The 72,089-nt window shown below is 35.1% G+C and overlaps 2 protein-coding genes across 6 annotated transcripts; both read left to right on the forward strand.

Moving 5' to 3' along the window:
- Positions 1-32,648: 32,648 nt before the first annotated feature.
- LOC111877591 (transcriptional corepressor LEUNIG) lies at positions 32,649-39,820 on the forward strand. 4 transcript variants are annotated; one of them, XM_023874111.3, is made up of 18 exons: positions 32,652-32,914; positions 33,413-33,510; positions 33,672-33,781; positions 33,875-34,291; positions 34,397-34,485; positions 34,560-34,638; positions 34,717-34,792; positions 34,875-34,924; positions 35,147-35,449; positions 35,532-35,744; positions 36,557-36,805; positions 36,887-37,007; positions 37,269-37,378; positions 37,474-37,623; positions 37,977-38,132; positions 38,220-38,336; positions 39,345-39,551; positions 39,651-39,820. In XM_023874111.3, exons 1-18 carry the CDS (start codon positions 32,883-32,885, stop codon positions 39,792-39,794), a joined length of 2,721 nt encoding a protein of 906 aa, XP_023729879.1. In that variant the 5' UTR covers positions 32,652-32,882; the 3' UTR covers positions 39,795-39,820. The 4 variants fall into 4 exon arrangements, with proteins under 4 accessions (XP_023729876.1, XP_023729877.1, XP_023729878.1 ...); XM_023874108.3 differs by having other exon boundaries at positions 32,649-32,914; positions 35,144-35,449; positions 36,557-37,007; XM_023874109.3 differs by having other exon boundaries at positions 32,650-32,914; positions 36,557-37,007.
- Positions 39,821-42,589: 2,769 nt separating this feature from the next.
- On the forward strand, positions 42,590-44,724 carry LOC111877595 (uncharacterized). 2 transcript variants are annotated; one of them, XM_023874115.3, is made up of 10 exons: positions 42,590-42,689; positions 43,000-43,063; positions 43,187-43,285; positions 43,389-43,523; positions 43,621-43,700; positions 43,803-43,842; positions 43,940-44,047; positions 44,138-44,218; positions 44,308-44,430; positions 44,549-44,724. In XM_023874115.3, exons 2-10 carry the CDS (start codon positions 43,052-43,054, stop codon positions 44,597-44,599), a joined length of 729 nt encoding a protein of 242 aa, XP_023729883.1. In that variant the 5' UTR covers positions 42,590-42,689; positions 43,000-43,051; the 3' UTR covers positions 44,600-44,724. The 2 variants fall into 2 exon arrangements, with proteins under 2 accessions (XP_023729883.1, XP_023729884.1); XM_023874116.3 differs by lacking the exon at positions 42,590-42,689 and adding an exon at positions 42,713-42,841.
- Positions 44,725-72,089: the final 27,365 nt, after the last annotated feature.

Genomic DNA, 72,089 nt, shown 5'->3' on the forward strand with positions numbered 1-72,089 from the left:
TAACGCGGAAGTTAGCCGACTGTAGATATCATTGATGTTTAAGATGTAATAGGTTTGGGGAAATTGACCTTGTTGTAGGTCTTACATCATATTCGGAGTAGAAAAGTCTTTGACAGCATAAAGACTTAACTAAAAGTACTTACAGTACAAGGTAGTCACATAGAAAGTACTACACAGAACATAGACAGGAACACGGTTCTTTAAAACAAAGAAGGAAGTAAGGTATCTCTTACTGGCGACGGTCACCCCTATGGTGAACCCTTAGTTCGGCTAGTTGACGTTCCATATCAAGCAGGCATCTTTCGTACACCCTCTAGCATACTTGGAGCTCTATGACTTCGGCTCGGGTTACATCTAGTGCTTGCAGCAAGGTCTCATGGTTTCTCTCAGATCTCTCACTTGTGATCAAGGCGATTGGTGCGAATAGTATGCATTCTTGCATTGGCATTAACCACTTCGATAAGATGGAGAGTCGTCCTGCCCTGAATTTCATTTCGGGCAACTCTACGGATCAGGATTGGTAGAACTCTGTCTGCTGAGCTCCCTTCGCTTGAGTGGTCGAAGCTTCGGTCTCCTTTAAATGGCATAGGTTGATCTTGCTCTTCGCTCCATGTTTCCAAGCATTCTACCCAAGGAGGCGTCGGGCCATGAAAAGCAGGACGAGGGTTAGGATTTAGAAATGGAGCTACCGGGGGTAGGTTCTCAACCCCGGGTTCGGAGTTATCAACATCCGAAAGGTTTTCAGCATGGTGATCATTCAAAGGGATTGGATGATCATTCTCGGGTTCTTCTTCAAACCATCCAACATTGCCTTCGTTCGAAAGGTACGGGTTGCCGTGGGGATGGAGTCCAACCATGTTATCTATGCGAGAATTAGGGAAAGGAAATAATTATTAGACGAAATATCTAGATAATTATTAGAAAATCCTCATTAGTTACATCGCTATTTGTCAAGTGCATACCAGTCATATGTAATCAACACAGGATAGGATTTCGAAGAAGTGACCTTAACTCCAATTTCACAAGGAATAGGGGTAAAGCAAAAATTTCACCGATTCTAAGTCTATAACATCCTAGTTACATATAGCCTTAGTGTATCCACTGAGCAACTATCAACTTAGTAATGAAGATCCTTTTTAGTTCTCAAGTAAGTAATTATGGTAACCCAAAACACCCCTATGGTATTTTAGACTTAGGTTCTGTTATAATGTTCTCATTGTGGTAATGTTGGTAAATTTTTATAATTGTTGCCATATCACAACCATTCTTGGGCATATGCTAATCACTCCTCGGACCAGCATAGTTAATCAGGCTATGCCACTCCCAAGACTGACTATACATCCCCAAGCTTACTTGTGATATTCAACAATCGTAATACTTTAGTTCTTGTCGTTGTGACACCAATTTTAGTATGAATGCAGGCACGTATACTTACTTAAATATTTTATTATTTAGAAGTATAAACTCTAAGTTAGAGTATTTTTAATCCCATTGTATTTATAGTTAGTATATCTTTTATGGGTTGATATACTCAATTCACTATAAACAATGCTCTGATACCAATCTGTCACACCCCAAAACCGAGAATGGCGGAAACGTTCTGGGGCGGAGGACGTCATGTAATGTATCACAACAAACGTAAAGTAGTAAACAAGCAACAACATCGTCCATTGCATTAATAGTAATAGTTTAATACATGTGTGTTCTTTCATAGTAATAAGATATTACAACAAGTAATCAAAAATAAAAGACGAGTCTTGACTGCTCCGTCTTCGCAAAACGTGGTCATCGTACATGTCTACTGGTGACCTGAGAATATAAGTTATTTTGAAAGTGTAGGTCAGCATTTAAGCTGGTGAGTTCATAAGTATTTAATGCCATTGTTCGTATAAGTTTGATGATAACATTTGAAATTGTTCAATGTAATTGTTTGTATATGTTTTGAAAACTCTAGAAAATCCAATGTTTTCTACTAGTATAAAAAGTAGTCTTCTACCAAGACCCGAGTGTTTTGAAAGTAGCCTTCTACCAAGACCTGACCGTTTTGAAAGTAGTCTTCTACCAAGACCTGAATGTTTTAGAAGGTAGTCTTTTACCAAGACCTGAATGTTTTAGAAGTGCGCATCACTATAAATGTGACGGTTTTCCCTTGTTTAGCTATTATTATAAAAGTTATAGTCTACCTCGTCGTTTATGTGTATGAGTCACAATATAAAGGTAATAAGGTAAATAGTTTATCTATATCGAATATGTTTTTAATACTCCATGTGAGTCTTTTGTTTAAGTAAAAGTGGTTAAAAGGGTGTTTATCCCGAATTGTGAACATGCTAATAATATCCCATGGTATAGTTATTACCCCCTGAGCATGATTGAGTTAAATATATATTACTACGTACAAGGGTTGTTGTTTCCGTTGTTTGTAAGTTTCTCTTAACCATACTAGACGTGGTAATAATGTCGACATTTGTCACCCCAGACCTTCCGGTCTAACTGGAGCTTGCAGTTTAGGTGCGGGTCCGTCAAACCCGTATAGATCTATACACAAATTCGCGCTCTCCCTCCAGGAGACTCTGGTTACAGATGAGGACTTTCGTTTGGGCACTAACAAAGCCATCGTCTCACATGTTTGCTAACAACAAGTTCACGAGTAATATAATGAAATACCTTTTGGTATGAAAAGATTATCCTTGTTATGAAGAATGCATACTTGTAAATAAAACGTTGGTATAGACTCATGAATGAACTGACTCTTGTGTGATTCCTTATAGGAATAATGTTTTGTATCCCCTAAACTATTCCTATAATAGTTTACTGGAATGTAATTGATGAATGTCCAAGTAGGTTTATACACCCTTGCTACCCAAGAGTGTCGGAACTGAACTAACTGATGGAACTTTTATGTCTATATAGGTATACATGATCTATATAACTAATATTTAGACGACATTCGGACGAATAACTGATACCCTAAGGCCACATCCCAACGAGAACAGAAAAAGAAATAAGGCGAGCTAGCCGTTCTAAGTCTTTTAAACCTTTCTTATTTAACTATACATATATAGGCAAGCATTTAACAATAAGTATAAAAGAAGTTTTGTAAAACCTTTGAAAAGTTTAATAAATAAGAATTTGTGACTTGATGTCATTTTATAAAACGATTCGAAAACAGTTGACAAGACAGTTTAAGTGTAAGAAAACCTTTGTTTGATGCACAACTATAACAGATTCAAAAAGAAAACATACAGTTTGTAAGACAGTTTCTAAAAGTGATTTACCATGTAAAAAAAAACGTTTGAGAAAGCTATTTGAAGTACTCTGTTTGGTGAAACGGCTAAAAGTGTAGTAAGTCCAATTGTATGTTAGTTATAAATCACATGTGATTGATTACATAACCATAAATTATAACTAAGATTTATGTCTTTCACACGGGGATAACCGTGTGTTTACTTGTATTCCCCCCCCCCCCTAAAAGTGTATAAAAAGCATTTATAACGCATATGAAAGTGTAGATTATAGGGGTATGAACTCACCTGATAGATTGAAGAAGGTGAGACGAAAGTCGAGCAAAACTTCGACTGGTAAGAAGTCGATTTCTCAGAAATCTCGGGACTTCGGGACTTGCGTCGTGTGTTGGAGGTGTTATCGGGGCTTCGGGGTAGTTTAGAGGGGCTTAATAGGGTGTAGAAGTAGGGGAAATGATAGAAATGAACAACTAAAGTCGGCTACCCTCGATTCCTATTTATAGGGTGAATTTTGGGTCTCACGTCGTGAGTTTTGTCCCAAATCGTCATGGCATGCGTCACACGTCAAGTAGCTCTGGAAGGGTCATTCAAGGGGCTCACGTCGTGAGTTTTACAAAACCCACGTCGTGAGTTCTGACACAGAGTCGGGATTCGTGCCCGAACTTCATAAATTCATAACTTTTGCATCCGAGCTTCGTTTTTGACGTTCTTTATATGCACGCGTAGGTGAGATTATGCTCTACAACTCTCGTTTAGACTTCGTTGGATAATTTTGAATTTATTTTTAATATATTATTAATATATTATCTTTATATTATTTTTAGTAGGCCGGGACACGAAAACTCCGTCATAAATCCATAACTTCTTCATCCGACGTCCGTTTTCATCAGACTTTTTACCGTTGCGCTACTATTGTTGAGACCTTCGATTCTCATTTAGTTTGTGTTGGCTAAAAGTCTCTCGATCTCTATTTCGAGTTTTTAGCTGTCTACTGCTATATCCGGATCTTGCAAAAATCATAACTTCCTCAAACGAAGTCAGATTTGAACGTTCTTTTTACGTACGTTTACGGTTTAATGATGTCTACAACTTTCATTTAGATACCTAAGGGTAAAATTTATTGTATTGAAACTTCGCGTTTTACGTCTATCAGTGTTGCCGGTTTTGCCAAGAATCTTCGGTTGGTCATAACTTCTTCGTTATAACTCGGATTTTAGGGTTCTTTATATGTACGAAAACCTTGATACGATTCCTACTACTTTATTTAACCCAAATAAGACTTTAGGAAAGTTAAATTTTGACCTAAATTTGAATCGTGTTACATTTAATTGTCTCGAAATATCGGGTTGTCACACTTCACTTCCTCCACCTCCTCCAATAATTCTCCCTGAACCACGTGTTCGAAGACTTGAAAAGTTCAAAGTCACTCAAGCCCTATTAGCAAAAAGACACGAAGATGGAAAGTCTGTGTGTGCACACGTCTTAGAGATGAAGTCACACATTGACAGGTTGAGGATGTTGGGTGTCGATGTCTCAAGGAAGTTGGTTGTTGACTAGGTTCTTCATTCACTCCCTGAATCATATAGCGAGTTCATTAGAGAGTACTATATGATGGACGACGACGTGAACCTCATTGATCTTACCTATTTGTTTATTGCTGCTGAATCAGCAATGGTTTGGCGGACTGGTCAAGCAAATTTGTCTGTTAAATCAACGTCCCAACCTTCCATTGACACTGGCAACATTGGAAGTCCATAAAGGTTTTCTCTAGGCAAGAGAAAGGGTAAGTCTGAGATTGTCCAGTGTACCATTCCAAAAGAGTCCATTTGTTTCTAGTGCCAAGAGAATGGGCATTGAATGCGAAGCTGCAAGATTTACTTGAGAGATCGCAAAGATGGGAGAGTCAAGATGTATGACTCTGCTTCAGGTAAAAATCCACTATCTAACTCTATTAAGTTTTCTATTTTAAATTTTTAATATATGATGTGATAAGATTGCATTTTGATGTGTTGTGGAATCGAAGAAAAGAAAAGAAGCTTAAAGGAAGAAGTGAGTTGAGTCTGATCGCGAAGAAATGGATTTCGATCGCATGATTCGATGATTGGATTTTAGAGCTGCCATTTAGAGTTATGATAGATTGCTTAGGAATATGTAATAACATAGTTTTCATTTGAATTTGCATTGTAAGGACAAGTTTTCCACACCTTTTTTATAAATAAAATAAATTTTGAATTTTATCTTATTTATATATCCTTGCAATATCATTTGTGAAAATTGATGCTTGTGCGTTTCTATTATGAGCAATATTAAGTGGATGTGATTCTTAGTTATGTTATTTATGGTAGTGTTGTAATGTTTTAAGTAAGAAAAGATTCACATCGCCCAAGTTTCAATTGGACAGAAGCTTGGAATCATATGATTTGAGTCATGTGATGTATGGAAATCTTAGTACTTAGGAAATTAAGACTAATTCCTTATTCACATAGGTATGTGAGTCAAGTGAAAGACTAGGAGATCTGGTACGCAATGTTGTGCACTGGTCAAATCCACCACAAATAACAATAATATTATTCGTCATGATTTACTAAAAGTCTAGTAAATGTGGTTATGCTTACAAGATTAAGTGTAATTCTGAATCATTGAAAGGTTTCAATGAATGGCAGAACGAATAAGAAGAATAAATTGGGCAGAAAGATAAAAGTTTTTCCAATCTGAAAAGATGGGAGAGTACTTTAGTATCATGTTTTATGATTGTCTCATTGATTATGAAAACATATCACAATTGATCCTCTAAGTAAATTTTAATGCACTAGTATGGCTAAGAAGAGGAATCAGGAATTGTTGAAGTGGTTAAATCAAAAGGTGAATCATACTTCGTTCAAAATCAAGTCTTAGAATCATACTCCAAGATTGTGATATTGAATGACACATCTTCAGTAAGTTTAAAACACTCATAAAGTGTGGAGTAGAAAATGTTTTCTTATTCCTACACATTTGAAATTGGTAAGTTGTGATGTCTTGGATACGATAAAGACCGATTAAGACCAATTGTATGAAGTGATAAGAATCCGCACTAACTCTTGAGTATTTGTTTGTCAAGAAATGTTTCTTAACAAGAGAATCTTATATGTCAAGAGGTAAGTGGGAGTCTAAATGATCTTGAAAAGTTTCAAGAACTAATCAAGAGTAAACCTATTATTAAACACTAGCACAGGACTTGAGGTTTGTAACCTATCGTGTTGACATATTCCTGTTCATGTGCCATTCTAACTGAGTTGACTATGCATGTGAGTTCTATGAGTTCTCATTTGAATGCATAAATGCAAAAACACCATAATCATTGAAATTTCATTGATATGTATGGGTGAGTTGTTTAACTACTTGGAAGACATGGTAGGCCCTTGTGCTGCTAGATGGCAAGAAATAAATATTGAACAAGTTCAGTCCATATGAGTTTGGATTTGTCACAAACCTTGTTTTATGATTATGGTTATGACAAATTCACATGGATACGAACACATACACCATAAAATCTAAGTGTCATAAGGTTTCTCTCCTTCATGAAAATGATTGTGAGGAAACACTTTCACTAAGAGAGATTTAAGGAGATAGCAATTGTAATATTTGTGTTCTCAAATTCAATTATGATTACGGCATCTCTCTTCAGAGTTCGAATTGTGAGATTTGACAATTAGTTTGAGCATTTAAGACTTATTGTTATAAGTTCTAAAATGGTTTAGACACACATATGAGCTATATAAGGGAAGGTGTATGAGATTGAGAAGCTTGGATAAAGGTTTATCGAAGCATCTCGTATTAGAAATATGAACTTTGGCAAGAAAGTCAATAAGTATTGATTTATAGAAGTCCAGCTAATTTCTAAATACATGTCAAAGCTAGTGGGAGCATAAGTGTTATGTTGGTAAGGATATAATTATCATGTTAGTGGGAGCATGATTATTATGTTGCAAGTTAGCAATATTAATTATAGAAAACAAAAGTTTCAATTCGTAAAGTTGGAAAGGTTGAAAAGTTGTTTTGATATAATTAAGGGAGATGAACTTATACTTTATTTCAAATTTAAAAGCTTAGATCGAGAAATTTTAATCAAATTTATTCAAAATACATATATGAATGATATGTTGAAAAGATTCAACATAAGGGAATTCTATATATGACAATATTATAGCGAGAGACTGGTAAAAGTATCATGTCTTTATGTAAGACATTATTTATTGTATCCCATACACTTTGCATATAGGATCGATTGCATATGTTGTAATATTTGTTTGTTCTGATTTTCCAAATACCTAGGGCATTAAGAGGGAAAAAGGACCAGAACTGGATATGACTGAAATTAATTAAACAACTGTCAAGGACAATCTAAGGTTCGCCAAGGATTGGTCACTTGTGGACAGTTTGAAGTATAATGTTGGATGGAACATATTGACATTATTATGAATAGATTGGACTCTATTTAGAATGAGTTGTCATATGGCAAAATGTTTCCATAAATGGGAGTTGGATATCAGGAATCTATGTCTAGATTATAAACTTTTATGCAAGAAGGATGTTCAAAGGAATGTACTTTGAATGTGAGACTTCATATCTATTGAATTTCCTTGTAACAATCTCCAATAGAACACTTTGTAATATCATTTGCAAAGTCTTGGTGGCTTTGGTGTTGTGATATTACGAAAGGATCGTTGCATAAAATGTTAGAATCTAACATATTCTAACAGTGGCAAGAATTTGGTATTCTTACACTTATGATAAGGATTAGGAGTTGTGAAATGAGTATCGTTGGAAATATGTTCAATTAATCTATTTCACAAAGTAATCACCATAGGTAAACATAGTGTGCATGCATGGAGCATGGGACAACTGTTGTTATAATTCAAGTGATAAGTTGATTATCTGAAGCATTATACAATCAATAATGTGTAATCAACATGGTGACAAAATAATAGGTGTTTTATTTATACTCAAAAGTTTGGGGCCATATTAGGATCGATTATTCTTGTTTTTCACTTTGCATGATTTGACTTCCTGAATAATAAGATTATTCAAACCATCCACAGTCGATCATATTGTGGAAGTAGGTAATGAGGTAAGACTGTCATGAATTTGACTATAGATTGTCTAAAGTGTTTTAGACATAGCAAAAGTTTGTTGCAATGTTTATGAGTGCTCCTGAAATAAGATTTGAGTATTGGATTAAACCCACGCTCACTTGAATCACTTCATGGATTTTATCACGAGTGATTAGTGAGACGATAAAATCTTATATTCTTGAAGCCGAGACGTGTGAGTTGTAGTTTCCAAGTCGGTTGCATATTGATAATAGGTAAACGCACTAGTACCTTGGTGTTGTAAAACATATTATTGTGTGTAATTTGATGAGTAAATACAAGCGAGTCTTTGAGTCTAAGTTTATCCATTCCTTTTACCCTAAGAGGGATAAAAGCGATATCTGTGGGCCCCTCGATGATTTAGTGATGACACCCTAAGCGCTTGGCCAAGGCTGGACTAAGTTGATGTGTTCAATTGTAGTCTGTTGTCAGTCGTCATAAATCGGAAATCAGGAAACAACACATGAACAGAGAGTATGATTAAATCCATTTCTCTGTTCATACGATATCTAGAACGGAGGAATATATGATCCCTTATCTAAAGGACGCGTTACTGATAAGATCAGAGTTGACAGCGGCTTTTGAAAGCTACGATTGTTAATTTGGTTCTGAAGTCGTACTTGCAAAATAATTATCAGACTTATCCAAGTAGGAGACTGTTGGATTAGGTGTCTAAGCCCATAACTATTTTGGTATGTACTTGACCTGATTATGAGCATGGTCCTTTTGGGTTGCCTTCACCATAGCAACTGATAGGATGAATTAAGGAGAAAGAGGATTTATTATGATTTATTAATATATTATATGAATAATATATTAAAAGAGAAATCATTTTGTTTGATTAATATTGATCAAGAATTAAGTTATACTTAATTTTGTGGTCAAAAGAGATTAATTAAATTAAGGGGACTGATATTGTAATTATAAGATAGAGAGTCCATATAGAAATCGTCTAAGGGGCCTTCTGGAATGATCTTTAGTCTACTTAAGGACTAAGCAACTAGATTAGGGTTTCCAAGTTGATAATCCTAGAAGCCTAATTATAAAATGAACCCTCTAGGCCACCAAATTTGTCACTAACCTTTTAAGAGAGCTCTTGGACGAATTTTGTGCCTCCTCCTCCCTTTCCTAAGTCATCTTGTTGCTAGTGGTGTTTGTGACTCCATTATAGGTGCAACACTTGGGGCACTAAGCTTTCAGGAGTCAAGATCAAGGAGGATTGTGATTATTGTTGCTACATAACAATCAAGGTAAGATCTAAACCCTAATCATATGTTAATTTCGATTATAGTATGCTAGATCTAAGGTTTATGAGCTTTAGATGATTATTGCATGTACACTAGACAAACTAGATCCAAAGCTTTAGGGTTTGCATGTGCACCATAGGATTGATGTAATGATCAAAACCCATTAATTCCCTCTTGGTTAACCACATGACCCAAGAATTTGACTTCTCTAATCCAAAAAATCACATTTAGAGAACTTTGCATACAGCTTCTCCTTCTTTAGAACTTTTAATACTTCTCATGGATGCTTGCCATGCTCCTGCAGGCTTTTAGAGTAAATCAGAATGTCATCTATGAACATTATCATGGATTTATCGAGGAATGGTTTACAAATCCTGCTCATCAAATCCATGAATGTTGTTGGAGCATTGGTTAGTCCAAATGACATAACCAAGAACTCATAGTGTTCGTATCTCATTCTGATGTGGTTTTCTCAATATCTTACTCTCTCACCTTCAGCTGATGCTACCACGACGTGAGATTTATCTTTGAGAAATAGCTCAAACCCTGAAGCTGATCGAACATGTCATAAATCCTTGTCAATGGGTATTTGTTCTTTACCGTTGCCTTGTTCAGCTCTCTATAGTATATACACATCCTCGTGCTTCCATCATTCTTCTTCACGATTAACACCGGAGCTCCCCATGGTGATGAACTAGGTCTAATGAAACTGTTGTCCAACAATTCCTAAAGTTGCGTCATAAGCTCCTTCATCTCTGTCTGTGCTAATCGGTATGGTGCTTTCGCTATTGGTGTTGATCCTGGCAACAAGTCTATTTGTAACTCCACTTGTCTATAAGGGGGAAATCTAGGAAGATCCTCAGGAAAGACTTCTGGATAGTCACATACCACCGATATTCATTGTATCTCCTTATTTTCTTTCTTTGCATTGATTACGAATACCAAGTATGATGTGCATCCTTTAGACAAATATTTTATGGCTTTCATCAGGGAAATGATTCCATAATTTAATCTGCGTTTGTCACCATACACCATAAATGACTCTTTCTAGGTGGTTTCACTCTTACTATCTTCTTCTTGCACAGTATCTCGGCATCATTGGTGCTAAGCCAATCCATTCCTAGTATGATGTCGAAATCATTCAACTCAATGGGTAATAGCTCCTCGTGGAATTTGTTTTCATTCAAGTCGATGACAATGTTTTTAATGCACTCACTAATAGGTATGAATTTTCCATTAGCAACTTCTACAACCAGATCATTATCAAGTTTATCTATAGACAATGCTAGTCTTCCACAAAATTTGTGTGATATAAAGGAGTAATTTGCTCTGGAATCAAATAATATATTGGTAGGCAATCCATTTACAAGAAGGGTACCTAAAGCAACATCTGCTACATCCTTTGCGGCTTCCAGGGTCATCTGGAATACTCTCACCTTTGGCTTTGGTCAGACATTGGGCCTTGCTGCCTCCTTCCTCTTCGGACATTCTTTTGAAATGTGCCCTTCTTCGTTACATCCATATCACTCCCTCTTATTGGATGTACACTCGTTGGCGTAGTGCCCAGTCTTTCCAAACTTGTAGCAAGTCACCTTCTCGCTACATTTCCTGAAATGTTTCTTTTTACACTTCTCGCACCACTTCACTTTGTTTCTTCCTCCTCCAAATTTCCATGAACCATACTTTCTCTTCGTGTTGGATCTTGCATATCCCTCAAACTTTCTAATTTCGCCAACCTTCACCTTGCTGGCGTCTCTTCCCTTAATCATCTCCTCAACAGACTTGGCAGCCCAGATAGCTGCCTCAAGAGTAGGTGCCTGACGTACTAGCACCGCGTACTCCCATGGAAGTCCCTTTGCGTACTTTTTGATTTTCATCAGCTCTTCTGGGACGATGCGCAAAGCAAACTCCATTTTTTTGTGATGGCATTGGTGTATTCATCAATGGACGTGCTTCCCTTCTTCAACGTCAGGAATTGGTTCTCTAACTCGAGCAGATTTTGGGACGAGCAATACTTACGCTTAAAGTGCACCAAAAACTATGCCCATGTCAGTTGTAGTGGCTCATTGGGGCTTATGGTCTTCCCCAGAGTGTTTCACCAGCAAACAGCGCCACCTCTGAACTGACGTACTGCATATATGGTTTGTAGCTTGCCCTTGCAACCACATGTTATGAAGGCTAACTCCATCTCAGAGATCCAGTCCATAACTCTAATTAGATCTTCTTTCCCAGTGAAATTCGATGACCTGCAAGTTATGAAGTCCTTATACTTGCATCTGTTCCTCTCGACTCTTTCATCTTGGTTGTTCCTCCTAACCACTGGCGGTTCAGCTTGACCAACGGTCCTACTGTAGTTCCCTTCTTCTAACTGTCCATCATTCAGTTCTTGTTTTTAAACAGGCATCAAAGGTTCATCCTTATTATTCAGCAACATTTGCTTCATTTCTTCCCTCTGTTCGGCCATCATAGCCCGAATCGTGGCTTGTACTCCATCCATCGTGATTGGCTCAGGTGCAGCTGCTACGACCGGTACTTGCTCATTCACTTGGGGTTGAGGCTGCTGATTCATGTTCCCATTTGCATTTCCGAGTCCACTTCGGGTTCTCGCCATGTTGATTTATACACCAAAGTAGGTGAATTTGGATCTTTATTTACGATAGACGTTTGAATCCTTCTTATCACTCTAAAACGTTACATGTTGGTTCTAATATTGTAGTCAAACGTTTAAAATTTTGAACACATAAGGTTTCCAGATCCGATCGAAAATAGACCATAGATCCAATAAAATGATAACATTTAAGGCATTTTTATAAAGCATTTAGCACATAAAAGCATTTTAGGCATCTTTCCTAAAATAAGCTAGTGCTTGTGTCTAAAATATAGCTGACACCCATCTCACAATCATCGCTTAACATTGTAAGTTTAAGTCTAGAAATCCTACAAATTCCTAGTTCGCTTAAACTAATGCTCTGATACCAACTGTGACATCCCCAATTTCACGGCCAGAAAAGACCGATTTGTTTATGCTTTATTTGAAAATCAGAGTATACTTTTAAAGAAATATGTTGCGGAATTTGTTTCCAAAAATATGAATAATAATTTATCAAAGCATTTCCGAAGAAATGTATTTTCATTACATTACAAACCTCGAGATGTCATTATCAATACAGATCAAAAGCATAAACAAAACCAACAAAGGACACAAAAACAACATAGGCCTTACAACATTCTATTTATTTCTACTGGCCTATAATCCAAAATCTCTCATTAGATCATCGCATCTATGCTCTTGTGTCACTACCTATAATACAAGAAGTTGAGTGGGTCAGGCTTGGGAGCTTGGTGAGCATATAGGGTTTTCAACCCACAATAAATAAGTTTATTATTTTCATCAAATCATTCAACCCAATTACTCATTCCCGTTATCCTCACTTTACGTCCCTAAAGCATATATTATAAGGGACCTGGCCTAAGGATTTTTCATCAGGGTGGACAACATTGCTTTGGGGATTCCTCAACAATACATGTCAAATAAGGCAACCATGAGTGGTATGGATTACACATGGTGAACACGTAGTTCAAATAAACACCTACAGGTTACGGGCTTGCTAGCGTTCCACTGGACTATCTAGAATAGTTCATGGTCGTCATCTATACTTCGCTAGATAACTGGATCATCGCAAACATTGAGGCCTCTCATCATTTTATTTCATCACACATCAACAATTTCATCTACCCATGTTTTACCCAACATATTTGTAGATATAAAATACATATACATTTTAAATCATTTAAAACATGTATAAATCGTTCATCCAACGTAGATATTAGGTAAAAAGATATTATGCACACATAGCACAAAATTTATATAAAATACTTCATATTTATGTGTAAGATGAAAGTAACTATGCACGTACCTAATAAAGTGGTGATTCCAACTTGGATAGTGCTTCGCTTCTTAACAATATGATTTCCTTCGACGAAACCGGCATGTTTACTAGAAACTGGGCTCTGCGGGGGTGGAACTTTCCGAGCTGAAAAGCTCTTTTTCTCGGGGCCTTCGGGCACTCCGGGGCCTTCTACTAACACTAGGAAGATTCTAGGGGTTGGGGTGTTTAAAGAGAGAGTAGAGAGAGAAAATAAAGGGTTTTGGGTGTGAAGAATGAGGCTGCCCTCGCACCTCTATTTATAGGGTTGGATCCTCGGTTACGCAGGGCGTACTTGCAGAGGTACGTTGCGCGTTCCTCGGTACGTAGGGCGTACCTGCGTACACATCACGTAGGAGAGGGGTACATGTTCGAAAACTGTTCGGGCGACGTGGCTGATCCGAGACCAAGTATATGAGTATGCGGGGTGCTCTTCTCTACGCGGGGCGTTCCCTGAGCAGTCTAGCATTTTCCATACCCGACTTCTAAAATTTTTAATTTTCACATACGAGCTCCATTTTCGACGTTCTTTATATCCCTTCGTAGGTGGATATATAATCTACAACTTTCGTTTAGACTCCGTCGGCTAATTTTGACTTTATTTTTAAAGTTATATTTTTAACAGGCCGGGATAGGAAAAGTCCGTTAAAAATTCATATATTTGTCATCCGAGTCCGTTTTCTTTTGTCTTTTTATTGTTGAGCTCCTATGGACGAGATCTTGGATTCTCGTTTAGGTTGTGTCGGCTAAAAATTGCTCGATCTAAAATTCGGTTTCCGGGCTGCACACTGCTATGCCAAATCTTAGAAAATTCATAACTTGCTCATATGAAGTCAGATTTGGACGTTCTTTTTATGCATGCTCTCGGTTTAACGTATACTACGACTTTCATTTAGATCGTTAAGGCTAAAAAGCACTTTATCGTAAACTCACTTTTTACGTCACACAGCGTCGTGCAGATTTTGTCACGAAACTTCGACAGTTCATAACTTCTTCGTTATAACTCGGATTCCGGCGTTCTTTATATCTCCGGAATCCTTGTCATGACCACTACAACTTTATTCATATATATTGGATTTATCTATTATTTTATTTTTGATGCTTATTTTCATTCTTAATTTATTATATCTTATAAATAAGTATAATGCACATAGAATCACATAAATCACATAATTCACATAATATTCAAGTAATTCCTCTTTATTACTTCAAAATGGGTTACAATTGTTGACCCTAACTATTACATCATCATATTAATGTTTAGCTACGAAACACATGCGTTACACTTTTCTCCCTTCATATCATTCTTCTTTGCTTCAACCGTATCCTAATCTTGCTTCTCATGGTCGTCGATTCTACCTCATCTACACTTTCACATTAAAGCTTTTTTTTTGTTACAAACATAAATTCCTATACCCCTTCTGTTAAGTATCATCAGGTTTAACTACCATCAATGGAGGGAACTATTCTACATCCATTGGGATGCTTATGATGTTGTTGATCATATCGATTCATCTTATGATGCTCTTAATGTCACTCCTACCTACCCATCTTTGAAAAAGCTCGATGTCATCATCAAGATATGGCAATATAAGTTGTTCTCAACATGGTGCTCAAGATGGTTCTCATAACAAGGCAAATCTGACTTAATATTGAGAAGATGTTTTGAGAGAACAAGGACTCTTGATCCATGCAACTTGAAAACAAACTAAGGATCATTATCACGGGTGAAGTAACGGTTGTGGATATTGCTCTAAATCATATTCCTTTCTTGATTTTATTGAAAACCTTGGCCTCAAATCTAACCAGTGAACCATTATTGTGGTTATGGACCATAACCCTAAAACAGTGAAGATGGTTGTGTATTCTAAACCAAATTTAGCACTATAAACATAAACTTTCAAATGTATATACATTTGTATAGGCGCATTGAAGCAGAGATTTAGGGTTGGGTTGAGTGTTTTTATTAGGAGTGCATGAAGCCTTCATAAAAGGTCCATATCATGATTAGATCTCTATTGTAGTTAGGTTAGACATTAATAATGGAATTTACCCAACTGTATATGAACTAGTTGAGGCTGGAAACACAAACTCATGGACCTGGTTTCTTAAATGCCTAGGAGATGGCCTTGATCTGGGAGTTTCCTTAAATTTTACCTATAATAGTGATAGACAAACAATATGTTTTATTGGTTTTCATCAACTAATGTGAATTATGTTATTATTAAATAGACTAATTAATGTGTTACTCATGTTTTCAAGGAATTATACCAAAAATTTATAAGGTATTCCTTAATGCATAACATAAATTTTATTTAAGACATATACATGAAAACATGAAACTATAATGGAAAGAAAAGGAGCTCAAGGTGCATCCATGGAGATGTACATATAGAACTAAGAAGATTGTGATTGATAAATCAATGGGTGATTTGAAAATTTTCAATGCTAAGGCTCATGATTGGTTGGGGCAAATAACACCACAATGTCATCAAATTTAAATTATGGATGTACTATAACCCTATCACACGACAAGCAGTTTTTGACGCCTTTTGAAATATATGTGTGAATTTTTAATTTAGAAACAGTTGATGCAAGGGACAAGCCAATCATCACATGCTTAAAGTTCATTAGAGAGTATATAATGAAAAGCATCATCAGTTTTGAGGAAAAAATAATAGATCATAAGGTATTATACCCCCCACTACAACAAATCTGTTGCAATATATAAGGAATGAGGCAGAGGAATACAAAAAGTATTTTTTATGGGAATGAGAAATTAGACTGTTGTCCCTTTGCTAAATCAAATTATGGTGAATTTGATTGACATAACTTGTTCTTGTGACAAGTGGGAGGTTGTTGGTATACAGTGTAAGCATGTTATGCATGCATTGTGGGATACAATTCAAAACCTAAAGAATTTGGTCCATAATTGCTATATGTTTTGTACATGGAAGGAAATGTATAAGTTTAAAGTAAACCCCACAAATAGGAGAAACATGTGGGCTAAGTCAGATTGTCCAACTAAATTGACTCCTCCTAAAACATCACAAGCAGTTAAATTTCTCTCCAAATAAGGTTATACCATTTTCTTATTTACTACCTACTAATAACTATGATTTAATGCAGGTGGGTAGGCTAAAGAAAAAGGATGAGGGTACCAGCCAAAGGACAATTTTGAGAAAAAAAAACTACACCTCACATTTACTTGCAGCAAATGCCACAAGGGGCATAATGAAAGGGGCTGCAAATAGAAGGATGAACTAGGGTATGGTAAACCAGATGAACTAGGTGCGTTGGGGAAAGGGAAGAAGAAAATTTCAGGAAAATATGTTGTAGGGTCTTGAATGTAGGTGTTCCAAGGTAATGATTAGTGGTAGTTAGTAGTTAATGGTTCATCTTTTGTTGGGATGTTATATGAAAACACTTTATTTATGATTAGCTTATTTTGTTTAAAACATTGCCATTATATGGTTGGCTTATTTTGATACCATATATTGTACCTTTCACATTGGAACTAACTCTTTGGTACTATCATATTATAATTTGGATATATGTTTGGCATTTTATGTTGGTGCTTTTTGGTTCATTGTGGTTATTTTTATGTGATGGGTTATGAGCACTACAACATTCCTATGGTGTACATGCAACCCTAATGCTTCAGATCTATGTTTTTCTCAGGTTATACATGTAAATCAAGTTATCCAAAGCATGAACCCTAACTAGCATACAATTTTCGAAATTTGTAACATAAAACAAAGATAGATGAATACCTTTTCTTGTATCATGATTAATCTTGACCTTCAAGAGCTTAGTGCCTCAAATTTTGCACCTCTAGTGAGTCACAAACACCAAATAGCAAGTTGGAAGAATATGAGAGAGGTTAGGAGGCTCAAAATCGGCTAGGATATACTCTTGGAAGCAAGTGGCTGATTTTGGGAGTCCTAGGGGTTTCTTATATAGCTGAGCTGCTAGGGTTTCTAACTGGAACTCTAATTCCTTGCTTAGGCCTTAAGAAACCCATTAGATCCTTCCAGAATCCCCTTATGGACGAATTCTATGCGGGCTACACATAGATTTTGTCCATCCCTTCTTAGGGATCCACAAGCCCAACTTTGCAACTATTAGATAATTGCAATACCAGTACCCTTAATTCAATCAGTCTCTTTTGATCATCAAATTAATTTCTTATCAATACTAATTAAGTAATATGATTTCTCAATTAATATTATTCTTAAAATATATTAATAAATCACAATTAACCTCTTTCTCCATAATTCATCCAATCAATTTGCTATGGTGAAGGCAACCCAAAAGGACCATGCTACTATCAGATTAAGTACATACCAATTATAGTTATGGTCTTAGACACCTAATCCAACAGTCTCTGTAACGCCCGTAGATCCGAGCTACTCAATTTAGAGGCAATAGGGGTCGAAAGCGACTTTTCGGGAAAATATTATTTAGAATAAATAATCTTAACCAACTTGTAGTATATGTTACAAGGTTTCCATAAATATAAAGAATGCCAAAATCCGAGTTATAACGAAGAAGTTATGACCCGTCGAAGTTCCGCGACGAAACCGACACGATACCGGGAGGCGTAAATAGTGAATTTAAGATAGAGCGAGATTTAGCCTTAGCGCTCTAAACAAAAGTCGTAGAATATGTTAAACTAAGAACATCTATAAGAATAACACCCAAATCTGACTTCGTATGAAGAAGTTATGATTTTTCGAAGTTTCGGATTAGCAGTGTACAACAAGAAATTTGAATATTAGATCGAGTGATTTTTAGCCGACACGACCTAAACGAGAATCGAAGATCTCGTTAAGGGTAGCGTAACGAGAAAAATATAGGCGAAAACGGACATCGAATGAAGAAGTTATGAGAATTTAACGGATCAATCATGTCTCGGCCTGTTAATAATATAAAATTTAAAATTGAGTCAAAATTTGCCGACGAAGTCTAACGAAAGTTGTAGAGTACGTTCCCACCTTCGCGTGGATATAAAGAACGTCGAAATCGGAGTTTTTACGCGAAAGTTATGATTTTTAGAAGTCGAGAAGGAAAATTGTGAAACTGAGATGACGTGGCAACATCCGGACCCTCCATCGCTGATCAGACCTTGCTTCAGATCATGCCACGTAGCCTTTGCTTTACGCCCCGCGTACCCTCGCCCTTATCTATCCGACGTACGAAGACAGTTGGGTCCGAGCTGGTGGTCTTATCCGAGGAGTACGCCCAGCGTACCCTCGGTACGCCCAGCATACCCTCGGTACGCCCAGCGTAATCCGAGCAGCTCCAACACTATAAATACCATGCGAACCCCCTCGGAAATCTCATACCTTTCTCCACACTTTCTCTCACTACTTTCTCTCTCTAAGGGTTTTAACCCTCCCTAAAGTCTAGGTGAACCCCTAGCACCCTAAGGAGGCCCCGAGGCTCCCGGAGTCCCGAGAAAAAGAGTCTTTCGGTTTCGAAACGCTGCTCCAAATAAAGTTCCGGTTTTTGTTAAAATCCGCTGTAAGTGAGCTACGCTTACGCAATTTTTAATATAGCTTTCAAATAATTATAGGAATGTTATTAGGTCCTTAAAATAATTATTTGGGCTATTATTAAGAGTTATATTGAGTGTTATTAACTCTTATATAATAATGATAATAGTCAGACTATTAATTTGTCGTGGTTATCGTTAAACTAAACCCTAGTGGTATTGGTACTAGGTTTTATCGAAGGAAATTGTTTTGAAAGTATCAAAGCGTTGTCCGAGTGCTGAGTCACCACCTTTCAAGTGAGTGCTTGGTCCCTTTCATCTTACACATAGATATGAAGTATTTTATATAAACTACGTGCTATGTGTGCATATTGTTTGAATACTTGCTGTCTATGCTGGATGAACGTTTTATACATGTTTTAAATGATTTAAACTGTATACGTATTTTATATATACGAATATGTTGGGTATGACATGGGTAGATGAATGATGAGAGATAAAAGATGATGTGAGTAAACATTGGCAACTATAGACTTAGTGCCTAATAAACATCGGCAGCTATGGACTTAGTGCCTATTGGACAAACACCGGTAGCTATGGATTTAGTGCATGTTAGGAATTGGTAGCTATGGACTTAGTACCTATTAGACAAACACTGGTAGCTATGGATTTAGTAACCGATGAATAAACTATAGCAGCTATGGAATTAGTGCTTTACGAACGAACATTGGCAGCTATGGATTTTGTGTCAGTCCTATAACCCTGGAAGTAAGGGACTTCGGAATAAATGAATGCAGGATAGATGACTCTTAGGATAAATCCTTAAGAGTAATGAAGATAATGGGGATGGCTAATTGGGTTGATTGTTTGATTGTTTAAACATAAGAATTATATTATTGTGGGTTGAAAACCCTATGTACTCACCAGGTTTCCCAACCTGACCCACTGAGTTTATTTATATCACAGGTGTTGATATGAAGTCACATTACACTGAGAGATTAAAGAGATGTAGATCACTAGTGTAAATAAATGTAAGTTCCGTTTATGCTTATGTTTCTGTATTGACAATGACATCCCAAACATTTTAAAATGAATAAAATACGTTTCTTCGAAAATGTTTTGACAACATATTTATCGTGTTTTTCCGGGAACAAATTCCGCAACATTTTTATGAAATGAAGTACTCTGATTTTTACAAAGCATAAACAAAATCGGTCTTTTTTGGCCATGAAAATTGGGGATGTCACAGTCTCCCACTTGGATAAGTCTAATAACTATAACTGCAAGTACGACTTCAAAAACCAATTAGCAATCGTAGCTCTCAAAAGTCATTGTCGAACTCTGACCTAGTCAATAACGCGTCCTTTAGATAAGGGATCATGTAGTCCTCCGTTCTCAAGATATCGTGTGGACAAAGACATGGAATAGAGTTATATTGATTGTCCAACAGTTTGTTTCTCAATTTCTGATTTGTTTGACATAGAACTTAATTGAACACATCATTTCAGTCCTGACTGGGCCCGACACATAATTCAACACAAAATCATCGAGGGGCCCAATATATCGCTTCTAATTCTCTTAGGATAAAAGGAACAAATAGACTTTGACTTGTATGCTTGTACTATTTACTTATTAAATCTTACACAACAATACGTTTTATAACATCAAGTTACTGATGCATTTACGCACTATCAATGCACAACCAACTTGTAAACAACAACTCATATATCTCGGTTTAAAGACTATACCATATTATCATCTCACAATCACTCGTGATAAATTCATGAAGTGATTCATATGAGTGTGGGTTTAATCCAATACTCAAATTTTATTTCAAGAGCACTCATGAACGTTGCAACAAACTTTTGCTATGTCTAAACGCTTAGACAATCTACAAACCAATTCATGACAGTCTAACCTCATAGCCTACTTCCAAAGAATGATCGACTGTGGATAATTCGAATAATCCTATTATTCTAGAAGTCAAAACATGCAAAAATGAAACAATAGTAAACAATTAACACAAGATAGTAACTTTACTCATAAATAAAACTCATTTATTCAATCATCAAATGTCAATTACATTTTATCTATTACAAGTTTCTATACAACTATCTAATCACTAAAACAAATATCGTCCTTCAGACCAATGTTCCTCGTATGTTGTAAGTGTTTAACCCTACTCAGACCCTTTGTGAAAGGATCTATTAGGTTCTCTTCTGACAATACCCTCTTTACTACGAGGAGTCCCTCTTCTACCCGATGTTTGATGAAGTGATATTTTATGTCGATGTGTTTGGATCTCCCATGATTCCTTGGTTCCTTGGTCAAGGCAGCCGCTCCTTCGTTATCACAGAAAATCTCCATAGGCTCCTTTATAGCCGGTACAACCCCAAGGTCTCCGATGAGGTTCTTCAACCATATCACCTCCTTCGATACTTCACTCGCTACTATGTACTCTGATTCGCACATTGAATTAGCTACAGTCTCGTGCTTGGAACTTTTCCAAGTCACCGCTCCTCCATTCATGGTGAATACCCAACCCGACTGAGAGCGGAAGTTATCTCTGTCGGTCTGAAAACTAGCATCACTATACCCTATCACTCTCAAGTCTTCTGTGACAACTAGCAAATTTTGGGCTCAAACAAGGTCTAAGAAGTCTTGTGTATAAGTGTACACACAATGTATGTATATGTAACTTTAATGCAATAAAACTTGAAAGCCAAAGGGGAATCATTTGTGGGATTAAAAAATATATATATGTTGAAAATCATGCTTGTAGTAAACACTTAAAGGTCTAGCAAGCCAATTAAATGGGAACAAATCATGAATTTAAAAACATTACTCTATAAGTTTGGCCTAGTACCCCACTCACATGTGATTTCGATTTGCCAAGACCGAAATCATCATCCTAGAACACCCTAGGACCGAAAACACATTCATGGGATCACCACAAGATCGAAATTTCTAGTTTATAGCCCATTAAGGCCGAAATCTCTTCAAGATAGGACTGAAATTACTTGTTTGAAGCCTTTAGGACTGAAATCATCAAGTATAGGTGTGTACCAAGGGATTTCGGTCATACCTAGACCGAAATCACCCTCTTTATGGCCGAAAACTCCAAGGTGGTCCTTCCTAGAGTGATTTCGATGTGATTAAGAAGATAAGGTTTGACTTTATGATAGGATAGTTCACCCAATTCCAATAAGATCACGGTATACCAAGTAAACCCCCAACAAATAAACTTATTATCCAACAAGTATCTAAGCAAAGTCTAATCACTTATTTTCATCATATTAAAGCCGAAATCACCTTCCCCAAACCTCACCATTCCCATTTGCACTTGCTTTAAACTTCACTTCCTCTCAAAGCATCAAACCTAAGCCTCCAAGGATTTTAAATCTTCAAGCATTATTTTTAGGTTCTTGGTAAGTAATTTCGAGATTTCCTAGCATTCTCTACATTTTTATGTTAAGTTCATCCCATTTACACATATTATTATGTGTTAGAAATATTTAGGATCATACCACTTCCAAGAAGTTCATCAACCTTATCCAAGAGTTTAGGCTTGGAAAACTTCACATCATCGCTTCAAACAACCCACAAATCCAATCATGGTGAGTTCATACCCCCACATTTTCTACCTTTTTCATGTTTTGGGGGGGGGGGGAATACAAGTAAAACTTTGTGTATCACACAAATACTTACATGTTTTCATCTTTATGTTAAAAATAAGATATTATTTGCATAAGGTATGATTATCATTACTTTTATACAATATTTGTGATATATTAGTTTTGATATGCAAAGCTAACAAAAACATAACTCATTATATGCTACAAACATCACAAGGAAAAGTATGATTTGGAAAACTATAAGGTTTTGGAAACTTATACTAAAATATAGCTTGTCTAGCAAAAATGGTCATTTACTATTTTGGTGGGTTACAACCCAAAAATATCATGTTTTGATTTCATATTTTGACACTAGACAAGATAACAACTTTATATTTATATAAAAGATTATATAAATAGTCTCAACAAACATACAAGATAAATTATAATTGGTATAGTTTGGGAGTCACAAAACCACACTTTCATTTCAGGAGAACCATATAATTATTCAAAGGTATAGTTATTTCATTTTACAAGAAAAATGAGTCATAATTCACATAAATCTATTGATGTTCTTGTGAGACATTCTCTTCACCGTACCTACCTAGTGTACACCTTAAGTCATGCATTATAACCAGAGTCTCCTTGAAGGAGAGCGAGATACTTGTGTATAGATCTATACGGGATTGACAACCTTGCACCTCAACTGTTAGCTACAGTTAGATCGACAAGTCTAGGGTGACAAATGTCTACCAACTCTGACGCCTGAAGAACGTCGTTAAGGCATATCAATCATATAAGCATGGTTATAATAACTTACATAGGGATTAACAAAACTACTTGGTTTACGGGGTAACTTACACTTCATTAGTTTTATAAGAAGATAAAACTACATACTATTTTTTAGTACAACATTTCTTACATTTTTGGTCTTAGGGTTTATAGTTCATATTCAAGAAAATATTAGATTTTCTGGAAACATACATTATCATTTTACAAGGAAAAGATACAAAGGAAATGCATGCATTTTAGTCTTGGGTATAAGACTTACGACTTGTTTTTAAAGAAAATATCGGATTTTCTAGAAGTATACGGAATCATTTTACACGAAACTGTTACAAATCCTTCTCATACAAAATGCTTATGAACTCCCCAACTTAATTATTGACACTTTTGAAAATCACTTGTATTCACAGGAAACTAGTAAACAGGTATTCAAACCATTTTGAGGGCAGGCGTTGCTGAATCATGAATTCTACTTTTTAGTTACTTGTATTTAACTTTGAACAAACAACATATGTAAACAATGTAAACTTGTAATCTCAATGTATGATGTTTTGGGTTGCTATGATTCATTTATATTCAATTGTTATGATACTATGAAATGACTTCATCTACCCTCGGACGTTTCCGTCGTTCCGGTTCGGGGGTGTGACATCTTCACTTCCACCAAGTACAAGGACCCAGTCCTTCGTCCTTCGTAAATACTTAAGAATTTTCTTTACTGCTATCCAGTGAGCTCTACCAGGGTTCCCCTGATATCGGCTGACCATGCTCAAAGCAAAAGCCACATTAGGGTGAGTACACGTCATAGCGTACATGATCGAGCCAACGGCGAAGCATATGGTACTCGACTCATTTCCGCTATCTTAGCATCGGTACTCGGGTTTTGAGTCTTACTCAATTTGGTATTGCTCTGGATCGGTAACTCCTCTTTCTTGGAATTCTCAATGCTAAAACGTTTCAACACTTTATCCAAGTAAGTACTTTGAGTAAATCCTATTAGTCTCTTACCCATATTTCTCAATATCCTTATCCCTATAATGTAAGCAGTTTCTCTGAGGTCCTTTATAGCGAAACACTTCCTAAGCCATGACTTAACCTCCTGTAAGGTTGGCACGTCGTTTCCTATGAGTAGTATGTCATCCACATACAAAACTAAGAAGCCAACTATACTCCCACTAGCTTTGACATATACACAAGACTCATCCTCGCTTCTTGAAAAACCAAACTCTTTTGACTTTCTCATCGAAACAAAGATTCCATCTGCGAGATGGTTGTTTCAATCCATAGATGGATTTCTCAAGCTTGGACACTCTATTTGGGTACTTTGCATCCACAAAACCCTTTGGCTGATTCACGTAAACATCCTTAACCAACTTCCCCATTAAGGAAAATGGTTTTGACGTCCATCTGCCATATTTCATAATCATGAGACGCAACTATGGCTAGCATAACCCTTATAGACTTGATCTTGGCCATTGGTGAGAAGGTCTTGTCATAGTCAACTCCCGGAGTTTGAGTAAAGCCCTTCGCAACCAAACGTGCCCTAAACGTATGCACTTTACCATCCATGTCGATCTTATTCTTGAAGATCCACTTGCACCCAACCGTCTTACGACCCGATACGTTGTCAACCAAGTTCCAAGCTTGATTGTCATACATGGACTGAATCTCGTTGTCCATCGCCTCTTTCCACTTTGCAAACTCCGGGCCTACCATGGCTTCCTTGTAGTTGTTAGGTTCATCCATATTTATTAGTGTACTATCACTAATAAACGTATCACCCTTAACAATTATATGGAATCCATATAACACGGTGGAGCACTAACTCTACTAGAACATTTAAGAGGTAAGGACTCGTCAATCGGTTCAACATGAGTTTCCTCCTTGGGTTGAGCGTTAGTGTTTGAGGTTCCTTCATCAGTTGATTCTTGAAGCTCTTCAAGGTCAATTTGCCTCCAACTATCCTCTTGGCATATAAGTTCTCTCTCTCTCTCTTGGAAAACCCCTCTCCTAGCAATGAAGACAACATTGTCACTCTATCTGTAGAAGAGATATCCAAAGGACTTATATGGATAGCCGATGAAAATACACCGCTCACTGAGAGGTTCAAGCTTGTCATGAGTCTCTCATCTGCCGAAAGCCTCGCAATCCCAAACCTTTATGTGTGCCAACGAGGGAACCTTCCATGTCCACATCTCGTGAGGTGTTTTGGCAACCTTCTTAGTTGGGACTAGATTAAGGATATGGGCGACAGTCTCTAAGGCATACCCCCAAAATGAGATAGGTAACGAAGCTCGACTCATCATGGAACGAAAAAGAAAAGAGAAAAAGTTTAGATTAGATAAAAATCCTTAATATAACACCGAAATGAAATATTAAGACTAGGACCTAACAAAATATTCTACAGTTCGGAAGAGGCACGCCGTAATCCAATTGCAAAATATTTGAAGATATGTAAATGATGATTTACTAATTTCCACCATGAAAAATGAAAATGAACATTAGGTTTTAAATGAATTGAAATTCCTAGATTCTTTGAGATTCATTGAACTTTCAATGGCATGTTTTAATCTCGATTATGCCCTTCAAGTTTCTGATTGGGATACCGAGGATTACAAACAAGGTGTGAATAACCATGCAAATGTGCTTGGTACTTTCGATGTCATTTATCACCTAATCAATGTGTCGGTTAACCACACACACTCCATTGATCTATGATAAACATCGAGCTACCCTTTTCTACCCTTGCTAGTCCCAAATTAGTATGTCGGTTAGCCACACACGCTCCACTAACGACTTGGCAAGGTGAAAAGTGCAATTTCATGGAATAGCATCATTTCACATTTTTCTTAAAATAACTAAGATTGAGAATGTATGAAAACATTTAGTTAGTTTATTATAATCATTATACTTATTAATGAGGAATCAGTTGTCTTATCCTACCCGTTCGGCTAACGACCCTCCACCAATCAAGGAAGCGGTGAGTGAGAGTGGACACCCATTTAACCGCTATTTTATAGGCAGTTTCCTTAGAGATCGGCTTCGTGAATGAGGCATACTAACGGTAAGACGGACTAATCTTATACACATATATAAGTATTAAGCTTTTAATATTATAATAGTATATGGGTTGTATTTTAACCTTTTAAAATATTAGGGTTTAGAATTTAATATTTCAAAAATAAAACCTCCTAATCAAATTTTAAAGACAAAATTGCAAAAATGATCCCTGTGGTATGCATTTTTTTGGGGTTTTGGTCCAAATCCCGACTTTTTTGGATTGACGGTCCTTTTGAGCTACTTTGTTTGTGGTTTTGGTCCCTTGTAAAATTAAAAAGACAAAAATATCCTTTTGATACATTTTCTATGTTTTTTTCTATTTAATATAAAGTTTTATTAATGAAAATTATGGGACCCACCTCTCTCTCTCTCTATCTCTCTCTCTCTCCCTCTCTCATTCATATCTCATCATTTGAAGGAAAGAAAGCACCGGTGATTGTAACATCGGTCTAGGTTGCTCACCACCACCACTGCTGTCATAGACCACCACAACCCCACCGGAAACCACCCTCGTATGTCTTGGTCGAGCCTCACCACCATTCCCTTACTGTTTCTGTCAGGCAAGCTGCCAGGCACCACCCTACACCACCATGTTCTTCCCCCTCTTGCTACTGATCGGAGCAAACTGCCACCACCATCTTTACCCACCTAATTTTTCAAACACCTCCTCCACCTCCCCATGTCGTGACCCACCACCAGCAAACACCTTCGGACCATAGGTTTGCTCTTCCCCCGCCCTCTCTCCCGTCAATCTCACATGTAAAGAAAGGAAATGAAGGCAGTGAAGCTACCACCATAGCTTCTTCACCACCCACCGTTGGCAAAACCCACTTCACCACCCACCACCCACCAAACGCCTCCATCATGTCGTAACCCACCACCACCAAACGCCATCGTCGTTGCTACTTTGTCTTGGTCCTTCGTCGAGCATCCGCCAATAGAAATGAAGCAACAAGGCGCCCACAACCACCAACCACAGCCACCCATCGCCGTCACTGCCCTTCCACCGTCGTTGCAGTTCGCCACCTTTGACCCACAATTCCTCCGAGTTTCAATTTGGGGTTAAGAATGTGATTCAAAGAGGTGGAAAGATGGATGGTGGCAACGGTGTTTTTTGGTGGCCAAAAATAGCTCCACCTCTGGTGGGGTTTCTTGAATATAAATGAAGAAGGTGGGGTGAGGGGGAAGTTGGTCTGGAGAGATAGAGAGGGAGAGAGAGAGAGAGACTATCTTTATTTAATATATAAAAATACTTTTCAAAAAAGAAAATGGAAAATAAATCTAATAAGGGCAATTTAGTCATTTCAATTTTATAAGGGACCAAAGCTACATACAAACATGGCCAAAAGGACTGTCAATCCAAAAAAGTCGGGGTTTGGACCAAAACCCCAAAAAAATGCATACTATAGGGACCATTTTTGCAATTTTGTCAATTTTAAATTCCAAAACTTGAGGGCAAGTTTTGAAACTTTTCAAAACTACTGTTGATCACTGCTATACTCATCCTAGGCTTGCCCTAGGGAAATCTCTGACTCCACCCTACCTGGTCCTCAGCTGCTGAAGGCCTCCTTGTAATGCCAATTAGCCATTACCTGAATACCATCACATGTGATGAGGCTCAGATAATCCTTCGAGTAACGGACTCGTCCCTACAACGGTTAGACTCAAACGAGAGCTGCGCAATAGATCCAAATCTAGCACTCTAAGTTTATCCAACCCTGGTCACAAGTGACGTGACGTATTCACCTAATGGCTAACTCCCATCACTCAGAGCCCCACAAAGCACAAAGCAGGCAACATTCAGACAAAGGGAACAACCTCAAGCAAATTTGTTCTCATAGAGAGAAACTGATCTAGCATACAATGCTAAACTCATACTATCAGGCATAACCTAAACAGGCTATCCTACTGCTGTCTACTCAATGCTAGCATGCAATTCTCATAAGCTGAAGCACATAAAGTAGGCACGTAAGGCATCACTCCTAGATCCTTAGTCCTATTCTAGCATGTTGTTCTACTGAAATTGTTAAACATAACATAAACTTGTATGGGTATTTTGGGGAATACTTACTTGAGCTCAGCCGGTCGTGCACATCATACACTTCGTTCTTTCTTAAAACTCTTTACTTAATCCCTTAGAAAACTTTTCTTTTTCGAAATCCTTTATTCCCTTGATTTGAGTTCAGACATCCCCGAGGGTGTGTCTGAATCCCTCAAACCAGGGCTCTGATACCAACTTGTAACACCCCAATTTTTCAAGTCCAAAAATTTCATTTTTAATAAAACACTTTGCAAACATTTGAAAATAAACAACATTCAATCATATCATTTCTTAAAACATATTACGTGTCTGGAAACCAAAACATGGGGGCAACCATAGTGTCAGAGTACAAATCCCAGAACAATTTCTTAATGCGGAAAACAAGAGGTGTGTATGATGGGCCGCTACTGTGTCAGCTCCTTCCCCTTCGCTGAAGAGGTATCTGAAACTAAAACTACAAATTGTAAGCACGAAGCTTAGTGATTTCCCCACAATACCTCATACCATACAATCATACAATGAACAGTTAGGAGATACGAGCCTCGCCCACACTCTGTTATCTGAGAGATACTAGCCTCGCCCACACTCCGCTATCTGAGAGATACGGGCCTCACCCACACTCCGTTATCTGGGAGATACGGGCCTCGCCCACACTCCGCTATCTAGGAGATACGAGCCTCGCCCACACTCCGCTATCTGGGAGATACGGGCCTCGCCCACACTCCGCTACTAAACCATATCATAGAAGTATCACACAGACAACAAGTATAAGCAATTCTATCATACTGGCATATAACATAATCAAACTCAACTATGAGATACAGGCTCTGCTCACACTCCGATACTATCATATCGTCTATACGGGCCGGCCTTGGTGCCTTAGACCTGTTCCTACTGGAAGGAAACTCACCTCGAAAAGTAGCTACCGAAAGTCTGACTGTTAGACGTCTGACTGCTGCACCGGTAATCCTCCGGCTACAAATCCATAAACATAGATTAGCCCCTCATAAATACCCTTAGGTCAATCGACTGACCCACCCCTGGTCCAAGGTCAACTCCTTGGTCAAAGTCAACTTCCAGTTGAGTGGACTCGCCGAGTCATGACACAAACTCACCGAGTCCTTCTCCTGCTAACCCGGTCTTACTCGCCAAGTCCCTCTTCCCACTCACTGGGCCACCCTTGACTCACTATTTGGGACTATAGAATCGACTCACGATCCGACTCGCCGAGTCCCCACGAGCAGACCTCCTACCCGCTTCTAAATCCTCATAAGGGATGTCCTCACCAAAGCATCCCTTATGAGGATTTGGGTTTCTGTGACTATTGCTACATGTTAAATTGCTAATTCCGCGTGCAAATACGAAGGGTTGGACCTTCAACACTTAAACCCCTCTTACTCAGTAACAATTCATATGACTCGTCGAGTTTGAAGAACAACTCGTCGAGTTCCAGGCAATCTTCATAGGACTCGCCGAGTTGTTCATCCAACTCGCCGAGTCTAAGACCATCTTCATAGAACTCGCTGAGTCCCTTCGACCCACTTCCCATACAAACCAAATCTGAGACATGCAACGCTTCTAAACCATAGATCTATGCTCCTAGGGCATGCTTATCACATAAAGTTGCAAACTTTACATGCATGCATGGTCCCATAAGCTCAAAAAGGCAAATCCAAGCTCTTTAAGAGGTCATACACCCAATAGGGACCTCAATAACCCCAACCATAGAGACTTTACACTTCCAAGGTGTCCATAAGGTCCAAATCTGAAGTCCTTTTAGAACATAGAGCATAACACATGGAGCTTGAGGTTTTAGGGCTTGAAAACCACTAATTTGGGACAAAAAGGGAATATAATGAACTAGTGATCAAGGTAAGAACTTTTCTACCTGAATGGAAGATTCTCACAGTGTAGATTCCGGATCTACCTCCCATTCTTGCACACTTCAACCTCTTCCTTCTTCTTCTAAGCTCCAAACCTTCTTCACAAAGCCAAAATCACTCTCAAGAACAATATGGGGGCTAGGGTTTCTCTCTACAGCTCTCTGGAAGTGTTAGGGACAAAGGAGGCCAAGTTAAAGCGTTTAAATAGGGTGTAAACACCTGGATTAGGGTTTTTTCCCAAACAGGGTCTACTCGCTGAGTCCAAAGCTTAGACCCCGCGTCTCATCCCGCTTCTACTCGGCGAGTTGGTCCTTCAACTCGCCGAGTCCAAGGCAAAATGCATAATCAAGAAATATTAATTACAAGGATTACGTACCAGGAACCAAGTGCTACACGTCGAGTTCATCTGTCAGGGGCCAGAAAACAATTTCTTTCATCTTTGAACAATCAACCATGACATCAAATATAACAGCAAAAACAGCCTAAGCTCTGATACCACTGATGGGTTATGAGCACTACAACATTCCTATGGTGTACATGCAACCCTAATGCTTCAGATCTATGTTTTTCTCAAGTTATACATGCAAATCAAGTTATCCAAAGCATGACCCCTAACTAGCATACAATTTTCGGAAACAAAAATAGATGAATACCTTTTCTTGTAGCTTGATTAATCTTGAACTTCAAGAGCATAGTGCCTCGAATGTTGCACCTTTAGTGAGTCACAAACACCGAATAGCAAGTTGGAAGAATATGACTATATGAGAGAGGTTAGGAGGCTCAAAATCGGCTAGGGTATTCCCTTGGAAGCAAGTGATCGATTTTGGGAGTCCTAGGGGTTCCTTATATAACTGAGCTGTTAGGGTTTATGACTAGTACTCTAATTCTCTACTCAGGCCTTAAGCAACCCATTAGATCCTTCCAGAATCCCCTTATGGACGAATTCTATGTGGTCTAAACATAGATTTCGTCCATCCCTTCTTAAGGATCCACAATCCCAACTTCACAACTATTAGATAATTACAATACCAGTACCCTTAATTCAATCAGTCTCTTTTGATCACCAAATTACTTCCAAATTAATTTCTGATCAATACTAATTAAGTAATATGATTTCTCAATTAATATATTATTCTTATAATATATTAATAAATCACAATTAACCTTATTCTCCATAATTCATCTAGTTAAGTTGCTATGGTGAAGGCAACCCAAAAGTACCATGCTACTATCGGGCCAAATACATACAAATTATAGTTATGGGCTTAGACACCTAATCCAATAATATGTACTAACTTTTTACCATTTTGGCATACCATTACCATACATAAATTGATTCCTACAATAAACACATAATTTTACGAAGAACTTTTCCATTAGAACTTAAGCTACAACAAACACCATTATAGTTTCATAATTACAACAACAAAAGACCACATACTATCTATATTGAAATTCCTAACCCAAATAAGATTCCTACATGCAAACTTCCTTCATATAAACTTAGTTAACTTTGAATATCATAAAAGAAGAAAAAGACCCAACTGATGACTAAAAAGATCTTTATCACCATTGCTTCATGCATTTTTGTTTTAGGGCTTGTTCAAGCAATTTCTTTAGCATAACAGACATAACAACTGCCCTACGACACTTATGGGGTCGAACCAACCAATGAATCAACATTGTGATCTAGTTCAAATAAGTCTAACACCTCATTTCCAAGATTTAAATAAGTCTAAGAGGTTACAATGAAGACATGTCTTCCACAAGAACACAAAACTATGTTATAAGAATTTGAGAGAATTTGGAGAGAAAAGAGAAGAAGAAGAAGAAGCCATTGGTAGAAGAACTTGACAACTTTTGAGAGTAAGTGGGGAGGAAGAAAGGTTTAAATCATCCAAATTGACATTGACAAGGTGGAATGGTGAAATTGCCCTCGTGTGAGTGGCATGTGGGTCGACTAATGTCTAACAATGGACGGCGTAACCAATTGAGCAAGTTTTTGAAACCACATAAACAAAACAGATAGACGTTTTAATAATTGACCTGATCATGTCTATTTTGATAAACAACAAGGACCGATCATGTAATTTTGCCTATTTTCACATGAGAAAAACATCTATTTTCTTGCTTACGAAAAAGTGTAGTCCTTTGGTCTTCTCTTTTTATCTCTCGATTTTTTTGTGCAATAAAATCCACATCCTCAGAATCGTATCCAAATATTACAGTCATCTTGATTTTCTGAGATTCTTTTTTACTCTTCTGTTCTATTCTTTCTCTCTCTCCGAATTTTCCCCCTTTTCTCTCTCTTTTTCCCTCGAAGGATCTTCTTTTTCACTTAAATATTCTGGAATTCTTACATCAAATTGCTGAACAAAAACCCTGGTCTGTAAGTTCTACATCATATGAAGATCTAACAATTTGTATCTCTTGAGCCTTTTTCTTCAAGAAAAAATGTCTCAGACTCACTGGGAAGCTGATAAAATGTAAGTTTCCTTTGCCCCTTATAAAATTCTCTGTAATTTCCAATCACTTGTGTTGTATTCATGGTTTGCTGTTAGATTTATGCTCTCTGTCGCTTGTTTCTTGTTTTTTTTTTCTTCTTATCCAATTTTGTTTTTTTTGTTTTATCCCGCTTCCCGTCTTTTTAGGGTTTGTCCTTTCAGCAGCTTTTCTCATTACTTTTTTTATTAAATTTATTTCTTCCCTCAGCTGGATTTGTCTTATAGATTCAGTATCGGTCGAATATGTGTTTGTAGTTTTGCTTCATTTATCTTGTGTTAGTGTTCTTCATTTGGGTATATGTATGAATTCGGTTTTTTTGTATGAAGTTTCGAACTTCAATGGTTTCAGCGAGATGAGTATTTCCAGTCAATTGGGAGCTTTAGCGACTTTAGTTAGCTTGAACTTGTTCTTCTTCATGTAAAGTTTCAAACTTTGTTATAATTTCCAACTAATAAACTGCTATCTGATTTATTTAACAGGTTAGATGTTTATATCCATGACTACTTGGTAAAGAGGGATTTAAAAGCTTCAGCCCAAGCATTTCAACAAGAGGGAAAAGTCTCATCTGACCCTGTTGGTAAGATTCCATTATAGTTTCAAGATCACCCATTTCTCCTTTTCCTTCATCATCATTCCAAATACATCACTGCTAATAATCTAACTCCAAAACATTAGGCTATTTTATAACTTTTATCCTCACATGGAGTAAAAATTACCAAACTTTTGTTATTTTAACAGCTATTGATGCACCTGGTGGCTTTCTATTCGAATGGTGGTCAGTCTTTTGGGACATATTTATTGCAAGAACCAATGAGAAACACTCAGAAGTTGCAGCCTCTTACATTGAGGTTACTTTTAGATCATAGTTTCTTCTTTTAATCTAATTGATACATACATACATACATATCTATACATAAAAATACATACTTTGATAACTACAGACACAGTTAATCAAAGCAAGAGAGCAACAGCAACAACAACAACAACCACAACAACAACCACCACATCCACAACAACAACAGCAACAGCAACAACAACAACAACAACAACAACATCAACAGATGCAAATGCAACAGCTCATGTTGCAACGCCAAGCTCAACAACAACAACAGCAACAACAGCAGCAACAACAGCAACAGCAGCAGCAACAACAACAGCAGCAACAAGCACAACAACAGCAACAGCAGCAACAAAGGAGAGATGGGGCCCACCTTCTGAATGGGGCATCAAACAGACTTGTTGGAAATGAGCCACTTATGAGACAGAATCCTGGAGTCAATGCTATTGCTACAAAAATGTATGAGGAGAAATTGAAAGTCCCACTTCCTAGAGACTCTTTAGATGATGCAGCTATGAAGGTATATATGTGTATATGATAATATGAATATGGGAATATTCTTTTAAAAAGTCAAAATTTTGACTTTTATGGGATTTGGTTGATTTGTTTTTATATTTGCTAACAGAGATATGGTGAGAATGTGGGCCAGCTTTTGGATCCCAACCAAGCTTCAATCTTGAAATCTGCTGCTGCAGCTGCTGGACAACCTTCAGGGTAATGTTTATTTATTTTTATTTATTTATTTATTGGTTGTAATAATTATATGTTATTAATATTTTATTTTTCAGGCAAGTGTTGCATGGGACAGCTGGCAGTATGTCTCCTCAAGTTCAAGCTCGTAGCCAACAACTTCCAGGCTCTGCACCTGTGAGTATTCTTTTTTTGAAAATGAAAAAAATGGTAATTTTTTTGTGATCTAACTTATATTGATGTATAATTTAATAGGAAATAAAAACAGAAATGAATCCAATTTTGAATCCTAGAGCAGCGGGACCCGAAGTATCATTAATTGGGATTCCTGGTAATATTTGACTTTTTCCATTGACTTTTTTACTTTACTTAAACTATCACTTCATGTAACTGACATTATTCTTGTTTTCCAGGATCAAATCAAGGTGGTAATAACTTGACATTGAAAGGATGGCCTCTTACAGTAAGTTTATCAATAATTCCACAGTTACCATTTTACCCTTTCTACCTGCCTATGTGTTTGTTTCCATTTTTTCCTCATTAAGTCTTGTATGGCTGAAGTGGTTGAATCTTGAATGAGTAATGATGTATGTCTGAAAAAGACTAAATGACCATTTTATCCTTTCATTCTATTCATATCAAGTCAAAAAGAAACAGCCCTGAAGTCTGTTAATGATCTTAGCAGGGGTTAGATCAATTGAGATCTGGTTTAATGCAACAACAGAAGTCATTCATGCAAGGATCACAACCATTTCATCAGTTACAAATGATGTCACCACAGCATCAACAACAGCTTCTATTAGCACAACAAAACATGACATCACAATCAGCTAATGATGAAAGCAGAAGGCTTAGAATGCTTCTTACTAACAGAAGCATGGGTATGGGAAAAGATGGAAGTGGTCTTTCAACTTCTGTTGGTGATATTCCAAATGTGGGCTCCCCAATGCCCGTTTTACCCCGTGGAGATACTGATATGTTACTCAAGGTGATTTTTCATGTTCAGTTCTTGTAATCTTGTTTCTGTATAATGATTGATTATGGAATTTATTACGGTTTTGCCATTGTAGTTAAAAATGGCGCAATTACAGCAACAACAGCAGCAGCAGCAGCAGCAACAGAATGGTGGGAATCAGCAACAGCAACAACAGCAGCAAATTCATCATTCTCTTTCTGCTCCTCAGCCTCAAAATTCAAATTTGAATATTCAACAAGAAAAGATTGTGGGTGCAAGTAGTGTGGGAGATGGGAGCATGTCGAATTCGTTTAGAGGAAATGATCAGGTTAGTTTTTGTTTCTGTTGTTACTTGATAGGTGTATTAGGGTTTGGTTGGATGGAGTGGAATGGAATTGAATGACTAAGTAATGGAATGGAGAAGGTTATGATAAATTGATAATGTTTGGTTGGCCTGAAGGAATGGAATGAGTTTTCATATGAAATTTTTTATATTACCCCCAAATCTGCCAACATACGAAAGTATAGGGACCAAACCTGCAAATATACGAAAGTCTTGTGGCCAAATTCTGAATCCCAAAAAGTTTAGGGACCAAACCTGCTAATTTATGAAAGCCTTGTGGCCAAAGTCTGAAACCCAAAAAGTCTAGGGACCAAACTTGCCAATATATGAAAATCTTGTGGCCAAAGTCTGAATCTTAAAAAGTGTAGGGACCAAACCAGCCAATATACGAAAGTCTTGTGGCTGAAGTCTGAATCCCAAAAAGTCAAGGCACCAAACCTACCAATATGTTGAAGTCTTGTGGCCAAAATCTGAAACCCAAAAAGTGTAGAGACCAAATCTGCCAATATATGAACGTCTTGTGGCCAATGTTTGAATCCCAAAAGGTCTAGGCACCGAATTGGCCAATTTATGAAAGTCTTGTGGCCAAAGTCTGAAACCCAGAAAGTCTAGGGACTAAATCTGCCGACATATGAAAGTCTTGTGGGAAAAGTATGAAACATACAAAAGTGTTGTGGAATTCAATTAAACTAAAACTATGGAATAAACCATTCCATTCCTTCCTTGATTCCATTCTACCAAACACTAACTTAGGTAGTAGTTTCTTTTCTTTAACATGATTTCTAATCCATTTTAAGGCTTCAAAAAACCAGACTGGAAGAAAAAGAAAACAGCCCGTGTCATCATCCGGGCCCGCCAATAGTTCCGGAACAGCAAACACAGCGGGCCCCTCACCATCTTCAGCACCTTCAACTCCATCAACTCATACACCTGGCGATGTCATCTCAATGCCTAATCTGCCACATAATGACAGCTCATCAAAATCTTTAATGATGTTTCGACCCGATGGTGGGCCCACGAATCTCACCTCCCCATCAAATCAATTGGTAAGTGGGGGTCCACTTTCCTTTTATGGTTGGTATATAATCTTGCATTGGAATGATAAGGGCATTTTGGTCATTTTACAGGCTGACATGGATCGTTTTGTGGAAGATGGGTCTCTTGATGACAATGTGGAATCTTTTTTGTCTCATGATGATACGGATTTGAGGGATACAGTTGGTGGTCGTTGTATGGATGTCAGCAAAGGTAAGATTGTTTTTTAGTTTGATGTGATGGAATGAAATCACATCGGAATGGAATGGAATGAACATTGTAATGGAATGAGGAAGGTAAAGGAATGGATTGTTACATTCCGTTATCATGTTTAGTTGGCTTGATTGAAGGAATGGGATTTTAATCATTTAAACATTTTGTTTGTTATGCGCACAATTTGAAAATCGATACATCAAGAAAAAAAAATTGTTATTTTATTAAAATTAACTTTCAATACGATTGATATGAAATTAGGGTTTACATTTACGGAGGTACATTCAGTTCGTGCTAGTGCAAGTAAGGTTGTGTGTTGCCATTTTTCATCCGATGGTAAACTTCTTGCAAGTGGTGGCCACGATAAAAAGGTAAAATTCAATTTCATTAAACAAAAAAAAAGTAATTTTAATTTCTTCAAGAAAATTGTATATTTACAGTGGTAAATTGGTAATTTATGATGCAGGCTGTATTGTGGTATACAGATTCGTTAAAACCCAAAACAACTCTTGAAGAACATTCCTCGTTGATCACTGATGTGCGCTTCAGCCCAAGCATGCCCCGCCTTGCCACGTCATCCTTTGATAAAACCGTTCGTGTTTGGGATGCCGACAACGTTAGTTCACCTTTTTTCACTCTCGATTTCTTTTACTTTGTAGTAATAATTTACATTTTTGGTCCCTGAGTATACCTGAATTTTGCAATTTTCGCTCCCAAAAAATTTTCATTTGCAGTTTTTGTCTTTGTTTGAGGTTCTTGTAATGTTTTTGGTCCCAAAAAGTTTTCTTTTGCATTTTTGGTCCTTATTTGAGGTTGATGTAACGTTTTTATTCCCCTTCCAAGTAAAATGATCCATGAATACAGCTGGTTTTTGCAAATTTGGTCTAAAAAATATAGCCATTTTACTTTGAACGTGACAAATAAATAATTTCCTCTTTAATTAAATTTAAATTTATATATATGTTGTAGCCTGGTTTTTCTCTTCGGACATTTATGGGACATTCTACATCTGTGATGTCATTGGATTTCCACCCGAATAAAGATGATCTCATTTGTTCGTGTGATGGGGATGGAGAAATACGGTATTGGAGCATCAACAACGGTAGCTGTTCTCGTGTATTCAAGGTATGTAATATTATAATATAAGGGCAAATTAGTCATTTCACTTGGATTAAAATAACAATGATTATTATTATTTTAAAATTGATTTAGGGAGCAACAGCACAAGTGCGATTTCAGCCACGCCATGGAAGATTTCTTGCAGCAGCTGCAGAAAACATTGTATCGATACTTGATGTGGAGACTCAAGCATGTCGACATACATTAACGGTTTGATTTTTTTATATTTTAATGTTTTATTATTTTTTTTTGAGTAATTTACATCTTTGGTCCCTGAGTAATTATAGTTGATTTTTTGAAAGGTTAATCTCATAAAAGACCTTACATTTTGTGTTTTTTCCGGATTAAGCTTAAACTTTTTTTTCTTCAAACAGACCTTGCGTTTTTTTTTTTCTTTTTTCTGATCTGGCTCTTTTAGTCATTTTTTTTTCTGAAAAAACTTGTCAAGTGTGAGGTTTTTTGAGAAAAATTAAAAAAGTTGAGGGTTTATTTGGAAAAAGTTAGAAGGTTGAGGTTTTTTTTTTGGAAAAAGGCTAAGTTGAGGGTTCTTTTGGAAAAAATGAAAAAATACAAGGTCTTTTTCAGGAAAAAAATGAGGCTTAATCCAGAAAAAACACAAAATATAAGGTCTTTTATGAGATTAACCCTTTTTTCAATTTTGGTTCCAACAAGGGTTTTCTTTTTCACTCTCAATTTTGGTCCTTTGATGTTCATGTAACACTTTTGGTCTCACTTCCAAGTTAAACGACTATTTTCAGTCCCTGTGTTCAACTGATTTTTGCAATTTTGGTCCCAAAAATTTGTCATAGGGACCAAAACGTTACAAAAATCTCAACTAAGGACCAAAATTGCAAGAGAATCCTTTCAGACCGAATTTGAACAGATTAGCTATACCAAGCGACCAAAAATATAAAATAGTAAATTACATTTTTTGTCATTTAAGTATACCTGATGTTTGCAATTTTGGTCCCACAAAGTTTTTACATTCTATTATGGTCCATATTTGAGGGTCTTGTAACGTTTTTGGTCCCCAATTATTACAATTTCGGTCCCAAAAATAGTTATCTTACTTAAACACCTCAAAATAACGACAAAAGTTTCAAAAGAAGACCTTTTGGTACCAAATTTGAAAAAATCAGCTATAACCAGGGACCGAAAATGTAACTTACTAAAAATATATGATTAAGTCTAATAAAACAATCAACTATTTGAATGTAGGGGCATACAAAGCCGATTCATTCAGTTTGTTGGGACCCGAGTGGGGAGTATTTGGCATCAGTGAGTGAGGACTCTGTTCGTGTGTGGTCTCTTATGGCAGGAAATGAAGGGGAATGTGTACATGATCTTAGTTGTAATGGCAACAAGTTTCACTCATGTGTTTTTCACCCTAGTTATGCTTCATTATTGGTCATCGGTTGTTATCAGGTAACTTTACTTTTTCACCCTTCACTTTTCACTTTTCACCACAAAGTAGCAAATAAAAAAGAGTTACTTTTTTAATGGGTTTTCTTCTTGTGAATGCAGTCGTTGGAGCTGTGGAATATGTCAGAGAACAAGACGATGACTTTATCGGCTCATGAAGGATTGATTGCTGGCTTGGCTTTGTCCACTGTTACGGGTTTGGTAGCTTCTGCTAGCCATGATAAGATTGTTAAGCTTTGGAAATGAAAAAAAAAAGAAACAAGAAACAAAAATGTTGTATCATCTGTTGTATCTTGAATGTGGAACAGTATGTTTATTGTGCTTTGGTGATATGTTTATATGGGTAAAAACATGCTATCCTTGATTATGAAAAAGCTCCTTGTTTCTTTATATGAATTGTCTCCACATTTTACGATGGATTTATTTGATTGTCATAATCTCTAAAATGACCATCAAGACTGAACTAGTAAAAACATGCACCCTGTCCTCGAGTTTCTTTAACAGAAAGAAAAGAAAAGGAAAATATGGAGAGGAAAGAAAGGAAGGCGAAGGAAGTGATTTAACTTTTTCGTGTTTCCTAGTTTGAAGGAAAGGAAATGAAGTTTTTTTAAAAAAAAAAAAATGTGTTCCTGTGTTTTCTAGTTTGAAGAAAAGGAAATGAAGTTTTTTTTTTTAAAAAAAAAAATGTGTTATTGAGTTGGAAGGAAAAGAAAAGAAAAGAAAGTTAAACAACATTATAGTTTTATCTTTATTTTTTTAGCAATCATATTAGATTCATAGTTCAAATTGGAAAAAAATGTTGCACGGCATGTCATCTTCATATTTTGTGTCTTTACATTCGTTTACACACATACATATATATTTATGTTCTATATATTTATGTTTAGTCAAATATCATAAACATATAATATTCAATTAAAATATCAATAGGTAGCAAAACATAAATAATATTTAAAATGAAAACATTTGCTACTATCTTTTAATAATATTCGTCTAGAAAAGAAACCAAACTTTAAAAATTGTTGAAAACAATACAGTTTAATCAGGCAAGGACTTCAAAAACCAGAATTTAATTCGTGAAGCCAAAATTAAGTCAAACATAGAAACAACAAATCAACACATATTATCCTAATTCCTCATTTACCTGCGTCCATCATTGTTTTCAGTAGATCCTTCCGTATGTTCATTAGACAAGTAAACGTCCTCGCATTTACTTGGTTACGAGCCAAATACATGAGAGCATTTGGTATTTCATGGGGTTCCAAACCCATTGGCTGCAATTCTTGATAAATTTTATCACATGTTAACTCATGATGGTAAGCTCTTTCAAGGATTTTGTTACATTCCCTCATAGCATTAGCCACATCACCAACAACATTCATAATTTTTGTTTCAAGTGTTTCTGGTTCAAGTTTCAGGTTGAGGTTGAGGTTCAACTTTTTCTACTTCATCTATGATTTTTTTTTTCGCACTTGAATTTTGTTCAGGTGAAAAACACATAGGAGATGTCACTTGAATGTCATCTTCATTATCATCTATACGTTGGATCTCCAGTGTAACATCATTACTTGCAAATACATCACCAACCTTTGAAATACTTTCTATTTTGATGTCTGTAGTCTTGCTAAACCTGGCAATTCTTTCATTTGTTGTTTCAACATTTCCTGCTGAAGCTCTATATATCTCTCGCAAATAATACCAAAAACAGGAGCAATGGCAAAATAGTCCAATGGAACAACAAAGAAGAACAAATGACATCAGTAAGAAGGATTGAAAACAGAAAGCAACAACACATTTTGGCTTATTATTGCTGATCGGTATCGATTGTTAGTGTTATAAAAAATGAAAATTGTAATGAAAGAGTCGCAAAAAAAGAAAGCAAGAACAATTACATTTTAGAATATGACAATTACTCGTTGCTAGTGGTAGTGAAAAAATGAAAATAGGTCACTTATTTTAATATTTCCATGTTGTTTTTGAGGATGATTCAATAGCATATATAAATGTGGAGGTAATACAAAAGGAACAATTGTTTTTATATAACAACGAGTTTCAAACACTTACAATCTGTTAATGAAATATGTGATTCTAAGTGGCATAAGAAGTCAAGCACAACTCATAAGTAAACATGCATTAGTCTGAACAAGCATAAAACTCTTTTAATCATTAGAAGTGGTAATGCCATGAAAAACTAATTTTAATTTCCGATAATTTCATATATGACTTGATTGATCAAGTCTGGTTGGTTATTCTAGACTTCATATATTTTGATAAAAAGCAATAACCATTACATGTTTCTTGAAACTTAACTGAAGACTACTATTTTGTGCTTATATTTAACATTTTCATGTTGTTTTTGAGGATGATTCGCATGGATTACATATATAAATGTCAGAGGTAATACAAAAAGAACACTTATTTTAATATAATACTTTCTTGTATACACAAAAAAACATGAAAATAATAACAGATCACTCTCTTGTATACACATAAGAACTTGTAGAAAAAGAAAATAGAAACAAGTTTTACCTGTGAGATTGCAGATTGCAGGGACGAAGATTGATGCAGACCAGATGAACGGCTTGAGAGTTGAGAATGCAAATCGTGTTTTTTTGGTTTGCAGTGTGCTTATAAATAGCGATAAGAAAAATAATTTGGTAAACTTGAGATAAATCGGATGGGACGACAAATTTTAAAAACTAATATTTATTCATTAAAAGGTCATGCATAATACACGAAATTATTAATTTTTTAATATTTTCGTAACATTCTTCTTTCTTTTTGTTTGTGAGAGTTATTTGACCTTTTGAGTGAGAACTGACGTTGGGATTTGGAATGACTTTGACATTGACTACGGATAGTGAGGTGTATTTTGATAATAAGATGCATTTCAAGAATTTACTTATAATTGTAATTAAAATGATTTAACATACATCATTAGGAGAAAATTTAAACGAAAAAAAGAACAATATTGCAATTTTATGAGGGCCTAAGATGTATACAGTCAGTTCTACAAGGGTTCAGCTTGTTTATTTAAAAAAATCATCCATTGCCATGGTATCAATCCGGCGACACCCTCAACAATCAAATTGGTTATCTCCACCATTAGTCGCCACCAATAATCACCCCTTTCGCCACCAGGTTCTTCTCTTTATCTCTTTAAGTGTATTTACGTGTGTGTTTTCTTGTTACGATGGTTCTGGAATTCAATGCATACTTCACGTATCCATAAACAGTTACAAAAATCCCCCAAATCAATGGAGAATTAGGGCATGCTGTATCAAATCGATTAGGTTGATTTAAACATTTTTCTGATCTTTTCATAGCTAATGGTTCGTTTATCTAAGTTGCTATTGGCTGTTTGATTTTGACATTGCGATTTCATCCGCGGCATAAGTATAATCCACAGAATTTGTCTTCCTCATATGATGATAAAATTTTCACCCTGCAGCTTGAAGATTTAAGGATTGTAAAAAAATTCAGTAGTTGAACTGAACGCTTCGATGACAGAAATGGTAAATCAGTTCATTCCCTTGATCTAATCAGCACGTTTATTCATTATTGTATCTTGTCTCATTCGAAACCTAATGAAGTACGTTTTCAGTAGTTCCTAATCTTTTTTTTATATCGTTCTTCAGGATCAAAAGATAACAGAAGCTTTGAGGAAGATGAATGCTTCAAAAGAAGGAGCTACTGCTAACGTACAGACATTACTTCCACTTCTGGAGACATTAAAGGTTTCCATTTATGCTTTTCAGATACTCATAAACTGAATTTATTCTTCTCAAAATTAACCAAAATCATTAATTGTGTATGTTGTTATGTATGATTATGAACAAGGTTCTTGAGAAGCAAGAAGAAGAAGATGAATCAAATTACAGTGAAGTATATGCTAGACTGCAATTGGAGATCAGTGAATTGGAGAAGATGATACAGATCAATGATGCTGTTGAGAGATTGAATTCAGCAAAGATGGTATTTCTTGTAATTCTTATAATTATATATGCACCTTGAATATACAAAAATATTTAAAAAAAAATAAAAAAAAATCTTTCTGTAAATTTTGTTACAGGAGCTTTCATCAAAGCTAAGGGAAATTATATCATTAAAGCGCCAACGTGATGATATTCCAACACAAGCAGAACTTATTCAGTAAGATTTATAAAATAAAATAAAAAAGTCAACAAACTTTTTGTTAAATTTGAAAAGTCAACATATTTTTGTCAAATTTGAAAAGTATTTTCTACACTGTAGATATGAACGTAGGTTTTCAGAACTTAATGTTCACATTCAGGTATGTCAGTTTTTTTATTTTTTATTTTTTTCTTTCTCGAATGTTAAATTTTAAAAAAGTCAACATATTTTTTGTTAAAATTTCCATTTGTTAATAGGGAAAGCTTCGGCAAACTCGTAAATACTATGCAACATATAACGCTTTATTGGAAATAAAAGAACTGATGTTGAAGGAAACTTCTTTATTAAACTCCATGAGTTCACAGGTAAATTATATATATAAACGAAATAATTATTTTTTTTATTATCATTAATGTAATTATTTATTTTTTGTTTTATGCAAATTAAAAAAACAGTTACATGATGCACTTAATAGTCCTGCTGGTCGAGTAACTTTGACTAGTTCCATAGATGGAATTTCAAAGAGTATTAAACAGGTAATATAAATTAATAAATTATAATCACAAGAATTTATATAGATTTTATAAAATTTGAAGTTGTATATATTTATTTTTATATTTTGTAGAAGCTTAGAAATGTGGAAGTAACGTTGGAAGCAGAGAAGAAAGCTTGTGAAGGTTTGAAGAAAAAGCATGCAGCAGCGAATTTGGAGAAAAGGCGTTGCTATTCTTTGTTAAAGGAATTTCAAGTAAGTATTTATTTAATTAAATTGTTAATAAATTTGTTTATTTAAGAAAACTATAACTTTTTTTTTTTTTGGTTTGTTAATGATGCTTGTTTTTATGTCTCACTTTTTTGATTATTAGGAAGAATGCACGAGGAATGAGAGACTTAGGAATCAAACTTCTTCTGTCTGATATCTGTGGTTAGAAAGAATGTAAAGATTTAAAAAAAAAAAAAAAAAAATTCCAAATATAGCTTATATAGTTATACTGTTAGATTTGTATGGTTGTTTGGTATATGTTGTTTTTGTTTTGTTTTCTGTACTATTTGTTTTTTGTGAAATTATTTTAAAACTATAAAGCAAATCAAACTCATAAAATATATAATAAGAACTAAAATAACTAATATTAGTGATTGGATATCATCAACATTTTTACAAAATGATGCAAACATATTAAAAATATTAGTGATTTGTCTACAAAATATGATACATTTTTTACACAAAAAATTCCAAGTATATTTACAACTGCATTTAATGGCTTTTTATAATTATGGAATATGGGTCTCGATTAGGGATGTGATTCGGGCATAAACCGACCCGAACTATATTGGACCCGAATAACCTGAAACCCGAATTGGATAAAAAGTTGGAACCGAAGCCCGGACCGATTATTACCCTGAAATGACCCAAATAAACCGAAATGATCCAAATAACCCAAATAAAGAAATACTATATCGAGTTCAAGAAAAAAAAATATTAAATATTGATAATTCATATTTAAACATTAAAACACCCATTGAAACTTGAATAACTACTAGTAATTGATTGAAATTACTTTCTGTTTATAAATTTATTCAATATTCGTTCATAATGAAACTAGCATTTGAAATACCATAGCTCAAACATGTACAACACTTCAAATGGGTTTACCAGTGGCAAAAAAAAAACATTGGTTAAGGCAGAAACGGGAAGCTCACGTGAAATCAGAGACAACAACGAAACATCTATTTATTAAGCCATATTCAAACCCTAAAACAAGTTTCAATCAAATACATAAAGTAGTAACTAATTTAAGCAAAATTCATTAATTTTCGGGTTGGTCATTTTGGCCCGATTAAACCTTTATTCGGGTAACCCGGACTGAACAACCCGAGAATCAAATTGGGCTAAAATAGATACCTGAAAACCGACCCAAATAACTTATTCGGTCCTAATTCGGGTCAGTCGAGTCCTAGTTTTGGTTTGGATAATCTGTCCAATGCACATCCATAGTCTAGAACCAGTGTGGACCTAAAAATTAGGAAGAATTTCAAGGATAATTTTGCACCATTCACTTTATCCAAAGCACAAACGTCAAATGCAGTCTTTGTATTTTTTTTTCGTTTTATCCTTATTATATTTGTTGATGTAATTAAACATGATCTTTACTTTATTTTTTTTCTTTTTTTCTTTTTGATTTTTTTAATGTAATTAAACTCGATTTTTAGCTTTTTCTTATGTTCCTTTTTATTTTCTATGACGTAAATTGTTAGTTATTAGTATATTTTTTTTAAAAGTTTTCTTTTTTCTAATTTAAACCTCAATACCAAAATCTAACAAATAATTACTAAAACGGGCTTGAGCTACGCTGGGCTTGTTGAGTTTTTAGGCTTCGCATCTTTAAGCCACCTTATTGCTTTGGCCCTTTTGGGCCATCTTAGATCAACTTTTTGGGATTAAAGAAATTATTGGGCTTTAAGATAAGACCAATATGGGGTGGGCCCAATTTGGAAAATTGGGCCATTAGTAGGCCTTTGTGGATCTTTTGGATTTGGGTCTAAGTTTTGGTTCAAGTTGAGTTAGGGGTAAAATAGATTATGGACCATGATTGGAACCCAATTGTTAATTGGGTGTGATTTTGTTCTGATAGCTGGGGGAGTCGTTCGGGCAGCAATTAGGGATTTCTTTTAGTGAGCTTCAACATTCGAGGTGAGTCTCCTCACTGTTCTATGGGTCGAAGACACCAATACCGACCCATTTGGTTTATGTATAATAGGAAGACCTGGGGGTGACCCTTGACACTTTGTATAAAAGATCAGGAGGCGGCTCCTGACAATCTGTATGTAAGACTAGAGTCTGAACTCTGACAGTTAATTGGTTAAGTAGTTGTAGATTGTATGCTAGTTGTCTTTGTGATACTTGCATGGAAGACTAGGAGGTGGCTCCTGACACTTGTCTGTAAGACCCATGGTTTTGGCCCCCGACCTAACAAGAAAAACCATGATACGTCTTGTGGCATAATGGCAAGACTATGATTGACACATAGCACTTTTTTATTGATTACTGGATATGTATGAAGTGCATGGCTCGTTTGATATGTATGGTATGTGGTATTTGGGGAACTCACTAAACTTTGTGCTTACAGTTTGTGTTTTATGGTTTCAAGTGCTTCCGGTTCGAAATAGAAGAGTCCGGCTTGATCGCAGCGCATATACCCGTGTTTTTCTGCAACTCAGTATTTTGGGATTTAGTTTGATAATTGTTTTATTCTGGGATACTTTAAATGTTTGAATAAATGTAAATGGATGTCTGAATTTATATATAAAAATGAAATTTTTCCTATGATTTTTTGGGCTGATACAAGTTGCTCAATCATATCATTTTAGGAGATTTTGACGATAAATAAAATTAAATTTCGACTATTTATTTTTTCAATGTTACGGTAAGGATTTGTCTTCACATAATCACTAATTTTTAAGATTTCATTGTATCCTACTTCCATATAAGAAATAAATTGGAATACAAATAAAATCTTTTTTTAATGATGTCTTACGTTAAAAATTAAAATATATTTATATATTGAATATTTAATAAATTATGTGAATAAGATAAAATTATAAATTGAAAATTACAAGCAAGAAAAATTGAACATTATTTGAAATTAGATAAACATAGAAGCAAATTTACTCGCACAAAGAAACAAACAAACAAAAGGAAGAAAGAAAGATCATAAAACTAAAATGGTTTAATGGCTTTGGACTTGTAAGCTTTGACAGCCTTCTGAATTAACGAAGATTGATTGTGAAAGAATACCATCCTTTCTTTAACACTCTCTATCTCTTCAAGATGATACTTCTTCCTTGCATCTTCCATATCATCCAATTCTTTCTAAGAAACATTCGACATGTATTTTCGTAACATATTCTTTCCATCACTTGTTATATTCTCAAACGGATATATATCATCTAACGCCGCATCGGTGTGGGGATACTTTACAACGAAATCAAGTTCACTCATTGTATGTTGCTTCCTTTTCGCCTTTTCTTTCAAAGAGTAGTCTGGTTTCTTAATTCTTCTTGTTTTTCTTGTTCATTTGCAGAATCCAATGAATTTTTATCGGCATCAAGAAGTAGAGTTTTCAAGGTGAAAAGGAGAATTGATGATGTAAAAAAGATATTAAGTTATGTTATATATACTAGCAGATTCCTAATCTAATTAAGGGTAACTACCATTTCTACACGATTCTATGATCTTTTCCTGTTTCATATAAATGAAAAATGCCATGCATGATTCTGAGATCATTTCAAAATATACACAAATACACCTTCTACTATTATTACAAATCCTTAGTCTATTTGTAGGGAAATTTAGGGTTTGTGGTGGAGATCTAGATACCAACTTGGATCGTGATATCACTTTCCGAACTGATATTTCTACCCTATGTCTGGGTTACAAGAAATTCAGCCTAGGATAATCCAAGTGGACACTTACGTTTCTAGGCACAGAAAACGTAAGCCAATATGCTAAAGGGTTCTGTGAATGTGTGATGAAAAACGAGAGCTAAAGAACGTAACCCCTTCTGTATAAAAAGAGCCGTTTATATATTAAACAAGATTAGGGTTTCATTAGGGTTGAGCCGTCATTAGTTGCATTGGAAGCAAGTAATATTAATCCGGATTAGGGTTACCAAAACTAACGAGTTTCGTTAGTTTTACCATAATCACCCTCAAGAAATTGAGTTTTCCATTATGTTCCCGCATGCAAAATTCGGTGAGGTTTTGGGGCGCTGCCCCTTAGACCCCACTAAGGGCGCTGCCCCTAGACCCTGCCAAAGGGGCGCTGCCCCTTTGGAAACCCCGGACCCAGGGGCGCTGCCCCCGGACCCCCGACTAGTCGTTGAACCAGAATCTAATTCGATCTTATACATGCATGCACTCCGCACTACTCCATACATATATTAGAGTACAATTTATGAAGCCCCTTAGCTCACATGTTAGTTCCAGTTACTTAAAATGACATGGTGACACTAAAATCACCAACAATCCTCCCCCATTTTAGTGTAACCCTTGAACAAACATAACCTTATCAACAACAAAACCAAACTGGTACATAATGAAAATATCGAAACGATTGAATTTCCACTTAGTATCATACATTTTCAAATACTCGAGAATCAGGGTGTTCTAAGAATTGAACCCATCAACCCATTTGAATACCAGAAAGTAAAATACATACTAGTTTATTGAATTTCTAGCATAATACAACTTGACACTATTATAAAGCCGTGTGTCCCAATCCTTTCATGATCGTATCAAGGTCAAGTCCACAACCTATTGAAATGCGGCTACACTTCACAATCACGTAGGTAACTCCTTTCCATGTATCTGCACATAAATTTATCAAAGGAGTTATTAAGAAGTTAAACTTCAACCTGGCTAACTTGCAGAACCGAACACATACTTGGGATAAATACTTCATGTGTTCCAATCTATAAGTATGAGCTTTCCACATTGAATTCAACTCCTAACATTATGTTAGGAGGGAATTGGGTGTCTCATCATTATAGAATTAAATGGACTTTAATCCCATACCGATTACAGGCTTGTGCACTAAGTCTCTTGTCAGACCTTTAGTCAAGTGATCTGCCAAATTTTGTTGCGATTTCACAAACTCAACCGAAATCACACCATTCATGATTAGTTCTCTAATCATACTATGTCTAACACCTAGGTGTCTAGACTTGCCATTATAAACCTGGCTATATGCCTTAGCCATACCGGAAACACTATCACAAAGGATAAAAATAGGTGCTATCGGTTTAGACCACAAAGGAATCTCATAGAACAAATTTCTTAGCCACTCTGCTTCTTTACTAGCAGCTGCTAACGCAACAAACTCAGATTCCATTGTCGAGTTTGTATGCAAGATTACTTCTTGGAAGCCCAAGAAATGGCACCTCCCCCAAGCAAGAATACCCAACCAGAAGTTGAGGAATGGTCCTCCATGTTGGTAATCCAACTTGCATCTGAATGACCTTCTAAAATCGAAGGACTCCCCAAGTAACTCAAACCATAATTCATGGTTCCCTTGAGATACTTAAACACTCTATTCACTGCTTGCCAATGTTGAGCACTAGGATTGCTAGTGTACGTGCTCAACTTACCCACAACAAACGCAATAGCAGGTCTGGTACTTGTCATGGCATACATCAAGCTACCAATAGACTTAGAGTATTCCATCTGTGAAATGGGAATACCATTATTCGGCATTAATTTCACACTTGGGTCCATAGGAGTACTCACAGGAGAACACTCGGTAAAATTAAACCGCTTGAGAATTTTCTCAATATAATGAATTTGATTCATTACCAATCCTTTGTTCATCCTCTTAATTCTTATTCCAAGAATTACATCAGCTTCTCCTAAATCTTTCATGGAGAACTTGGATGACAACAATTTCTTTGTTTCATCCACTTGATTTTGGTTGGTACCAAAAATCAACATGTCATCTACATATAAGCAAATGATCACTCTAGCTCTAGTAGCATCATCAAATTTACTATAAACACATTTTTCACATTAGTTTGTCTTGAAACCAAAAGACAAAATCACCTCATCAAATTTTTGATGCCATTGTTTAGGCGCTTGTTTCAGCCCATACAAAGATTTGACAAGTTTACAAACCATATGCTCTTTACCGGGCATAATGAAACCTTCTGATTGTTTCATGTAAACTTCCTCGTCAAGATCACCATTTAAAATGGACGTTTTCACATCCATTTGGTGAATAACCAGATTGTGGATACTTGCCAAGGCAACCAACACTCTAATAGTAGAAATACGTGCAACTAGAGCATACGTATCAAAATAGTCAATACCGACTTATTGTCTAAAACCTTGAATGACTAACCGTGCGTTGAATTTGTCAATAGTCCCATTAACATTCATTTTCTTTTTGAAAATCCATTTGCAACCAAGAGGTTTAGAACCTGGAGGCAAATTAGACTACACCCATGTATTGTTCTCAAGAATTGATGACATTTCATCATCAATTGCTTCCTTCCAAAAGGCACTATCACAAGACTCCATGGCCTCTTGATAAGTATTAGGATTATCTTCAATATTATAGCAATAAGAGTATTTAAGATTAATTTTATCCCTTGAACGCTCCACCAAGTACAGTTGGAAGTCGGACTCGAAATTTTTCGCAACTTGACCTCTTTTGCTTCTATGAATATCTTGTGGTTCTTGCACGATACCACCATCTTGACTTTCAAAATTTTGCTCTTTATTAGCATCAAAAGTCAGATCCTTAGGCCTTTGAATCGATGAAAACCTCATCTCATCAAAAATTGCGTCCCGCGATTCGATAACAGTGTTAATTGAAACCGAATCATTAGGTTCTATTACATAAAACCTATATGCCTTGGAATGTTCAACATATCCAATGAATATGCAATCAATTCCACATTCTCCCAAAATTTTCTTTTTGGGCTCGATAAGTTTTAAAACTGCCCGACATCCCCAAACTCGAAAATAACTCAAATTCGGCTTTTTCTTGAACCAAAGTTCATATGGGACTGTTTTGTTCCTTTTATTTGGAACCCTATTTAACAAATAGCAGGCCGTTAACATGGCCTCTCCCCAGAATCCTTCACTCAATCCCGAGTAAGACAGCATCGAGTTTACCATTTCCTTTAAAACTCGATTTTTGCGTTCAACAATGCCATTCTGTTGAGGCGTGTAAGGTTCCGTGGTCTCATGAATGATACCCACTGATTGAAAGTATATGGGATCCATATATTCACCTCCCTTATCAGTCCTGAGACATTTAACCGAAATTCCCAATTGCAATTCCACTTCGGTTTTGTATATTTTGAATTTATCTAAGGCTTCATCCTTAGAGTGACTACATACTTTTTATTCTCTAAAGAAGGAGTGGAATGAAAATCACACAGGTCACTGTGTACAAGTTCCAAAACAACTGAATTTCTAGTGACACTAGGAAAGGGCTGTTTTGTCACTTTTATAAGCATGCATGTTTTACATTTATCAGATGTCATATCAAAGGCTGTAATTAATCCATCTTTTGACATCTCATGCATCCTTCTAAAGTTGACATGACCTAATCTTACATGCCAAAGCATAGATTTATCAACATTAGAAGCAGAAGATACAAATGCAAAATTCTGAACAGGTAATAATTTGTCAACAATATTCAATCAAAACATTCTATTATTTAAATATCCAAAGCAAACAAACATTCCACCCTTAGTCAAAACAAACTTATCCGACTCAATAACTTGTTTAAAACCATCAAAATTCAAACAACTAGAGTTAACAAGATTCTTGCAAATCTTGGAAACAAACAAAACATCAAATAACCTAATTGTCTTTCCAGAAGTAAATTCAAGACACACGACACCTAAACCACAAATAGGAATAAAAGAATCGTCTCCCATTTTCAGCACCGAACCATCTTCAAGCAGAGTTAATGTTTCAAACATCCGTTTATCTTTGCATACATGGTTCATTGCTCCGGAGTCGATCCACCAAGCAACATCATCATCCTGCACATAGAATGATTCAGGGATAAATGAAACATAATAAACATAATTCTGATTAGAATCATTAAAGTTAGTAAAAAACTGACCTCCTTTAACTTGGGCCGAATACCCGTTCACTTTCCCATTGGCTCCACTGTTTCTAGCATCATTGTTGCCCAATTTCACATGACAATCACGCTTGAAATGCCCAACTTGATTGCACCTCCAACAAACTAGATCCTTTCTCTTTTTTGTTGGAGTTGCCTGGGACATGTTCCTGCTTATGTTTGCCATGTCCTTTGTGGTTCTGGTTCCTTGGTTTGTTTTCAACCATATGAACTGAGGGCTTTCCAGGTTCAACTTTTCCTTTGGGTTTTTCAGATTTGTCACTTTCCTTCGCACGAAGAGATTCTTCAATACGAATTTGACTAGAAAGTTGAACCAATGACAGTTCCTCCTTTTGATGTTTCAAGTTATGTTTGAAGTCTTTCTAGGACGGAGGTAGTTTGTCAATGATAGTGGACACAACTATGGATTCATCCATATTCATTTTGTGCAGTTTAAATTGTCCGTATATGCCAAGGAGTTCATTGTACTGTTTAGTTACAGACCTTGAATCTTCCATCTTATAATTATTAAAGTCACTAACCAGAAACTTCTTGCTAGAAGCATCCTCAGTAATGTATTTCAGTTCAACGGTATCCCACAACTCCTTGGCACACAAGACTTCACTATGGATTCAAATAAAGCATCAGACATATCGTTCAGAATGTGACCTTTGCAGATGTAGTCATCAATGTCCCACTTCTGTCTCTTTCTTGTCTCTTCAGCCGTCTCAACAACACCTTCCGCATACCCTGCTGGTCTTGGAGTAGTCAACATGTATGCTGCTTTTAGAGTGGTCAGCATGAAGTGCATCTTTTTCTTCTAGCGCCTGAAATCGATGCCTTCAAACTTCTCCAACTTGGCAAACTTAGTGGTCATCTCGCGGATTAAGTCACCCATCTCCAGAAATAGTATATATCAGTTCGATTGTAGGGAAATTTAGGGTTTGTGGTGGAGATCTGGATACCAACTTGGATCGTGATATCACTTTCCGAACTGATATTTCTACTCTATGCATGGGTTACAAGAAATTCAGCCTAGGATAATCCAAGTGGACACTTACGTTTCTAGGCACAGAAAACGTAAGCCAATATGCTAAAGGGTTTTGTGAATGTGTGATGAAAAACGAGAGCTAAAGAACGTAACCCCTTCTGTATAAAAAGAGTTGTTTATATATTTAACAAGATTAGGGTTGGGCAGTCATTAGTTGCATTGGAATCAAGTAATATTAATCTGGATTAGGGTTACCAAAACTAACGAGTTTCGTTAGTTTTACCATAATCACCCTTAAGAAATTGAGTTTTCCATTATGTTCCCGCATGCAAAATTCGGTGAGGTTTTGGGGCACTGTCCCTTGGACCCCGCTAGGGGCGCTGCCCCTAAACCCCGCCAAAGGGGCGCTGCCCCTTTGGAAACCATGGACCCAGGGGCGCTGCCCCCAGACCCCCGACTAGTCGTCGAACCGACTTCTAATTCGATCTTATACATGCATGCACTCCGCACTACTCCATACATATATTAGAGTACAATTTATGAAGCCCCTTAGCTCACATGTTAGTTCCAGTTACTTAAAATGACATGGTGACACTAAAATCACCAACAATATTTTTAACAAAAATTGGTTTTCTCTCTCTCAAGTTTCACAAAGGAAAAGATTCATGATATCTTATTTAAATTAAAACCTAGGTCTACCTATATTGGTTGGAACGTGAACCAGTGAAGTGAAGAGACCGGGACACATATTATAGTAAAATGTTTATCTTTAGCAATGTCATTTTATTTTTATAAGTTATTATTATTATTATTATTATTATTATTATTATTATTATTATTATTATTATTATTTATAGACTCAAGGTTGTTAAGAGATCTTAAGATCCTATAAACAATTGTTTTAGAAAATATGTTTGAAAAGCATGGTCTTACGATCCAATAAACCGACTTCTCAAATGTAAGGTGACATTTTTTATTTCTACATATATTAATTTAGTGTGGTAAATTTACTTTACTATTACTTTATTTATATAATATCATAAAAACTTAAGTTTGGCCGAAAATGTCGGTTTTTACCTTCCGACGGGTTCTTGGTTCGTTTATGCCGCAAATTTGTCAATGTTTTTTTGGTTTTGTCATTTTTAGTTTTATCAAATTTTGAATATATATTTATATTTTATATGTTTATAATCATAAGGGTTTTTTTTGCAATATATTTGTAAACTTAAGGGCATTTTCGCAAAAAATATTTCATGGTAACCTAGAAACTTGTTATTGTTATTATAGGTAAAAGGGCAAAACAAAAAAAAATGACAAGTTTGCAGCATAAACGAACCAAAAACTCGTTGGGGGATAAAACCGACATTTTCGGCCTAATTTAATGCTTTTTATGGCATTATCTCTATTTTATTAATTGACATCAAAATTCTTATTAATATATATATATATATATATATATATATATATATATATATATATATATATATATATATATATATATATTACAGAAGTCTCACCTTAGGAACAGTGTGTATATATATATATATATATATATATATATATATATATATATATATATATATATATATATATATATAGTAGACGAATTCCCGCGCGTTGCGCAGCGAAGATTAAAAATATATTATTAAAATATTAAAAAAAAATATGTTTAAAATGGTTATGTTATTGACATTAACTTTGAGATAATATTTTTACACTAATATATATATATATATATATATATATATATATATATATATATATATATATATATATATATATATATTCAATTATTTTGAACAATAATATTCATTGACATCAACCCACATTCCTCATTAATAGAATTAAATATAATTATCTATTTAGTATTATTTTAAACAATTATTATTATTGATTAATTATATTTTTACTTATGCGATCGTTTTTTAATTTCAATAATGATGTTTATTTAAAATATAATTTATTTATAGCTAAATGTAGTTTATAATTTGATGTTATTATCAATTAAATTTGTTATTCGTTAATTTTAAACCACTTATTATTAATAATAAGTTAAAGAAAACTTTTAAGAAACACTTAATATTATTATTAAAATTTGAAACATACACTAAATAATAAAGTGATAAGATAGACAATTTACATTTCAAAAGAGACTTGCATGGATAATATGACATATCCATGTAATTTGATTTTATTATTTATAATTGTTGCTTATTATATATTTAAAACAAATCTTATATAAACATCCAACCTAAATATTCATCTTCAAGTTTTCTTTCTTCGCCACGTAAACAAACTTTTGTTATAAAACCAAAAATGGAATAAAAGACACTTAATTGTATGATCATGATATATTGTATTTTGATTGGGGCTTGTACAAAACATGCATGAGCATATATTATTAATTTATCTTTTGTTTGGCATTGATGTAACATTTGAATAAGGAAAATAAGAGTTTGGGTAATTCGAATAAGATAGCTTCAAATCCAACGTATCAAACGGATTACCCATTTACTAAAGTCTAAAACCCAAAAACTCAAACATGTTTCTAATACCATACAAATGCATGAGGTTTTAGCAAATTATTATCTCATATGAATTACCAATGATTATGTGTGATTAATTATTAAGAAGGTGAAAAGGTTTGGAGGTTTCAAATGCATAAGGTTTTAGGAAATTATTATGGGGGGTTTCAAATGCATGAGATTCAAGGGAAAATGAAACCTTTATAAGTATTGAAGAGATATATATATATATATATATATATATATTAAAGAAGTCTCAACTTAGGAACAATAAAGTTCCTAAGGTTTTGGCAGATTTGGTCCACAACTTTTCATATTTTCAATGGTATAAATTTTTGCCACAACACTTTCTCATATTGACAATTTGGTCCCTTAAATTATCAACAGTCTAGAGGTGGACATTTATCTACATTGTAACTGATACGTGTCATTTTTTCATTCCCTCTTCCATTGTAACTGATACGCGTCCTTCCCATCGCCTCCACTACTTCCTACTCCCAACACAGTGTCCTCCAGCGTTTCTATTCCCCCAATAACATTACTCCACCACATCTCCCCACCACCAACGCCTCCATACCTGAATACTAGATGCTTTCAAGCCGTCTTTGTCAGTTGTGCTTCCCACCCCACCGCTTCTTCTGTTTCTTCATCAAATCCTTTTTTTCCCTTCATCCACCGCCATTCAATTCAATTCCTGTCACTTCCTCCGATCTCCATCTGTGTCTGACAACCATCAACAAAAGGGGAAGGACAGTCACTAAGTCGATTGTCTCGACCGTAGAGAAACCCTCTTCATTGTTGAACAAAGCAAAAGCATAGACACCTGTCCAGTCGTTCCTTTCAACCTCCGTATTGCAGCGACTGAGATCGATTTTAGTTCCAATTTCCAAAATCGAACACACACACACACATCAAATTGAGTAAGTCAATGTTATTTTCAAGATCAATCAGAAAGAGGGAAAGCGAAAAGCAGGATCGACTAAAAATGGGTTACTTCTTTTCCTTTCTTGAATTATTGCACTATCTTTTTTAGGGTCGATATCCAAAGAAGGATGCTAGGTTCTTCTTTTCTCGATTTCTAACTACCAATCGATATTTATTTTCTGTTGATTTCATACCATTATGTTTTTCTTCTTTCCCAGGTTCGACTCTTATTTACTGATTTCGTATAGGCTTTTGTATGTTAAATAGATAAGCACCATTTTAATTTGCTTTATCTTGATTGAGCCCCGATTGGTTACTTTTCCTGAAATTCGGATGGTTTGAACCCGTTGTGCAATATCAGGTTTTACTGGTACTGTTGGGGCTGCAGTTGTTAGCAAAAAATAAGGCAACTCTTTGGAAAGATGGGCAATATTTTCTCCAGGTTTATATAATGCTCCCAGTTCTTTACATTGCAAGGCTATCACCATTACAAGATATGTATGTTTGATTGTTTCTTCTTTTGATTTTCTTTATTATTTTCATTCCTAGGCAGAGAAGCAATTAAGCTCATGTTGGATCCTTATGTGTCTTGGTAACTGGGGTATGCCCAACACTACTCAATGGCTCAATGATGTTTTTGCTCCTGGTGGCAGAATTGGTATACATCCTATTTGATTCTGTGCTTTATAATGTATCCTAAATTGACCCATTTTTGGTAGATAAGACAAAATTATATAGCTTATAATAGACGAACTTGGCATCAATCTTGAGAATGTGGACTTTGAAATGGTTGGATCTTATAAAAAGGTTTGTTACCTTACTTCAAGCATCAAGAAATGAAATTTGATTTATGGGTTTTGTTTATAACTAAATCATAAATGATGATTATTGGTTTAGGTCACCGTGTCCAAAGATGACACAGTTGTTGTTGATGGTGTTGGTGATAAGAAATCTATGGAAGAGAAGAAACTGAGGAAGCACACCATGTGTTCAATAAAATGCACAGTTGAAATTTAGGTAATTGTAAAAAGTTTTTTCTATACATTTGAATCAATGGCAGAGGTATGTTTGCTAAAAGTTCCTCCTATGTTTCTTTCATTTTCTGGGGTGATATGTTTTTTCTGATTCTATTTTGTTTATTATTTTATTGATTTTTCAAGTGAAATGGATAAGGGGACTGACGATGTTGTTTCTTGCCTATAGTGTTCGTTTGTTTGATCAGGTCATCATTATAAACTCATAATATAAGTTATTCTATTTGTTCTCTTTTAATTAAATAAATTAATTGTCTTTATATTTATTTGCAGGTATGTGTGCCTTTAAAAGAATGAAGACTTGAAGACTTCATAAAACAAAAAGTGTCCCATTTTGATAGGTTTGACCTTGTATAAATTTAGATGGTTATTTAGGCCTTTTGGGGCAAGTATGAAATAACTATTTTTTGCATTATTAATCCTTAGCATTATTAATCCTTATGATGAGATGGGGACAAGTTTGTTCATATTTTGCATTTTTTGTGTGAAAAGTCTAAATTGTCCTTTCTAAATTTCTAAAAGCTTTATTTATTTTCCTTTTCAATTGATACGGAAACACAAGTTTGTAAGAAGTAACAATTTTTTGTCCAAAATGCCCCTATATACTGTATTTTGGGTAAAAACTTAACGATTTTCTATTTTTTGACCAAACTGCCCCTGCATACAGTTTTTTGGTAAAAATTACTGATTTTAATAGTTTTTGACGAAAATTTCCCGTGTATACTGTTTAACTCTTTTTTGCTGGTATTATATAAAACTATGGATTAAATGCAATCAGTGGAAACGTAATTTTATTTATTTGATTATCATAGCATTGTACTTTTGCTTCTTTCTAATATAACATTGTACTTCATGAAACACTTTGACCCATGCGGAGCATGGGTTCACCCTCTAGTTTAATATTATAGAAAAAGAAAATAGTCATGTTCATTAGTTAATCCTCTATTCCTGTGTTATATTGTTATTTAGGATCAAAAGATAACTTTAGCGGCGACACGTCACTGCAAATGATTCGCCGGTAATGCTTCGTCGCTAATGCGCATCTAGTCACCGCTAATAATGTATCGTCACTGCTATTGGTTTTGTCGCTGCTAAAGCCTACATGTCGCCGCAAATAGCCTATCACCACTAATATTGAAGTGTCGTCACAAAAGATGTCGCCGCAAAAACAATTTTGGTTTTTTTATTTAACATTAAATTTATAAAAAACAATATAACATTTATAAAATATGATAAATTTTTATAGAAATATTAATCCATACACAACCAATCCAAACAATTAATATTAATCTACAGTCCTAAATATTAATCCATACCACAACTTAAAGTATTATTCCAAATTGCAAAACATTTCATAAAATTCTAAAGTAACTGCTCTTCCTCATCATTTCCTTCATTATTATTTGGTGGCGGCAATGAGCGAAACCACTCTTCCAATGCTGCAGAACAGGCCGGTTCCTTTAGTATTGTTTGCAGCATTTCCAGCTACAAAGAAAACAAAATATATTACCAACATATCATAATAGCATTATACTATCCAAAAATTACCAAAATAAACAATTCCAACATATATAACTATAACCAACATATCATTATAGCATTCTACTTTCCAAATACACTTAAACATACATCATACACAACATATCATTATAGCATTCTGCTTTCCATTATAGCATTTACTTTCCAAAAATTACCAAACTACAAAATATGAACATACCAAACCATAACCAACATATCATTATAGCACCAGAGTATATACTAAACAAACAATTACCAAAATATCATTATAGCATCCTACTTTTTTTTCCAATATATCATTATACTTTTCAACTTAAACTAACAATTACATGTGATTGTGATTGTTCTTGGGTCACTGGTTGTTCCTGACCGTACATAGACACAACGGTAGAAGGCTTACACCCAATGCCTCTAATATGTCCGCATCGAACACCCAATATTCTTTCAAAATAGTTTTTTTTATATCAGTGGGTGTTAGACCGCTTACTTCAGAAGAAACTTGGGTTCGTTGTTTGATCTCCTGGAGTAAAGCATTCTGTATTTTCAAAAAATCATAAAAATTAGATTACTAAATACCTTTGACGATATAAACACTTATATAAAAATACAAGTTAACCACTTATGTATTGTTGCTCGACTGCAGGACTACAAAATACCCCTTGACGATTGGAATTAGCCTTACGAAAAGCTTCGATTGGACTGATATCCTATTTAACATTAAAAATTAGATTACTTATACTTTAAATAAATATTTAAATATATCATAACTTACTTCTTTGAAAAATGCATTGTTGTACGAGCTCGACCCCCCTCTGTTTACAACTACTTGTTTTGCACGGACTTCTGTGTTTGACGCCGAACGCCTTAAAAATTCTGGCGTTTGAAAGTGATTGACTGCCTTCGCCCAATTTTCATGTGACATATCGTTAGGTGGGGGGGGGGAGTTGTTTAATGCGGATGGGATATCTGCAGGCCCCCCGATTTCCTTAAAATAAGAATGAGCTTTACTTTTTCGACCTCTACAAACTTTTGCAAGACTCGAATCAATGCTCCACAACAATTGAGCACGCTCCAGATCTATGTTAACCTTATCCAAATCAAATTTATTCTACAAATACAAAAAGGTTAGTTAATTAAATAACAATCACAACTAAACTTAAAATTGTATCCAAGTTACATTTAGATGCACAACTGTTGCGTTCCTTAATGAGGGGAAAACATTGTCCCAACCAGATACGTTGAAAGGGACGTTGTTCCACAAATACCTCCCAATTTCATGTGTGAACCAATTACCATGCTTCCCGACAGAGGAATATGTAATCTCCCTGTCGAAATCCAAATCCACGGGCTTTCCCTTGTTTGCCCGTATCAACTTCCTAGCTCGATATTTTTTAACATGCTCGTTCCTTTTTTTGGAAGCTCGGCTGAAAAAATACGATTACAAATATTAGTCATGATAACTTATAATAAAATAAGAAAAATAGCTAATAAATATATCATAATAATACTTACCATCCTGTTCGTGTTGACCATGACCAAAGCCTACAAGAGGTGGTGGATCCCCGACGCCATCACCTCTATGTCCAAGCCCCATAACATCGGCCATCATGACAAAGAGTATCGCCCAAGTAAACCTCATTTGTAGCCTGTAAATTACAAGATGTACAATATAGAAATACAATATGAATAAAAGTTAGTTACCTTGCGAAATTATAAGATATACAATATAGACAAACAACATAAATAAAAGTTAGACAAATAATATGAATTAAAGGTACACTTCAAATAAAGTTTCTATTACAAAAAAAAAAACATTTGATTTTTTTAATCAGAATCTTCATCATATACTTCAATGTCTTCTTCATCAGTATCATAATCAGAATTGTCATCATCATAATCAGTCTCTTCCTCGGAAACATTATCGATTCTACCCGTTGGCGGAGGTACTTCAGTCTCATCCTCATCATCATAATCAACATTGTTTTGAGCTACATCAACATTGTTTTGAAAGTATTGTGAGAAGTCAATAAAAATTCTAGCTCCAGATGAAGAGTTGTTTTGAAGTATGTCAACATTTTCGGCCTCCACACTGTCGACATCTTGGACATATTCACTGTAAGCATTTTGGACACGAGCATTGTTGGATGGTAGATCCCAAATACTTCGATGATTAACATGCTCGGCGACACAACGAGGGTTGCTGTTTTGGTTTCTTTGATGATTAACATGCTCATGGATGTAGAACACTTGTTTGGCTTCCGAAACATATATGAGTTGATCATCTTGGTACGCTTCTTTTTCTGTGTCGATACTGGTGAAATTATCATTAGGAATATCTCCAGTATCGAACCATTTGCACCGAAATATTACATTCGAATGATCATATGGATATTGCACCTCCATAATCTCTTCTAACTGGCCATAATATTTCTCTCCATTCTCACCACATATGAGTTGATCATCTTGGTACGCTTCTTTTATTTTATTTTAATATTAATATTAACTTGATTTTAAAACTAATTTAATTTGATTTTACAATTAATTTATTGATTTTTTTAAAATTAATTTAATTTTATTCAATAATTAAATTAAAATTGCTAGAACTACATTGCTATTAATAACCTAATTAAGCTAAAGTTGTAATGACCAACATTAAGTCACTAAAAAAATTAAGCACTTTCAAACCATATTAACAAGAAAATAAAAAAAACACAATAAGCACTTTACAATACAAACAATAACATCTAAATACAAAAACTATAACTTATCAACTAAGAACTTTATCACTTCATCTTATATACACCAAACTATTAAACCTAAATATCACATAATCATACATATATACAATAGATTCAATTCCAATTTTCATTTCATTTTAGACATACAATACAACTTTCATATTTCAATTTCATATAATTAAGCAATACATCCAATTTCATACAATACATCCAATTCAAATTCCAATTTCAAACAATTAAGCAATACATCCAATTTCATACAATCCTACCATTTTAGACATCCAATTCCAATTTCATAGAAAAATATACACCTAAATACAAAATCACACAAACCATGTCTAATTCCATTTCATGCCAATACACCACAATGAGCATAAACACAAATCAATTATACAATAGGCTGCATAAAATATGAGAAAACATATATAATCACTCTAAAATCATCAATTTACAGCCAAACAAGAGGCTTGGTCGACCCTCAAAAACACTAACCAAAAAATCTTAGAAAACATAGAAATCAATGATACAATCAGGTTTGAATGGTAAAACTAACATCAAAACACAAGAAGAATAGAAATTAGGGACATAATTCGACCTTAGAATGCTCAACTTCACTGAAATATAGCTATGGTCGGAATCATAATGTGTTGCCCTCAATTAAGTCGATGGCTACTAGTAATGAGGGTGGGTTGCCGGTAAAGTGTCTCTCGGTGGTCGGAATCGTAATGGGGTGCAAATGGTGAAATCAGTCGGAGTTGTTTGAGAGAAACAATACAACGATAGAAGGAAAGAAGGCCGACTGGGGGTTATCTGACGCAACTCAATAGCAGCGACATGAGAGTATTAGCGGCGACACCCGTGGAGGGAAAGTCAGCGCGTTTTCTAGGAATTTATGACCGTCAGGTTGAATACAGATCGAATGGACGAAGATTGTTTTACGTGGATCGCCAATGTGTTAGCAATAGCGGTGACGCTTTTAGCGGCGACTCCAAGTAATAGCGGCGACATGTAACGCGTCAATTACATGTCGCCGCTAAAGGCATCGCCGCTATTGCTAACATTTCTTGTAATGGTACTTGCACTTCTGGAGACATTAAACGTTTCCATTTATGCTTTTCAGATACTCATAAGCTGAATTTATTCTTCTCATAATTAACCAAAATCATTAATTGTGTATCTTGTTATGTATGATTATGAATTAGATTCTTGAGAAGCAAAAAGAAGAAGATGAATCAAATTACAGTGAAATATATGCTAGACTGCAATTAGAGGTTAGTGAATTGGAGAAAATGATAGATCAATGATGCTGTTGAGAGACTAAATTCAGCAAAGATGGTATTGCTTGTAAATGCTTCTATATGCACCTTGAATATATAAAAATATTAAAAAAAAAAATCTTTCTGTAAATTTTGTTACAGGATCTTGCCTCAAAGCTAAGGGAAATTATATCATTAAAGCGCCAACGTGATGATATTCCAACACAAGCAGAACTTATTCAGTAAGATTTATAAAAAAAAAAGTCAACAAATTTTTTGTTAAATTTGAAAAGTCAATATATTTTTGTTAATTTTGAAAAGTATTTTCTACACTACAGATATGAACGTAGGTTTTCAGAACTTAATGTTCACATTCAGGTTTGTCATTTTTTTCTCGAAGGTTAAATTTTAAAAAAGTGCACATATTTTTGTTAAATTTTCCACTTGTTAATAGGGAAAGCTTTGGCAAACTTGTAAATACTATGCAACATATAACGCTTTATTGGAAACAAAAGAACTGATGTTGAAGGAAACTTCTCTATTAAACTCCATGAGTTCACATGTAAATTATACAGTATATAAATGAAATAGTTATTTTTTTAATTATCATTAATGTAATTATTTATTTTTTGTTTTCTGCAAATTAAAAAAACAGTTACATGATGCACTTAAACAATGTTATGGACATCACAGAGGGGTGGGTGATGTAAAAGCTGTTCGAGCCTGATAGTCGGTATTGAGTGAGGGAATGCAGCATGAGGAGATGTTGTGGAGGCATTGATGGGGTTGATGTTGACGTGGGCAGATGGGGCAACCAACGTGGCTTCATGCCGAGGGTGTAAGCGATAGCACTCCAATCTATATGCGTCGGTTTTCCTCATTGAATTTGGCCTTAATGTCATATTAGTGGAGAATTAGGTATCTCATAAATATAGAATTAACGGAACTTTTATCAAATTTTGATTGTGTAAACTAACAACAAATCTAGAAAGAAAACTTTATAGAGTTTCATTTTTGCAGAAAAATGTATACCACAAAGGGGAAAACAACTATAAATTGGGAAAACAATCTATGTTTAACCTAGCTAAATGGCTAAACAAAAGGCCCAGTACTAAAAGAGTCCAATAAACTTATTAAATTAACAGCCTTCCTCAAACTCATAATATGAAAAAAATAAATATTGAGAGTTTGTAAAACAAAAAATGAAAAGGGGTAGTAGATAGAGCCTTTGTAAACCTATCACCAATATGAAAAGTTGACGAAACATGTAGTAGAGAAATAGGTCAAAGCTAAAAATGATGACGAGTGAAATGACAATCAATCTCAATATGTTTCGTCCGCTCAAGAAAAAAAAATTCTTTGCAATTTGTATGGCACTGTTGTTGTCACAATGCAAGTGAGTATGCTAGGAAATATCAACACCCATATCCACAAGAAACCCATGTATCTAAACAATCTCACAAGTGGTGACAACCATGACTCGATATTCAACTTCTATAAAAGATCAAGAAACCTCATATTGTTTTTTACTCTTCTACATAACCAAAAAAAATCTTCAAGAAAGATACATATCCTAGTGGTGGATAAAATCTTCAAGAAAGATACATATCCTAGTGGTGGATGTGCCATCATTAAGATCACTATCTCTGCCAACATCACTATATGTAAGCAACTCAAGAAAAAAATCGAAGGAAACACTAGACTCTAAAACTGACGCGACATTAAATTTAAAAACTAATGTCAGACTGATTTATTTGATTGCATGTTTTTTTTAAACAACATAATATAAAGAAGGTAGCAAAAGCTAAAAAAAAATATATGGAATAAAGAGGTAGTCTATGATTTTGTAACCAACCAACCAAATTAATACAAAGTTTAGTCATCCTATTAGTAATCCAAAAAAAAAAAAAGATTGAGAAACAACAAAATCCCATATAGTTGACTTTTGAGGCTTTTTATGCCTAAACAAAAGTTGATTTCGAAAATTCATAATAGATAACATAAGCGTTACACCTACAAATTCCAAACATGATGATCAGTCTTTACATAAATGAAATTCAACCAAGTCGTCCACTCTAAAAAAAGAGAGAAAATCGAGAAATCCACCTCCCACCAAGTAGCAAACAAACTCCAGAGTTGTGTTGTCATCTCACACAAGAAAAATAGATGATTCACCGTATCAACATCACTACTGTATATCAGACAAAACACAGAAACAATGTCAATACCTCTTCTATCAATACAATTTGGTTGAAAATATTTGAGTTTGCATATTTTCTAAGAAAATATTATTATATAAATTTGAAAAAAAAATAAAGATGAAACATTATCGCATATAAAAGTTTTAAAAAAAAACATAACCATTTTATATTATATTAGGTCTTTTTTTAATACATAATTAATGTAAAAAATGCAAATACATAAAAGTATTTACTGGAAAAAAACTGTATTTATACGTATTATCCATCAATTCATGTTATACCAAGAATTTTTTTTTTGGCAAGACCCATGTAATCATTTTTAATATTTTTTTTTCTATTTATACAAACTCTTACAACAAAACACATGCATAGATGTTTTTTTAAAACATAAGTTTTTATATGTAATTTTTTACCATTTAAACAAACCCAAATAAAGTTATAAACCAAAAATTCAAGAGTAAATTACACGAATAGTCCTATTGTTTAGGGTAATTTGCGCGTTTGATCCCTAACTTATTTTTTTAACTCCGAAGGTTCCTACTGTTTGTTTTTGTTACGCGCTTGGTCCCTATATTATCTAAAAAGATTATTTTGCCCTTGAAATTTTGATTTATTTAAGTAAACACACCTCCAATCCCACCCCTCACCTTACCTTACATACCTCACCATTTATCCCGTATTTAAATAATAGTCTTTTTAGGTAAGATAGGGACTAAACGTGTAACAAAAACAAAAAGTAGGGACCAAACACATAACAAAAACAAATACTCCATCCGTCCCAATATTATTGTCTACAGACAAAAAACACACAGATTAAGGAAGCATTAATTACCACTAACTTTATACAATAAAATGACAATTTTGTCCTTACTTTGCATTTAATGTTCCATTAAATGCTTAGTTGGTTAAGTAATAATGAGCGGTATTTTGGTAAAAATGCTATTTATTTTTAGAAGTGGACTATTTTTTGGGACAAACAAAAAAGGAAAGATGGACTATAATATTGGGACGGAGGGAGTAATAGAGACATTCCAAGTTAAAAAAATAAGTTAGGAACTAAGTGCACATATTACCTCAAACCATAAGGATCATTCGAATAATTTACTCAAAATTCAAAAGTTACAAAGAGATGAGTTGGTTGGACTTTTCAGTAAAGCATGAAGGCTGCTGGAAAATTTTAAATTAATTGCCACGTGATTTTTTTTAAATAATATTATTTACATATGAACAAAATAATATTTAGACAATGAGTAAACTAATCATTATAAATGAGGTTTTCAAAGAAAATAATCGTATTTTTTTAATTTTTGAAAAATAATCAATTTTTTTTGAATCCTTAATTCCTTCGTATTGTTCATATTCTGGAGTACTGTTCATGTTATTTCATATTTATTTATTTATTTTTTATTTTCAAAGAAATATTTTGTTTTTTTTTGGGATTTCAAATACTACATTTCATAATATTTAATGTCATCATTTTTCAATAAAATGTCTAATTTTATACACTCATATTGTATATGGTTTATATTATTATGTTTTTTTATGGTTAAATTAAGAAAAATATATTTTTTTTTTCTGGAAATTCTGGAATTATTCTTCGGATTTCAAACTTGTTCTTGAAATTCTAGAGTTTTTTTTTTCTTTTCGAAATCCAAAATTTTAATCCGGAATATGAACAGTACTCTGGAATTAAGCATTTTCGGAGTACTGTTCATATTCCGGATTTTTAGTCCGGAATCCCGAATATCATTATGGAGTTGGTCACAAAAATATTTTTTCTTGGTCGGGTTTGCCTCATTCCGGACAAAATGGTTATTTTTACAAAAAAATGATTATTATTATTATTATTATTATTATTATTATTTTGCAAATACACATTAAAAAATGGTTAATTACTTAATTTCCCAATAATATCTAAAAATAACGATTTTTATACTAATCATATAATATAACGTACTTGTCATTTGTCAATGAACACCAATCCACTTATCCCACTTCATACATTATGTTATTAGAACCCTTTTCCTTTTCTTTAGTTGGTTCTCGACGGTTTGACTTTTAACCAACTTATAAAACCAAACAAATTAAAGAAATTCAAAGAATTAAATATCAAATGGATCTTCGATTATGAAATGAAAGACATGATGAAACTTAATAATAAACAATCCTAAGGACAACGTGGAGGGGTTGGGTGGTTGTCAAAGATGTCAAAGTAGTGTTATTATTTAAACTTTTGTATAGTATAGAGTCATTATTGTAACTTTTATAACTACTTATAGAGAATTAGCGATGAAATATAAAAAACCCTAACGACTATTTTCACTAATTAATATTATCAAAGCTTGATAGCCGGTATCGGGCGAGGGGAAGACAACATGAAGAGATTTTGTGTAGACTCAAGTGGGGTTGATTTTGACGTGAGTAGTCAAGTAGATGGGAAAGCCACCGTGGTTGTTGAGGGTGTAGCCGGTAGCATTCTAATCTATAAGTGTGAGTTTTGCTCATTGAATTTAGCCCCTAGTGTCATATTCGAAGGGAATTGAATATTTCATAATTACATAATAAAATATTTTAATCACATCCCGATTGCATACTAGTGCACTATGTCTCTTACCGGACCTTTAGCTAAATTATCAGACAAATTTTGGCAACTTCTAACAAACTCAACATATATTTAGGGCCGGTCCAGACGGTGGGCAACTCGGGCGATGGCCCAGGGCCCACATCTCAGGGGGCCCAAAATTTCTGCACTATGTAGTGTAAATATATCAAAAACTTCTTACCTAAATGATTTTTAGGGTCTAAAGTTGGTTCAAACTCAAACTATCTCAAAAGATAAACAATTTGGCTTGTTAGTTATTGCTAATTGAACGCGTTTATAATGAAAAATAAATGATATTTTTATTATATTTGTCTTTAAGGGGCTCTTTTTTTTTTTCGCCCCGGATCCCATATACGTTTGGACCGGCTCTATATATATTACACCATTTGTGATTAATTCCAAAATCATACAATGTCTAACACCAAATGTCTACACTTCCCATTAAAAACTTGACTGTATGTTTTAGCCAAAGTGGCAACACTATCATAATGGATAGAAATAATTGTAACTGGCATCCACCACGAAGGAATATCATATATGAAATTCCTTAGCCAATTTGTCTCTAACCTAACAGTAGATAATACACCAAATTTAGATCCATTGTTAAGTTTGTAATGTAAGTTTGCTTCTTAAATGTCCAATAAATGACACCTCCACCAAATAAGAATACCAACCATTAGTCTATTATAATAAATAAATATCCATTTTGCCACGTGTCAATCTCTTATTAGTTTTGAAACTTGTCATTTTGTGATATTTTTTAAATAAATAATATTCACATGTCAATCTCTGGTTTATTTCAATTTTTAAAATTAAAAAGTCATATAATACTTATACTTATATATATGTAAAGTATTAAATGTAATAAACATGATAGTAAATTGTATTAACATTAATATGTTTCTTCATTTCTTATTTCGAAATCTTATTTTTTAAAAAAAAAATACTTATTGTTTACATTTTGATATTTAATATTTTTTAACAAACCCATGTAAACACAAGTTTTACACCTAGTAGGTGAATAATCCTCTATGTTGGATATCTAACTTGCATCTAAATACCCTTCTAGAACCGAAGGATATCTCATGTAGCTTAAACCATAATTCACGGTTCCTTTTAAATACTTGAATACTCACCGATGCTGAGCAGTGAGCTTTTTTAACGAGAACTTCCCTAAATAGGTTTTTCAGGACAATTTTCCTGCACCAACTTTCCTTTAGATTGTCGTGGAACTCGATGCTAAGATACTCTCCACCTCTTTCAGATCGAAACATATTTATCTTCCTACCCAATTGATTCTCGACCTCATGCCAAACTCTTTGAACTGTTAAAAAGTTTCTGATTTATGTTTAAGAAAGTATATATACCCATATCTGCTATAATCATCCGTAAATGTCGCGTAGTATCGATTTGCATCCCTTATAGCAGATCTAAAGGGCCCACACACATCTATATGGATAAGGTCTAACAATTATTTACCTTTTTCACATGTTCCAATGAAAGGTGATTTTGTCATCTTGACTAAAAGACAAGATTCACACTTATCATCTGGCCTTAAGTCAAATTATTCCAACACTCCATCCTTTGGAGTTGGGGGATGCGTTTCTTATTAATATGCCCAAGACGACAATGCTACAAGCATGCTTTGTCTACGCCATTAGACGAATCAATATGAAATAAATTATTGACTAAGTTATCAACACAAGTCACAGTTTCATACACACCATTTTTATAAACTAAAATTGAACCATTCACATCATCAAATGAATATCGAAAACCTTTTCTGAACAATGCATGAAAAGAAATAATGTTTTGTGTCATTTTTGACGAATAACAGCAGTCAATCAAATCTATCCTAACATCACCACTGAGCACAAGACTATAAGTTCCAATCTTGGTAAGAGGTGAAGATTTCCTATTCCCCATGTCAAATTTATTCTTCCATGCTCCACTTCCTCACTTTCTCTCAACCCCTGCAAATCAGAAGAAATGTGGAAACCACATCCTGTGTCAAGGACCCAAGAATGAGTAAGTTGTGAGTTATTGACTTGAATAATGTACAAACCTATTGAAGATGGTTTGGACTTACCATCCTTCAAGTCCTGCAAGCATTTTGGGCAGCTTCATTTCCAATGACCTTTGCTGTTGCAATAGTAGCAAGTGGCCTCCGTGGGATCACTAACAACTGGAATATCAGAATTAGGCTTTATCTTTGGCCCACTGCCAGATGCTCCAGCATGGGCCTTGCCCTTCCAATTCAATTGAGGATTAGCCTTCCTCTTATTTCCTTTGTTTTTCCTAATGGCTAGGAAAGGAGTACTTGTCGCGGAAGGGCTTGATTTTTATTCATCTCTGATTCAGCTATTTGCAACAAGTTGTGGTGGTCTCTGTGTTGTTCAAATGATAAGATAAGATAAATTGATCATAACTGGGAGGCAAGGAGTTAAGGACCATGTCAATGGTGAACTACTTGTCAAAATACACATTGATCTTTTCCAAATGCTCCACGTATTTCTGCATTCTCTACACATGGGTGCACACAGAGTCTCCTTCCTTTAGCTTGCATGCCATCAACAACATGACGACCTCATACCTTTCTTGTCTTGTTTTCGTGTGAAACTTTTCAGCAAGATCCAAACACATCTCATATGCCCAGTAGTCCTCATAGGACTTTTGGAACTCAAGTACCATGGTTGCAACCATTATGCAAGTGACCTTGGTTGCGTCTTCATAGTGTTTCTTATAAGTGGCAAGCTCCTCAAGAGTATCGGTAGACTCATCAATTTCGATAAGAGGTTTCTCGAGAACATACTCCTTGTTCTCATATCGAAGAGTCATTTTGAGATTTTGCATCCAGTCCATGTAGTTTGGACAATCCAGTTTCCCTTTGGATAAGATTGACATAAAAGTTGGAGGTTTGAGCAACAGTAGCATCAGAAGTAGACATCTATATTAAGAGAGATAGTTTTAGTCAGTTGACACAAATCCTTAATATTTTAACCCAAAATAAATATTTAAGGCTAGGATCCAAAATACAAGTCACACTCAAGAAGAGGGATGTCGTAGTCTTATTGTGAATTATGAAGGTAGGTAAGAAAATTCACCAATTTCAATCTAATATGAAATTCCTAGATCTTTTGAGATTCAATGAATCTTATCAATGTCACATTTAATCTCAGATTATGCTCGTCTATTTGTGATTGGAATACCAAGGATCACAAATAAGATGTGAATAACCATGCAAACTCGCTTGACAACCTTGATGTCATTAATTATCTCCAATTGATATGCCGGTTAACCATACACGCTCCATCAACAATGATACTTTACAATTTGTACCATCATTCATCTTTATAGTCCCAAATTAGTGTGCCGGTTAGCCACATACGCTTTACTAACGACATATAAAGAATGATGTGCGTTTTCATGGATTAGCATACAATTTTACATTTGTCTTAAAGTAACTAGAGTGGGATTAAAAAAATGTTATTTTTTTTTATCATTATACTTTTAATGAGATTATGTCATACCAAACCCGTTTGGCTAACGGCCATCCACCACACAGGAGAGCGGTGGGTGAAAAGGAGACCTATTCAACGGTCATTTTATAAGCTGTTTTCTTATACCCTCTTTATAGTATGGTTACGTGAATGAGACCTGCTATTGATTCGACTGACTTTTTGTAACACCCGCAAATTTAGGCTAGACATTTAAGATATAATAAATAATAATTATATTATAAATCCTCGATTAGGATTATCATTAGTCGTGCACGTTGCAGACTACGCATTATAAAGCCATTTCAGTGATTTATTGATAAGCGACGAAATGATAATCTTGATAAAATATTATTTAGGACAAATAATTTTAATGAAAAATGTAGGAGTTGTGATATAAATCCCGTGCACATAAAGCACACTCAAATTCGACTTCGTACGCAGAAGTTATAGACTTTCGAAGTTTCACGATCAGACAATGTATCA

Source organism: Lactuca sativa, chromosome 6, assembly GCF_002870075.4.
Source record: "Lactuca sativa cultivar Salinas chromosome 6, Lsat_Salinas_v11, whole genome shotgun sequence".
NCBI classification, from domain to species: Eukaryota; Viridiplantae; Streptophyta; class Magnoliopsida; order Asterales; family Asteraceae; genus Lactuca; species Lactuca sativa.

Excerpts from the sequence above, each read along its gene's own strand:
- LOC111877595 (XM_023874115.3), top strand. Across the intron at positions 43,843-43,939 it reads AACTTAATGTTCACATTCAG|GGAAAGCTTCGGCAAACTCG; the intron begins GTATGTCAGTTT and ends ATTTGTTAATAG. Across the intron at positions 44,219-44,307 it reads TTTCAAAGAGTATTAAACAG|AAGCTTAGAAATGTGGAAGT; the intron begins GTAATATAAATT and ends TATATTTTGTAG.
- LOC111877591 (XM_023874108.3), top strand. The coding sequence starts at position 32,883 with ATGTCTCAGACTCACTGGGAAGCTGATAAAAT. Across the intron at positions 32,915-33,412 it reads CACTGGGAAGCTGATAAAAT|GTTAGATGTTTATATCCATG; the intron begins GTAAGTTTCCTT and ends TTTATTTAACAG. Across the intron at positions 38,337-39,344 it reads CATGTCGACATACATTAACG|GGGCATACAAAGCCGATTCA; the intron begins GTTTGATTTTTT and ends ATTTGAATGTAG.